General features: G+C 42.2%; 1 long non-coding RNA gene across 1 annotated transcript; it reads right to left on the reverse strand.

Annotated features, from left to right (window-relative positions):
- Positions 1 to 23,282: 23,282 nt before the first annotated feature.
- Positions 23,283 to 58,983, reverse strand: LOC132250648 (uncharacterized). Its single transcript, XR_009462246.1, has 4 exons — positions 58,919 to 58,983; positions 37,389 to 37,495; positions 25,850 to 25,914; positions 23,283 to 24,709 (listed from the first exon to the last, which is right to left on the reverse strand). It is a non-coding gene; the product is annotated as an uncharacterized LOC132250648 (long non-coding RNA).
- Between the last annotated feature and the right edge of the window lie 13,106 nt (positions 58,984 to 72,089).

Below are 72,089 nucleotides of genomic sequence, written 5' to 3' on the forward strand. Positions count from 1 at the left end.
GACACCAGTGCAGGCCCCGTGCTCCCGCTGGCTTCCTGCCCACTCACTCCCAGTGCACCCCAGCCCCACACTACAGGCAGGGGGCAGCGCAAAGCCCTGATCCCCTGCTTGCCAGCAGGGAAGAAGCTAGTGCTGAACACGGGGAAAAGCATCGCCTCACCCAACCCATGGCCGGCGCTCCCTGCTGCAGGTGCTCATAGCCCACATAGGGCTGTCTAGAGCAGGCACAGGCTGCAAGCAGCTACAGCAGGGGCACTGGCCATGGGGTGAGCGAGGGGCCGCTTTTCCCCATGCTCAGCACCAGCTTGTAACCCAGCCCTACTGCCAGCCTGGGCTCCAAGCTGGCTCTGGGCTCGCCCATTGGCAGCAGCAGCTGTGCCCCCCCCCCCCACTTGCTATGACGGGCAGTGTTGGCTGCTTCTACTGTCCACCCAGAGCTCATATACTAGGCAGCTCAGAGGCAGTGGTGGCAAACACTGCTGAGCATGACAAGCAGGGGGGCCACAGCTGCTGCTGTCACCACACGCATCCCCGATTGGCGAGCCCAGAGCCGGAATGGGGCCCAAGCTGATAGTGGGGCTGGGTTACAAGGTAGTGCTGAATGTGGGGGGGGGGGGGGGGAAAGTGGCCTGGGGAAAAGCGCAGGGAAAAGCTGAGTGCGGTGGGGAGGGAAGAAAAGCAGCCCCTCCCCTGTCCTGTGGCCAGCGCTCCCTGCTGCAGCTGCTAGCAGCCTGTGGGGCTTTCCGGAGCAGGCACAAGCAGCCACCTTCCCCCCACCCACGCTCAGCTTTTCCCTGGGCCACTTTTCCCCAGGCTCCTTCCCTGCCCCAGGTCCTCCCCTGACCTCCCCCACACCCTTCCCCCTTATCTGCAGTTCCAGCATGAGGCAGCCATGTGCTCCCAGGCCAGAAGCCCTGGCTGGGGCTTCTGGCTGGTGGGGTGGGGCTGGGTGGGCCCTGTTGTTGTGGGAGCCCGCTGGGCTTCCCCTTGGTCCTACTGCCCTTGGTTCCTGTCATTTTTTACAGGAACCAAGGGCAGATAAATATACATTTCTGAATTTTTTTAGGGGCCCTGAAGACTGGAAAGAATGGCTTCATGGGCTGGATCTGACCCCTGGGCCATATTTCGCCTACCCCTGTGCGAGACACGCAGGAGACTGGAGATTTGGGTGTTGCTGATATGGTTGTTTTGGAGGCCATAGGTGAGGTACCTGCCTGACTCTATGTCATAAGAGGCTGAGGCCAAGATACTATCCTGCTATTGTCTTGGACCCAGTGGGCTAAGTGGACCAGAGCTGAGAGTTTCACAGGTTGAGGGTAACAGCCCGGAAGACCTCAGGGACTCAGAGGGCTGAGATCAGGATAGGGCTACAGGACCTGTTGCAAAACTTGGAATAAGCTCTGAGAGACATGGCCATGTCTATGGGGGTGGCTGGAGCCTGTGATTAAAGCCTTGAAAGCAATTAAGGGCCTGGAAGGCCACGTTTGGGGCCAACAGGGCCCAAGGCAAGAAAGATAGAGTCAGTAGGCTGGTAGAAAGCATTCCAGAGGGGCTCAGAACCCCACCTGAGAGAGAAACTATTAAGGGGCACCATGGCCAGATACTGAGGACAAATCCTGATACATACAGTAGCACTAATACACAGCCTGCAGGTAATCCCATAGAAGGCTGTCCTCATCCTCAAGTATGTTGCAGTTGACAGTGCAGAGCAGTTAGCACCTCCTGAGAAGGTGCTTCTCCAGTGTTTTGGTCTTTGTTCTGCTATGGTATTGCACACCAGGTGGCAGGTGAACTGGAAGGAATGCAAAGCATTTCCCAGTAGACTGTAATTTGCTACGTTGAAAAAGGGCAGGAAGGACAATACCTCCCGGTGTTATTCAACCATGGAATAAAGAGAAGGAGATAGTAGATGTCCATTCCTCATGTCCTGGGGTGACAATGATGCTCCTGTAACTAAGAAGCTGTCTGAAGATGAAATTGACCAAACTTGCTATGAGAGCAAGCACCAAGGAGAAGCCAAGGGGGGCAAACATTCTACAAGCTCTCTCTTGTCCATTCAAAAGCCCCCAGATATTTGAGCCAAACTGGAATCTTTGCTCCCTAGCTGCAGAACTTTGCCACAGCATGGACTCAGGGTTTTCCTTTGTTTTTTGAGGAAATTCCAGCTGCAAAGGGCCTATATACTTGTAGAGTGCTGTCACACACAAAATTTGTAGCACTTTATACTGGAGCAGGATTCAAAGCACTTCAAAAGAACATTTGTTAATGTTCTCCTAGAAAACTAATTCTACAGAAAGAGGTAAACAAAAACATCCAGCCACTTGCTCACTTATAAAAACAAGAATACATTAAAAAAAAGCTTAATCAGAGAATCATAGAAACATTGGATTGGAAGGGACTTCAACAGGTCATCTGGTCATGGTAGGGTTGTCCTTCCCTAATAAAACCCTTGTCTTCATTAGGGAGCATCTTGTAAGTCTTAAAAACAGAAAACATACCTACAGAGTTATAGTTTTAAATAATCAGGACATGTCTAGAATTTTATAAGTTTATAGAACAACATGGTGACTTCCTACATATTACACAAAATGGGTATGATTCAAACTATACCAAAGTTTTCCATATAGATTTCACTGGCTTAGACCAGGCCATATGTTGCTATTATTATTACTACTTCTACTATCATCACCACCTTGTAAATTACACAAACTAATAAAAAAAAACATCTGGCATTGGAAGTTAAATACTTATACTCAGCTCATGGCTGTACTTGCAGCAAAGACAAAGCTTTCATTAAATCATGGAGAGAGAAAAAGTAAACATTAAGAGGAGGTATGTCTGTCCAACTGATATCTACAACAAATCAACTTCCACAGTCATCTGCTTTCTCATCAAACCTTAATCTCCTTGACAGTAGGGAGCTGCCCCACTCCAGTAATCATCGCCTTGTAATGTATATACTTCAGTAGAATAAGCCAATTTACGCATTGTGTATTGTAATGTTGTTAACTACAATTTCTCTGTTAACAAGAATAAGACTAGAATGATGTAGGTAGCGACAAAGAGAAGATTTTGTTATATAGAAACCTTACAGCAATTGATAAAAGAGAAAAAGAGATCCCATTTCCATTCTCTATATTCTTATATTTCATCTTCCAAATTAGTAATAAGGACTTCCCCATGTATCTCTGAACTATATAATCATGAAGCTTCTGCCCTCCTTTAAAGAACTAGCTATTCCAAGTTGACTAGGTATCTGGGAGCCCCAAATTCAGTGAATAAACCAGTTGCTTTAATATGAGACAGATAAACCCTACTAATAATCTTGTCTATTTTGTGCATATAAACTGTTCAGCCAATAATACATTTCCAGATGACCCGAAGGTCTGGTAGTCAGACCACACTAAGAGATAAGATACCTGGGTGACAGTCTGTATTTTGCTAATTACTTAAATAATTGTTCAGTGTGAACAGCCTCAACATTGTGAACAACCCACTCATGCACACAATATTCTATACACCATACCTCATAGTGGTTAGGACACACTGAGTAACCAGAGGTATGGGTTGAAGTCTCCCTAGGAAAAAATTCCCCTATATTTATAGGTAGATCTAGAATTTTGAAAAGGGGCGGGGGAGGGTGCAGATGGTGAGATGCATTAGGATCATCACACATAAAACAAACACACATTTTCCCCCAGCTAAAAATAAACTAAAAGCTTTACTATTACACTAGAGCTGTATTATTCAGATTGAAGAAAAAAAAAAAAAAGCTTAATTGGAATGAGATAAAAACAATCTGCAGGGCTATGAAACTCTCGGGAGCAGCTAACAGACAGTAGAATTACAGAACAAAGGAAAGCTTGATTGGTGGAACATCAAGATCATTAAAAGAAAAGAGGAATGTTGCTGATGGCTAGAAAATTATATTTGGAGATTTACTTTTAGCAGTTAGTTGGCTTGTAGATAGAGTAAATACTACATTACAATAGTGGCCTAGGGGAACAGAGAGGGTTAATTATTTTGGAAGCACTACCCTTTTGGAAGTACTAAACGATAGAGCAGTAACAGCCAGTACTGCACGGTGTGCATCACTCAGTTATTTTTAGGCACTATGTCGCTGTAGCTATGTGCTATAACAGGGGAGCGTATTGCTATGGCAATGTAGCTGTGTTGTCACAGGTTTTGCCTGTGGATGATACATTGCTGTAGCACATTGCTACAGTGATGAAGCATCATGTGTACATGCTTCACTGTGTCAAACAAACAGGCATATACATCCTGGGAAATTGAAAGCATACAAACAGTGTTCCATAACAAAGATAAGGGACCTCTAGAATTGGCATAAGATCACAGTGACCAGCTGCAAAGCCCCTGGAATATCCAGTGCTGGTGGACTGACCAAATTAGGAGGCCAGGGATGCCCAAATTAAGACACCAGTAAATGACCGAATTAAGATGTATGCATGTGATACATTTAAGAAATAAAGGGATATGCTGATAGGACAGAATGTAGCCAATATGACGACCACAGGAAGACCAGTCAATGGTAACCAGAAATGAAGAAACATCAGGGTAGAAAGAATACTAAAGGAGGGATTTTCAGAGAACGGGGGGGAGGGGGAGAGGATTTCGAAGCCAACATGGGCAGAGGGCACCTCACCAGCACATCTTACCCACCCTGTCGGCAAATATGACACACAACTTGTTTCAGGAAGGCAGAATGAAGAAAAAGATTTTTCCAGGGTTTGGGCCCATGGATCAGACACAGAGATTACTTTATAGCTTCACTTGTTTTCCCCTTACTGCTCAACCAAAACTTAATAAGCCAGAAGGGAGCACAGCCAGTGGCAGCCATTCCAGTGTTCCCATGCCTCCATTTCAGTACAGAAGTCAGCTTCCTTACTTAAGATATGCACCCCTATTTCAGATTATTAACTTTTGAGGAAGAGGTACATGTGGTATTCAAATAAAAATAGTAAATACAGTTGTCCAGGCTGAAATGACTTCTTCCCACTTTGGCATGTTAAATGAAAAAATCATTTTGGCTTGACTGACCAGAAATGTTTGGTTTAGATTTTTAAGGACAAAGTCTAGACTAAAAAAATCCAGGAATGTGCGCAGCCCTAATTATGACTTGTACTGAGTAAAGTAGCAGGATTGGGCTTCTGTCAATAGAGCTAGATGAATAATTTATAATTAATTATTTATTAAACAAATATTTGCTTCTCTGTTTGTCTACAGGCAGATTGTGGTTTTCTCAAATGTGCTCATTGCTTAAATTATTTGTTGTAGAATTTCTGCAAGTAATCCCATTACTGAAGCCTATTCTTGAACACTTATTGCAAGTATTTTATATTCAAGCTGTTTTGTCTGGACATATTAGCCACCTGGGAGGTTTCTGTTCCTTGAATGGATAAGAATAACTCTTAGAATCATGTTCCCAGAATGAATACTCACATCATAGCATGTGACATTCACTTACGGGAAATATTCTGCAACACTTGCCTGTATTCACTGCTTAAGAACTATTCCTTCTAATGAGTAATGGACTGTTTGTGGTATATAACAATATTTGGGGATTAGATGGATTACACAGTAAAGTCATTTTGGTTTGGGTTGTTTTTTGGAGAACAGGGTTTTGGGTACATGTTGTATTCAGCTTTTATTTATTTATTTGTGTATAGTTCTTAAATACCTCTATTTACTGTTTGACTTGTTTTAAGAATTAATTTCACATGACCTGGTTGTTCAAAGTAACTTGTGGAAAAAAACTCTTCCAAATTGATGTTTTGTTATTTTTTTCTGCTGCCTGAAACTTAAAAATACCTTTGGAATAAACTTCGTTTTAGATGCAAACTGTCAATAATTTATTTAGCTACCTCAGCACTAGGTTGTAAATACTTCATATCTAAAACACTGTTTGACTTAATTAAAAAAAAAAAAAAGTAAAGAAAGGAGAATACAAATATTAGATTTCAGTGAATAATTTACTCAGGGAATTGTACTTCTTTTTGCTTAAAATTGTGTGCAAATAGATTATAAAATGTTCAGGTGTATTCAGCATTGAAAATTATATTATCTGGATTTTTGAGTGACTAGATTTTCAGCCTGCATGTCACTTACAAACTTCAAATATGCAGTATTTGTCCTAAGGTTGATTCTTTACCCTTTTCCACATGTCTCAATCAATTGCCTTTGCATCTGGATTTCATGATGTGGATTGAAGCTGGGTAGTTAATATATGTATAAAATCGCTGTCAGTGTCTATTTGAGCTAAAAATGCATAACATGCTAATCAAAGCAAGAACATATGAATTTTGGTGGGAAGCAAACATGAAAGGGTTGGGTACAGTAATCAAACTTCACTTTCAAATTCAAATGAGCATTCAATAATATTGTTGCAGGAGGATATTCATGCCGTTCCTGCATAGATCTTCCATGGTCATTTGGACAATTTATAATCCAATGCTAATTTTAACATCAGTTGAAAGTTATTGCACATTCCACACATTTGCTGTAAAACTTTTTATGAAGAAATATTCATGGAAGTACTGATTTTCTAGTTTTCTTGCTTTTATCATCAGTGCTGTAAGTAATTTTGTAAGATATTCCTTCCAAACTACTTTAAACATACAGAAAACCAAATTTAGTACATTGGGTCCTTGATAGACATTAAAGTAAAGGCACAATCCCAACAACTGCCACATGGCTGACATGGCAGGAGGCACAATTGTGAGATCCTGCAACAGATGCCATTGCTTCATGTTGCTGGTACAAGGGGAAACTTATCTGCTGCAAGTAGCAGATTTGGCTCCCAGCTGTGTGAGCATGCTATGTGCTCCCACATCTGGCAGCCCCATCAGCTGATTCAAGTGCCTTGGAGCTCCCAGCCAGGGAAGCCCCAATTAGCTGAGGCACCTCCTAATCTCTGGAGCACACAGGAGACATGACAGGCTCTCATGTGTTCTGTAGGCTGGCCACTGCCACCATGTTCAATTAAAGGTATAATAAGAACCAGCCACAAAGTTATTACATATATGGCTTATTCCTCATTTTACCATGCTATAGATTTGAATGTGTGAACAGGTCACTAGTTAAGCCACGGTTAACTGGTTAATCGTGTCTTAAATGTAATGTCTGTCAGGGACCTTAGAAATACACTGGATGCTAAAAGAATTAATCTTTTTTTATTTCCCAAACCTTTATTTTATCCAAAGGAAAAGACTCAAGGATAACAAATGATTCATAGTGAGGCTGTGGAATAGACTGCCTAGGGAATTTGTGGACTGGAGGTGTTCAAGAAGAGGTTGGACAGCCACTGATCAGGAATGATTTAAGCGTAGCTATGCCTGTTTTATACCATGGGTATTTCCAAGGCTTCTGAGCTTTGCTAGTTGCTCCCGCCCTCTCCCTTGACACATTTTTTCTGCTACATGTGTCAGGGTGTTTTTGTTTCCCCAGAGGCATTGGGTATTGACTATGGCTAATGCTGGGGACTTCAAATGGGGTGTGCTATCTCTCCTGCTAGGAGCAAAGCTAGAGGTTCCTGCCTGGAGGGATCTTGCCCCCTCCACTCAGGATCAATCTGATCACCATATTTGGGGTCAGGAAGGAATTTTACCCCATGGTTAGATTACTGCAGACTGTGGGGGGCCTTTCCTCTACCTGGGACCTTCTGATCATATATTGACAAGAGTTTTAGAGAAGAAAGACATTGGCTGCTGTGGTTCCTCTGCTTTACTGGTGGCAGGTTAGGGTGTTAGGTCTATGTTGTGTCAGGTTTGAGGGTAGTCTTGTGTAGAGTTTAGGTTATGGTTGTATGAGATGATTTGTATAGGAATGATCCTGCCTCAGGCAGGGAGTTGATCTCTTGAGGTCCCTTTCAGCCTTACTTTTCTATGTTGCATAAAATAACAGATAATTTTACAGGGCTTTTTCTGGATTTTATGCCAACTGGAAGTTTATAAATCTCACTTCTCTGGTACACTGGCAACAGCTCTAAATTGCCAAAGGATTTATTCAATGTAAAATTGATATTGAATAGATTCTCTTGAATTTTCCTTCTCGTTCTTCTGTTATGAAAAAAACAAAACAACCCAGAATAGTTTTGAATTCCTCTTCCTCCTCATGACAGTAAATGCCAATATTTTTCATTGAAGATTTTAGCTTTGTTCTTACATTTGGCAGGTAGCAGTGTGATAGCTCCACCTGGCATATACTTCCACACTGGTAGCTGCTGACCAAACTCACGCAAAATGCAACAGGAATTCTGGCTTAGAGGTACTACTCAAGAAAAATGCAAAGGCCCCTCTGGCCAGGGGTGCTAGCAGCTAAAAGATTTTTCATCATCAGACTTGAAATTGGCTTATGTTGTAACAAACAGCCTACAATTTATAGGTTATGATAACCAGGGAGACTCTCACATGGTTACCAAAGAACACCATCATACACTGAAGAAAAAATATATATTCCTAAAAACAAACTTGAGGGTTACATTCCATCTCTTAAGAAAGATTTTTACATACAGTAACATCAAACCCTTATCTCTACCTTTCTTTAGGATCTAGCCTGAAAGGTGAACAATTGTTTCTTAGTTTGACCATAGTAAACAGAAATTCAGTGCCGCTTAAAAAGAGACTCTGGAAAGACAGCAGAACTAAACTATGACCTTTTTGTGGAGGTTTAAGGCTCAAGGCAGATGCATTTACCATCTTATTTAATAAGGTCAGTGAAATATAAGTACTTGTAAAACATAAAAGGAAAGGATGGCTCTGAGGCTCCATCGATACCTTACACTTAAGACATGATTAACCAGTTAACCATGCCTTAAAGGGTCTCTCAGACACTCAATTTGGTTCAATTAATTAATGGTGTGATAAAAAGCCACAAAGTTATTCCAAGAAATACGTGCAATAACACTGTAGCTGTTTCCTACCATGTCATTAATTGAGGCCCTGGGGCTAGGAGCCCTGTCAGCTAATGGGAGCTCCTGGTTTTGGGGGCCCATATGCAGCCCTGAGTCAGGGAGCTCCCAGATGATGCTGGCTCTCAGGCCCTGCAGTTGGGGGCCCCATCAGCTGACAGGGCTCCGAGCCATGGAGGCACCCCATGCACCCCCATGTCTGGAAGACCACAGCTGATGAAATCTCTCAGCCACAGGGATAGCTGATGCACCCCCGTAGCTGGAAGCTCTGTCAGCTAAGGAGGTTCCTAGGTATGGGAGTTTCTACTTCCTGGTATGGAGGTGGTGGGGGCGGTGAAATTGGATTCCCAAGCTTCCCCTGCACTGGCAATAAGACATCATAAGATCACAATTCCACAATCATGCTTCATGCCATGACAGGAAGCATGATTACATGGATCATGCAACAGATCCTATTGCACCTTTATTTGCATGTCTAGAGGGGCCCAGGACCTAGTGTCATCAGGTCTTCATGTTATGGGGTTCCAAATTACCTGGGACTGCATGGGGCTAAGGGCATGTGGGGAGCACATTGTGGCAATGCCCCAGCCATGGACCTGGCTCTTCCCACACTGTCATAGCCATAAAATCCTGGGGTGTCCCTAGCCTCACCTTCCTATCTTGCTTCTGGCCATGGCTCCATCCCAGCTGTTCAAAAAGTATGTTTGGGTTGATTTAGCTGCCCATTCTGGGTGGTAAAAATAATTGATCTGAGATACAAAGGGAACATCTGGTATGTTGAATGTGATTACTTTGGATAAGAAGTCAGACAGATACTTCAGAGTACAATGTTATCCTCTGCAAATATCGAAATGAAAAACAAATTAAGATTTCTAAGTCATTTGATAACAGGTTGATTTTTATTCACTAAAGAGAAAATCATTATTTTGATCACACACATTTGCCTCTAAAAAGAAGGTGGAAAGGGAATGCCAGTTTCTTAAATGTAACCTGGAATGCATCAGTTATATAATTAAGGCCAAGATTTTCAAAAGCAACTAGTGATTTTTGGATGCATCAGAAAATTAGGCCTCTGAGAGGTTTCAGGTTTGCTTTGCAAATACTAAAGCAACCAAACATATGACTCACTATGGAAAATCTTGAATGGGATATATGAGAGGATAAAAAAAATAGATTTTTAGGTAGAATGAATACATGAAAATTAAGGTTCTTTGGGTAGATGTGATATCTTTTATTAGACCAACTAAACAGTTGGAAAAATTGTTATTTGCAAGCTTTCAGACACAAATGCCTGTCTTCCAGCAAACGGAATAGCTGTGCCTGAACAAGGGCATTCGTGCCTGAAAGCTTGCAGAGAACAATTTTTCCAACTATTTAGTTGGTCTAATAAAAGATAATCGTATCTGCTCAAAGGACCTTGTCTGCTTATGTCCTTAGACCAACATGGCTACAACCAACAACCCTAATACATGAAAAGTCATGACTCTTCTGCTAACAAAGGAGTAATGGCTTTGGACCCAGCTTTAAATGAAAGACTGCTTGTATACTTCAGACAAAAAAATCAGTCTAATATGAATATTCATGGCCTTGAAGAGAAAAGAAAGCAACATGAGGAAAAGGTCCCCCCCTTTACATTTTAATATCATGAAACACAGCTATTAGCAGTTGACAATTCTTGTATTTTTTTTTAAATCAGATTTATATTATTGACCAGTAAACCAAGAACATATTTTCTGCATCAAAAAAATCTCAGTAGATTCAGATATTGAGAGGCTCAGTGGGCAGCAAGGCCTTTTTAGCTGTTTTTGATCAAATTATACTTTTTTATTTTGCTTTTTTGATCGCAGGAGATTTAAGTTGGACAGACATCCTAAAACTTGTGCATTCACTTTAATGCTCAAGGCTAAGTTTATTAAGGAAAACAGTGTACATTTCCTAACCTCATTCTTTTTATTGACATTTGTGTTGCTAATTGCAACACTTAGCCAGCTCAGGAATACTCTTATCACAGATATGATGGAAAAGGTGCAAAGAAACTTTATATAATATATATTTTTTGAAAGATGTAGGCTTTTGTGTAGGGAGGAGTTGCAGCTTCCTCTAATTTCACTAAAAACTGAGCTCTTACCTTCTACCCTTTTCCTTTGAAGGTTTGCAAACATATTCGGGGGTAGGGGTGCTGAAAGGACCAAGCAACATGATTACAGTTCTTCAGGGGAGTCTGGGTATTGAAGGGTGAACATAAGGATTTCCATACCACCACCACTTCTTAAATGTAATGTAAGTATTAAAATGTGGTTCTGTCTCCAAGAACTATCAAATTAATCCTCCTCTAAATTCTAAATCAGCTATGTACATAATTATACCGTAACATTTTTGCCAATGGCAGCAGACCCAGAATTGTACTGGAAATACTTCCGGTCCACTTCCGGGTCTGCTGCCTAGTGTGCGGGGGACCTCCCTCATGCGTTCCCAGGCTCAGCATTTGGCTGTGGAGGGACCCTGGGTGCCCTGCACCCAGACCCAGGAGGTACCAGTTGCTGAGCCAGGGGGAAGGTGAGGGAGTCCTCTGCATGCTCCGCGGTGGACCTGGAAGTGCTTCTGTTCCACTTCCAGGTCCACCATCAAGCACACTGGGGACCCCCCCACGCTCCCATGGGACGCTCAATCCACCCTACCATCTCAGTGTTCATAAGCTGCCTGGTACCTCGAGGTATGTAGAAAAAACATATATGTCCGATTTGTTGAGTCTGTCCAAACTGATTTGAAAGCTTTCGATTCACTTCGGAGAGATTAATGTGTCTCCTGATTCGATTCGAATTTGGAGATTCGGCCACTGAATTGAGCCAAATCTCCTCTTAATTGAATCAGCAACTGAAGTTTTGTACAGCCCTAAAAAGCAGCTTTGTACAGAGCAAGAGGTGTGGGGCTAAAACTAAGAGAAAAGGATAAAAAAATAAATTTCATACAACTGAAAAAAGCACAACATACATAGGGAAAAAGTTAATAGATCGAGTACAGATAGATCGCAACAAAGCTGAAGCCATCACCACCCACCTATACATGAGCAAAGACACAAAGATATACAAAGATACTTGAAATAGTGACATAGGGAAAATAATGTCTAGCTTATCCGAGATAGCTCCTGTAGAAAGCTGTGCAATGGCCATCGGATGCTAATATTAATAGAGTTTGAAATCTGAAGGAGGTAATTAAAAGAGCCTCAGCCCTTACTATGGGAGTAAATATAAAACTATGGGTATGGCTTTGCAGCAGAATTTGTGGGTGTCTGTACAGTTGCACTGTAATTACAGCTTGCCGAAGCAGGCTCTATTCATCGAGTCTGCTGGAACATGCTAACTATCATGGTCCAGCCAGCCTCCATATCTTGTGTATCAGCATCTCTGTGCTTCAAAATGGCAGCAGGGGTGTTTTAACTAGAGCTTGTTCAATGACCTTTAGGTAAAGCACTCCCGTCACCATTGGGAAGTGCAAGGATGCTGATACACAAGATGATGTGGACGCTTTAATTAGAGCAGTTCTCAGTGCCACTATAATTAAAATTCCCAGCCCCCTCCAGAGCACAGGTTAAAAATGCCCTGTGTTACTTCAACCAGGTTGTCTCCCAAAATGGAAGTAATTTAGCCATAGCCAGACAGGCAAGCTATTAGTTTGGGAACTGGCTAAATGATAAAAAAATCACTCAGCAGGATTAGTTAGCCTGCTTGAAGGCTTTATCTATGTTAAATGAAGTATTTCCTTTCATGGAATTCTTACAAAACCATTGTTTTTATGTGTATTCACAGTCATTAATGTAGTTATTTATCCTAACGTAACATTATTGTACTTCTGTCTAAGGTAAAAGTGTTCATCCTACCCTCTTCCCCAAATAACTCAACTCCCACCTCATTGCCTGCTTACTGGTGCATGTGTGCATGCAAGAGAAAGATTTATGTAGTTTAATTTGGCATAGGATAATAGGATTTTCAGTTTTGGGCTGTATGTTAAAACCATACATGGAACAATGTATACTTTTTAGCTACAGCCAATTTCTTCACATATCACTTGCATTCAAATAGCTGTTTCTCCAATGATTAGAAGTAAAGGAAATTGTGTCAAGAATGAAAATGTCCGTGCTATATGATTAAATTTGAAAGGGTTGCTAACCTTCATCAAGTGCGTCAGAAATGCTTTCCTTTTATCTTTTATGCAAAATGACTTGCAGATAATTGCATTCTCTTCAGCTAATATAAAGGTATTTTTGTTAGAACTACCTAGGGTGCCGAGGGTGTTACTCTGACAAATTAAGTTTGACAGAAATCCAACATCACTCAGAGAAATTCAAGTTTAAAAAGTCATCCAGAACCATTGGTAGAATGGTACATTTTACACGAGCATATTATAACATAGACACTGGTCTCAGCTACTATGTTCAAAGGAAATCTATGGCAGAATTGAACCCAAATCCCCAAAGTGCCATAATATCACCCAAAATCACTGGATCGTCCTTTGTTTTGATGCCTTTTTGTTCAATAAAGTATTTCCTTTTATAGAATTATTTCAAGACTACTATTAAATGGTTTTAATTCTCCTAAAGGTGGGACTGGCCTAAATCCATTCCCCATTAAAACCACTAGTAAAATCGCTAGTTGTCTTCTGAGAGATTAAATTAGGTTTACATTGATTAATTTTTAAACTTACACACAAATAGCAAATTATTCATCATGTGCAGCACAAAAAGTCCCATAGAATAAACACAGGGGTTTTTTTTATTAGGGAAGAAAAATGAATGGCTAAAATAATGTCATATTCACATGCACTTTTGAAAAAGAAAAACACTATATGCTGATAACTCTCATGAATTTGAGCCCCACCCAGATTTCTTGCCAAAAGCTATCTCCAGTTGAACCAGGTATAAATGGATGTGTTCTCATTCAGACTAGGAAGTCAAGGAGACTGAGGTAATGCAAGATATAGTTTCCCCAGTGTGCTGATTATGAAAAACAGTGTTAACCATGTAACCCTAGTAGGCTTCAAAGGACCTTTTGACCTTCAGAGGACCTTCTGAATTGCCTTGTTATAAAATACTACTTAAGGTAAGTAAAGCTACTGAAATCTATAGGAGATACACTGATTAAGTGATTGTTCTCTACAGCAGATTTTTAGTAATTTATAGTTCACACTTTTTAAATGCATCAGTTGTGCCAGTCTGAAATATCACTATTCACATTTTATATAATTGGTTACAGGACAGTAAACCTTATCCTTTATTTTAGCATTTCTCTTCCTTGACTTTTCATTTCAACTACAATGGATCCTTAAGACAGGAACTCCAGAGTTATTACCAGTGGTATAACTAGCAATTCTGGCACTTTGGGCAGAGATGCTGCTGTAAAGGCTAGAGTGGGGGAGTGCAAACACAATACAGTAGGTAGAGGGTGCCAGCCCCCTACAACTTTCTTTTCACTGCCATTCTGGTGGCCTTTCAAAATCAACACCTGGCACTGGTGCTTTTTTTGCCCCACCCTAGCTACATTACTGGTTATTAGTAAATAGAGTGCCCTTTCTAAAAGGGTTAATGTCAGTCAGAGAAGGCAGAATTGCATAAGGGAAAGTCAAACTTGAATAAATATACAAAAGGAGGAGAGCATTCATACATGTCAAGTTAGGGGAAAGGAAGTGGATGTTGAATTTTGTATTGTGTGTAGGTTGTTATTTGCAATGTTTGTGATGTAAAAAAAAATGAACAGGTTGTTTGTTTTCCTGTAATGCTTATCTTTTGGGAATGCTGATACATTCTGTGTATGTTAGATGAAGGCTTGTATGTATGAGGATGGTAGAAAACATTTATATTCTGCCAGCAATTCTGTGTTCTTATTATAACTTAAAAAGCATTCCAGTATCTCAAATTTTAGTATATACAAGTTTACCATGTATTTTGTAAACTTTCATAACAGACTTCAAATTAAATTATAGCTCTCAGTGTAATATTAACAAGTACTTAATTTTAGCCCAATCTTGTTCAAGACTAATTCACTTAAAATATTTCTGTCCTCTGTAATTTCAGTAGGGACATAGCCAAAGCCTATTGATGTCAATAGAAAGATTCTCAATGAATGCAATAGTGTCTGGCTCAGATCCATAGTTTGGTTTCGCTATTTCTGCACTGTAAGTGATATCTTTCTTAAAGGAGGCTAGAAAAAATTGCCCATGTTTTCTTTCCTTTATGGAGGAAATCTTTTCTCCATTCAATTTCCCTGTTTAAACATAATGGGCATATGCATCTGTAAGTAATCAAGGTTCTTATTGACAGTTTAGAAGAAACTGGTAAGTATAGATATATATAGATATTTTACATTTAATAACACTGTTACAGACTAATGATTAACATTTATTTATTCTCACCATTAAAGTGAGTATAAGAGCCAAGTAAAATATTTCAACATATTTTGGAGTTTAGATGCTCTGATGGAAAGACTTAATAATTTTTTTTTTTAAATCTGCCTGCAAAGGAATATGAATGATGCTGAAGTCTTCTTATTAAGAAACATTTGCTATATGCATCTTGGATAACTGCAGATTGACAATACTCACATACTTGTCAGAATGTCTCTCTCTCGTCTGATACTCCCTAAACAAACTTTTGATCAATTTGATCTAATCCTAACAACCAGGCCTGTGTGAATAGGGAAGTATTTGATTCAGATTCGGATTCAGCCAATTTGTAGGAAAATGATTCAATTCAGAGATTTGGATCACTGTCCCGAATCGATTCGGCCAAATCGGCTTTGGAAGATTCAGTGATTCAGCCATAGACTATAATGGGGAATCACTGAAATACCTATAACATGGTCATTTTTTGGTAGATTTGGATGAAAACACCAGGAATGGTAGCCCCTTCTAAAGGCATAAAGCCTGGCAAGTTTCAAGGAGATAGATGCATGGGTTTCTGGGAAAGTTCTCCTCAAACTGCTGAAAGCAAAACTCGTGTCACTTATGTATGTTAAGGCAGATTTGGATGAAAACAGCTGGGGTGGTAGCCTGTAATGGAGGCCTTCCTGGTACCAGTTAGATATCCACCCGCCCACCTGTTTCTGGGCAAGCTGCCCACCTCTCTTTTTGCTCAGGCAGAAACAGTTCACAAAAAGGACAGAAAGGCTACAGACAAAGGCTTTTATGCTGTTTCTACTTCTCTCCCCCAGAGCAATGCGATTGGAAGGGGACTTAGGGAAAGGTCACAGTCACTGGCCAGCTACAGATGTCAGTCTCCCTCCCCACCCGCTCCCTCTTCTCAGTTTCTGTTCCCCTGAAAGACTGTACTTAGGAGAGAACAATCCCATGGACCAGCACAGGCAGGGGGCAGATTGGCTGGGCAGTAGCTTTGCAGAAAAGGACCCGGGGGTTACAATGGACAATAAGCTGAACATGAGCCAGCAGTGTGCTTTTGTTGCCAAGAAAGCTAATGGCATACTGGGCTGCATTGGTAGGTGTGTTGCCAGTAGGTCAAGGGACGTGATTATACCCCTCTATTCAGGACTGGTGAGACCACATCCTGAATACTGTGTTCAGTTGCCCCCCCACTACAGAAAGGTTGTGGACAGATTGGAAAGAGTCCAGTGGAGGGCAATAAAAATAGTACTGGGGCTAAGGGACATGACTTCTGAGGAAAGATTGAGGGAACTTGGATTATTTAGTCTAGAGATGGGAAGACTGAGAGGGGACTTAATACCAGCCTTCAACTAACTGAAAATAGGTTTTAAAGAGAATGGTGGCAGATGACAGGGTTGCCAGATGAGGAAAATAAATTCCAGAATCAATGGCGCTAGAGAAAAATAAGTCAGAATTTGCCTATATATGGAGTTATTTGGGAGTAGCTATTTGAAGTGGATTAAGTTAAATCAGAATAAAAGTGATCGTGCAGAATTATTCTGGACTACATGTTCAATTTTAAAATTCACATCCAACCTTAATCCTCATTATTCATGTATAGGACTTGAGCTGTTAGCATGAACATCCAAGATGACCTCAGTTGCCAGGTCATCACAAGAAGAGATGCAGTGTCTCATGCAGTTTAGGAACCAGATCATTTAGGTCTTTACAGATCCAAGCCCACTGTCCACCTCATAGGTATATCAGAGGTAGCATCTACTCCCCATAGCTTGTTGTCATCTGAAAATTGCTGAGGTTGCACTCTATGCCATCTTCCAGGTTGTTGATGAAGGCATTGAACAAAACCAGCCCCAGGACTGACCCATGGGGCACTCCATTTGATACCAGCTGCCAACTCAACATCGAACCACTGCAGGCACAGCTGGTGAACTCAGACTGGTGGGGCGAGTGGAGCATAACATGGGAGTAGGGAGGGAGAGGGTTTTCAGACAGCTGGGAGTGGGTGGGGAGGGGGAGAGAGGTGTTGCAGCTGGCAACAAGAGTAACTGATGTGGTATTCAAGCAAAAGCCAAATGCATTGTTGCATCAATCCAGTCAAGAAGTCAATTATTGTGACTAAGGGGAGCTAACCACATTTTCTTTAGCTAGTTAGATGGTTTTCTGGAAAAGTAATTCCAAAATTTTTCATTGGAAATGTAATTTCCATTGTATACTTCCAAAAATCATGCAATGATATACTAAAAAAAACCAAAAAACAAAAAAAAAAACAACTTCTTGTGAAATATCAGGAATAAACACCAGCAACATTTTTAAGATGTGTTGCAACTTATCAGAGAACAAATAGATGACAAGTATCTTAATACTGATCTGCATAGAAAAGGAGACTAGTCTTGGCAACAGTATAGGCAATTAGGAATTATTAAAGAATGTGACTTTTCCCTTCCTAACACAGGTAAACCCTCACATAACAGGTTTTGGTCATGGCCTATTTGCTTCAATTTCCTTAGCAGGCCTTTCTATCCAGATATAATCATTCCTTTTGGTGAATCCTACTATATTCTGCTCATTTTACATTGCAATTGGTTGTTCTTGGTGGTTGTTTATTTGACTCTTATGGTGCTCCTTATGGTAAAATGATGAAAGTTTAATGAAGATTGCAGCAGGGTATCATAAGTATTATATTTATTTTATATTATGAAGCTCAGCATTTGTACTGCCTCTCTATCCCCTTAGCCTACTTTCTGTGTATCCTGTTTATGTTCACCTGCTACCCAATTAAAAACCTGTTAAACTGCATACTTGCAGTGCCTGTAAGTTTAGACCACTGTGCTGTAGACTGGTAACCTCCTTTATTACAGCAGGTGCCTATTTAAAAACAATGCCTGAACTAAAATTAACCACATAGGCTAAGTACAGACATTCAAAAAGGCCGAGTCAGAATTGAACCAATCTACACAGGTTTCTGTAAACTGCATAGATCAGATTGGGAGTGAACAGAACTCAAGTTCTCTCTTTGTTTTGGGGAAGCAAGCAGATGCCTATAATCGCTGAGGCCAGAAGGCAGGTAGCACTCCCACATGCCACCCAGAGTACCAGAGATTCCCAAGGGCAGCCGACTTCAGATGAACAAGGACCATCCCTGATTGGCCTCCAACCTCATCTACCACTCTGCCCTAGGCTTACAGGGTGTGTTTAGCCCAGACAGTGATGGCTGAGGAACAGCAGCAGCAGCAGATGCTGAGTGCAATTCCTGCAATCATACTGGGTCATTTGCCAGAGCTCCAAGGACTGGGAGACTGCAGCTGTACAGTCTGCCTGCAAGGTGTGCATGCAATCTGCCAGCCCCCAAACTGTGTGCTACTACAGTCTCCCACCCCTAGTGGTTGCATGCACCCCCAGGGTGGTAGACTGCATCCACAACCTACACAACTGGGTCCCAGCACCAGGAGGAACAGTGCTGGGACTGAGCATCTGCAGCTGTGGGATTCTGGGTGCTAGCAGCTGTGGGGTGCTGACAGTACAGCAGCTGTTGGGGCTAAGAGTCCCCTTGGCTGGGAGACGCAGCTGCCACAATCTCCCAGCCTTGGGGCTGCATTAAACCCCTGAAGCTGGGAGATCACAGCTATTGCAGTCTTCCAGCCCTGGGGGTTTCACACATCCATGAGTCTTGGAGACCATGGCAGCTGAGACCTCCCAGGACTCAGAATGCCCGCAAATGGCCTGACAAGGGAATCATGCTGGGTGCCTGCTGCTAGATGCCTGATGTTCCCCAGAGCTCCAAAGGGCCTCACCCTTCCTTCTAAGGAGCATGCCCCTCCCCTGCCTAATGACATTTTATATAGAAAATTCCTGAGCTACAGCCATTCCCTTCCTCTGCCACCCGTGCTGCGGCTGAGAGCTTGGAGCAGCCATGCATGGCCGAGGTTAGTAAGCCAACCTGCGAGTGGGGTTAGCGGGAAGGCCACAAAGGTGTCTGGTCTCCCAAGGGACTGCAACCTAACTTGAGTAAGAGAGGATTTGGTACTGCAGTTTGATAGGCTGGTCTAGCCTACTCTGAGTAAGTCTGACTACATCGATCCAGGTCTATCAAACTTCTGTTCTGTTACAGGTATAGACTAGTTTCTACAAATCAGAAAAAATATCATGTCTGCACCTGGCCATAGTGTCTAACCCACCAACAGAGAAGAGAGATCCCATCATACATTTTCCTGGGATTCGTGCTGGTGCAGATAGGTGGCAATGGCAGTTGATTTCAATTTGTCCCACAAAGGGCCTTGTTACACATTAATTTTATGCAGCTTAGCCCCTGAATTATCTACATATTAACACCTGAAACTAGTTTTAAGTACTCTTAGACATCTTAAACTTGCGTCACTCCAGTCTAGGTTTCTCTATGATGTGTTGCATGTAGCCAATTTAGGCTACAGCTTAGTGTGAACACCCTACCCACCCCCTCTCACTCCCTGGTCTGGATCAAGCCTACTGCTCCTCCAACCCTCCCCAGCATCCAAAATCCCTGCTCACTGCCCCACTGTTTCTCATTTACCTGTGGCTGCCCATACTGTCTGTGCCAGGGGAGCAGGCAGAGATGGGTTAACCTACCTGCCTCAGGGCTGCAGCTGATCTCTGGCCCAAGCTCTGCCAGAAGAGAGCAGCTTGGCAGCAGTGAAGGCAGGGGTCTGGCAGGCAGGCAGCCACAAGCAAGCAGAAGGGAGGCCCTTGGGGGTAGGGGAAGGGCAAGAGAGCCCCAAGGGGCAGGATGGGGAGACCTGCAGGTGGGGGGAAACCAGGGGAGACCCAGGGGGCAACAGTGAAACCCAGAATGAGAAGGAAGATTGCACTGTTACCTTTCAGCCCTCCAGGCCCCTGCTGGCCTGAAAACGTGAATGCTTCAAACTCAAGTTAGCACTAACACCAATCAACATCTGAGCACTGCAGCTCATAGAGTAACAAGGGCCAAAAATCCTCCTGTGGTATCAAAATAATCCCCAGATGGTGATAAATTGTCCCCATATTGTTTATAGAAAAAAACTGCCTGGAGACTAAACCTGTTACAATATCAAAGGACAGAAAAATATTCAAGAAAAACCAATATGTGCCATTTATTGAGTAGTTTCCATGTTTTAATTAGTTCTTTTTTTCTTTCTTTCTTTTCCCCACCGAAGTTTCCAAATATTTTGGCAATCTTGGTTTTACCTTTTTTCTTCCCTTACACAGTTTTGTTCCTAAATGTGACTGACATTTAATTTATTGCAGACTCAAGGTTGCCTTGCATTTTCTTTTTCTTCCCTCATACATGGGTATTTCAAGAAAATGCCAGCTATTCCTGGTGGATGCTATTAATTCATTTTCAGACTCTGCCTCTCTAGGAAGGAGATTAATTTCTCCAAGTTGTTACTTTTAATTATCCAATCTGATACCAGACGAGGTTTAAGATTAGGGTTTAGTTTGGAGGCAGAATCAGGGATAGAGTCCATGTACAGATTCAATGCTGCCAAATAACCCATATGTGCTTCTTGTGAAATTAGTATCTTCACTGAAGGTCTGCTGGACCTTATGAAATTTCCCTTCTCCTAAATGGTGAGTCACTGATACAATAACTTTTTCTATGATGTTTATATAATCTTAGACCAAAATTCCATTACACCTTTACTTTTTAATCTGACCTGGAAACCAAAACAGAGCACTTTATAACTATCCATACAGTTCCAATTTTTTCCTAAAATTTGAGGTGCTAGTCTTAGCCTTTGCCTAGTCACTGACCAGCTCCAAAGCAGGCAGTCAAATATGCCACTGAAACTTGGTATAATTGTTTTTAAAATTTAATGCAAGAATGTCCAGATCATTTCAGCTTCTTTCTCCAAGTTGTCAAATAATCAGAGATACAAAAAAGGAGGGGGGTAGGGGTGGGGAGTGAAGAGAAGAAGGCAGGACAGGACAGCCAAGCTCCACCAAAAAAAAAAAGCAAAAACAAAGACAAAAAAAAAAAAACCAACAACCTCACCCTTAATTCAGACTGCTTATTCTTTGCCATATAACCTAGACTTTACTGCCTGGCTACTTGTGTGAACAGCCGTCTAGCTGCATGTCAGGTATCTTTCCTTCTGATGAATTAAGTGTTGCATCACAGCCTGAAGGTTTCTTTCATTAGGTACACTGAGAGAATGCTTCTTAACTATAGTGGAGTTACTGGTAATGTATCAGTCTGTGCAGCCATTATGTTCAATAACTGCCTTCTCCAAAAAAGCTGATAACATTGACAAACTCTCTCTCAGCTTTTATCCCTGACATAGATGGACAGTCAATATAGTCATTAACATGACAAAAGTTAACTCTTGAAGCCTGCTGAATTTGTGGATTTCTATGAGGTGTCCCTGCACAGTTTGAGGAATCTGATAACTGTAACAGCATTGCTATTAAATTATTATAACTCCTACTGTACCAGGCAGCTGTCTCCCCTAAGGAGTGAAGGGGTGGGAAAAAAGAAAAGTCAGAGGACTTACTTTTAGACTGATCTTATGTTATTCAGAATTATGCTGATGCAGAAGATACTGCTATGTGAATTTTTTGGAGGACTAACTGTATAGCAACAACGAATATTAAATAGTGGTGCTTTTATATCAGTGACTACAACTATGCTTTGAAACTGGAATTTTAAAATCTACAACATCATCCAAAAGTCAAATCTATTATCAATTTACATTTTTTTTTAAAGAAAGAAGGTGGTTAAAATTAAAGTAGGAGTTTGCTATAAGATCTTTGGGCCAGCTTTGCTGTCAGCTCCTATCATGCATATACTTTACTGCTACCGCTACCTACTTTAAAAAAAAAAAAAAAGGAGTTTGATTGTGGTGGCAAAATCTGATTTTGTTCTAATACATTTTCAAATTAATTTTTACCTTCAGCAGCTGCTTCTGGTTTACAAGGGAAACAAAATCCAGTTAGAAATACTTGATCAAATACTACAGTGATGCATGCTGTATTACTGTTAACCAAAAAGATTAGAAGGATGAGTCAGTTCAATAAATGCACTAATTCCTTCCCCGTATTTGGGAAATATTTTAGAGTGGAAGAATTAGTAAGCCACCAGCAGAAGGAAGGAGCAGGGTATTTTTACATCAGATACCCTGTACATTTATACAATAGCAAATGAGGAAAAGTGGAGTAAAGCAGTATGAACCTGTTGCAAAGAGGTCTGAAATTAGTCTGGTGTTTAGCAAGATGCAGGACAGAGAAGCCAGCGCTGACAATAGAGGCAGGCTTCATAACAAAAACAAGCAGACAAAAATCTCTGAATAAAGGTTGATCTGGTCAGTAAAAAAATTCCAGTGGTGTTTACAACATACATTTTCCTATCCCTCCTAGGCAAATAGTATCCTATTTCCCCATTACTGTTTTTCAAGCAGAAAGTTCAGTCTAAGTGGATTTCTCTGGGATTAGCGCCAATGCTGCTCCTCTCTCAGCCAAGTGGAGCAGCTCCATTCCACACGACCCAGTCCCCGAGACTGAATGTGTCATTGCCCAAAGGCTTTCAGTTCGTAAGCCAAGCTGTATGGAATTTATTTTTAGTTGTTAACAATCAATGACCTCTAATACAAGGGGTTTTATTTATTTGTTTGTTTTTAAACAAGCCCTAGGATGCTATAGTCCAGTTGTAGAGTGTAAAGTTGGGAGAAGAAAGAAAAAAAAGCGTCCTGGCAAAAAACTGAAATCAAACTTTAAAGTGATGTACTTTTTTAACACTAATTATCTCAGGGATTTGCCAGCTATTACACTGCTTTGGAAAAGCAGACATTCAAAGGGAAGCCCTTTTCAAGAAGCTTCTTTGTTATTAGTAATACTGTGAAAGAACAGCAGGAAGTTAAATCTATGCCCATATAGATTAACAAAATTCACTGCACTTCCCAAAGCAATAAGAAGCTTTATTATAGATTGTAACTTAGCATATCAAGAGTGCCAATATACATACTCTTTGTTTACCTTAATAAAAAAACAACTTTTTACCTCACCACTTATATACTCAGATTCATTGGCAGCCATTGGTCTTGGGAAACCATGGAAACTGTGCCTTTGGTGGGTTACTGGGAACCACCACAGCTTCTTGAGTGGCTGAGGAGTCTGATGCATGTAGGCAGATTGCACATACAAACTTTGTTGAGCTTGCACCGACCTGCTGAGTACTGTCTTGTCTTGCCTGCCTCTGATGCCTCTTCTCTCTCTCAAAGCGAAGCAGGCCCTGCTTCATAGTGGCTTTCTACTTCCAAAGTGACTGATTCTGAGTGTTGGCCTTTGATACGTAGCTTGCAAACACTTGTCTTGCAGACATCAACAAAACAGCATTTGGGTCATCCAAGCTGGCATTTGCCAGCAGCCAGCTCACTGTAGAGTATATCCTTGGGGATTTAGCCATTGTCCATACAATTCACATGTCCTAATGAACAGAGGCGTCTCTGTCTCAGAAGCATGAACATCTGGGGATCTTGGTCCATTCCAAAACAGTGAAGTCAGAGATTTTATCATGCCATGTTATGCCCAGGATATGGCAGAGACATTGAAAATGGAAACTGTTCAGTTTTCTTTCATCTTTGGCACAAGTAATTCAAATTTTGTTGCCATACAATAAAGACCTAAGTATGCAAGTGCTGTAGGTGGACATTTTGTCAATAGAGTGAGCATTCTGTTTTTCCAAACTCTCTTTTGAAGTTGAGCCATGGTGTTGCTTGCCTTTCTAATGCAAGCATTAGTTTTGGCTTCCAAGCCAAGATTTTGCAAGATGGTGGAGTGGAAGGAAGTGATTTTTTTCAACCACTTCCAGGCTTTCATCATTATTCTAACTTCAGGAGGATGTTCAACTTGTTGACCCATGACTACTGTTTTTTTAGGCTAACGGTCAGACTGAAATTGTCACAATCATGAGAAAAGCGATCCATAAAAATTGGCAGTCCTGCTTCTGAATTACAAACAATTGCTGCATCATTGGCGAAGAGCATTTCACAGATGAGAAATTCTTGGGATATTCAGATATGCAAAAATATATAGAAACTAAATGCTAAAACCGTTTGCTTGTTTTAAATGTCAAAAGAATTAAGTCTAAAAAGACTGGCGAATGGGGGCAAAGGCTGTTTAACCATGTGTATATGGATACTGCACACTGTTTTAATTTTCAACATGCTATACACTAGGAAATACTAGAGTATGCATACAAAGTACTTGAGAACAGAAATAGCTATGTGGGTAACAATATACTTGTAAAAGTGCATGTGTATATTGTACCCTGTCTAAGAAGCTAATATACAAAGGGGATAATAATCTACTTCAAGCAGTCATTAATGGATTTACTCATTTAACTCAAATAATCCAGGCGTATGTCTCAGCTCTAAATCTGCTGAAGACCTGGGTGAGAAGAGAAGTGGAATTATGACATGCGAACAAAAATCATGTTCAACTCATGCAAATGTTTACAAGCAATTGCGTGCGCCTGGCTTTGAAAGTATGGCACAATATCTTACAAGTACAAAACCACGGCAAATCTATCAATAGCATTCACTTTGTGGAACAATCATTGCAAAATTGATAAACTAGTTTAAGTTAATGGCATGGTGCCTGACTCAATGACAACTTATGCCAATGAAACAGCTTTTAGTTTTTTGTTTTGTTTTGGTTTGTTTGTTTTTTTAATTGGCTTAAGATAAGGTTACATTTACCATAGCTGTGTCTGAACACCTATAGAATTTTAAGTATTCCTAAAAAATTCTTGTCCTAATTTCTGAAGTCCCATCATCCTCCCCTACTTCTCCCAACCTTCACGCTCTCATGCTTGTGCATCCTTGGTCCCTTGCCTTGGTTTCAAGAAACAAAACAGTTGTCTGTTCCTAGTAGCGAGCCATTTCCAGAGTAAGTAACATTCTAAGAGTTAAGGTGTGTTACCACATTTTCTCTGACAAACAAGAATGGTCGCTGACATGCACATTAGCAACTGAAGTGCAAATCTGTAAGAATCAATTAAGCGTCAATTATGTAAACATAATATAGTTCTTTTGCTTCAGGCATTTGCATGCAAATGAAAGCTGCAGTCTACTGCTGAATCTAATTTTCCTTTCCGACATGACATATTACTGTGCCTTAGGTCTAAGGACAGGTGTAACCACAGAAAAAGATGTTCAAGGTTGATTGTTGCTTTGTGCATGGTGCAGTAAGAACACAGCTTTATTTTTTTTTAGTTATTGCTTCTTTACAAAGGAGAAAAAAAGCAGATTCACAAGGAAATGTTATAAACACTACTTCATGAGCAGGGAGGAACATTTGAAACAAAGAACACTTATCTTTCATCTTTTAACGTGACATTTTGTGGGGGGAGGGAAGCCATAGACTACAGAAGCCTTAGACTAGAGGAATCTAATAAGGATGCCTGTGTTTTTTTATTATTAGAAATCCCATGAAAAACTGATTAATAAAGGCAATGTAAACCTTGATCTCTATTCATTTCATTCTACCTACAGCATTTTGATGTGGCAAATCAGGCATATAGCTCACCTGTATATATCTATGAGGACATTTTCTGTGTTGTAATGATGCCTCTTTAGGTTTCATTAGAGGAACTGTAGAAAACAATAAAATAAAAATGTTCTGTCTTAACATTACATAGACAGCTGTTCCGCCCCAGTATCAGTGCTGAGATGTGGAGCAGGTGGTATGAAAATTCAGTTATTATGTATCTGGCACAATAGCGCGCACTTTCTCTGGAATCTCTAAACACTGAAGGAATCAAATTTTAATTTTCCTTTCATCACTTGGAATGAGAAGAAGAGTCTACTGTCATATAGTATAAAATTCATTGTCAGATATGATCTAGATAAAAAAGTCAACACATGTTTCACAGCTACAGCTCTCATGCAGGAAATTCAGGACTAGAATATATAATATTTGCTCGAGTATATGTTGCGTCTATACTGGCTTGCAACAGGAAATGATGAGCTGAGATACAGATTTCTTTAGAAAATGTGGTAAAAATTTCCTTTTGCTTATTTTGAATTGCCAACATATTTTGAGAATGAGAGTTATATACTGATGTATAACACATAACATGTATAACTTATATAATACATGCTTGTTGGTTCTAAACTGATGTTCATTCATTGATTAGGCTGTAATCATGCATTCACATTTTTGCAGTCAAAGCTCATGCACCAGCAAAAAGTCCCACCAAATGTAATGTACTCTGCATGGGCACAGAGATTCTACCTGCAGAGACATGACTGCAGAATCAGAATGTCAGTGTAAAATTTACTAGGCATATTATAATATGTCATACATTTCCAATACAAAAATTGGTCATGCAGGACCAAATTTCTCCTCAGTCAACTCATTTAAGGCTCTTTTTATCTTATATGGATTCATAGGAATGACATTTGGAGTATACATGATCTCTCTTTTCCAAAGCACAGGTTTGTTAATTGAACAAAAAACTATTAAAGGACTTAGCAATTCAGCAGCTGTGATCTCTCTGGTTGATCTGTAAACATCCTCAAATAGTTTCACAGGACAGGAGGAAAAACCTGGGCACAAACTGATAAAAGATTGCTTCAGACTAGACATAAGGAAAAACTACAAGTCAAGTGCCAAGGGTTTGGAACAGGCTTCCCCCAGAGGACGTACAGTCACCCACCCTGGTGATCTTCAAGTGTTTTGATGCCCACCTTGCTGGAGTCATCTGACCCCACCAGTCTTTGCTGGGCAAGGGAGCTGGACCCAATGGTCCTTTCCAGCCCCTAACAACTATGAAAAAAATAATTTTGTTTGTTTACAGGTTCTCCTTTTTGAGAAGAAAGAAATCTTTGATAAGACTCAGTACAAGACAATATAGAAACTTCTTTTTTCTACACTTCTATGATTATTTACATTAAAAAGTCATCAGCCCCCAAAACCAATAATGTACACAATTGTTACATTTTGAGAGATTCGCTGTCTGTTATGTGCAGACGCAAACCAAGTAGGGTATTGTTACCTCTTAAGCATTGGGTATGTGTACCAAAGCAGTTACATGACATTTTTTTCAGGATTTGACATATACAGACTATGAAAAAAAATGAATAGGCTATACTTTTAGCGGTGCTTCCCACCATGGTCTGATGCAGGGTAGACATGCCTCTAGAAGAGACAGAAGTCTGTCCTGAAATTGGCTGCTTTTGATGTAATTGACAGCAAAAAGGTAATTATAAGGCCTTGAATGTTGGAAGATGGCTTCTGTATGGACAACAGAAAGCAGAAAACAGAAAAAAAAGAAAGGATGCAACCAAGTCATCATGTCCAAGCATACCAATGGGTCTGTAAAAAAACAAAACAAAACAAACAAACAAACAAAAAACCCAAGAAAGCAGCTGAAGGGGACATGGAAAAGTGGCTTAAAGAGCAGCAGTGTAACATTGAGAAGTTCCTGCCAGGCCATGTTAAGTATGAAATTCAGAATTGTAAGCAAGACTAAAGAGGTGTCAGTTTAGATTTTACACCATCAATAACAAGGCTAGTTTGGTGTTGTTGGGGGGGGGGGGGAGGACAAGCAAAGGAGGTGGGCTGACTATCATTTGGATAACGGATGGCTAAAAGACTTAGAAACTATAGTTCTGCCTAAGATAGATGATGACAAGGATGGTATCTTGCTGGGAGAAGCTCAGAGAGTGATCAAGAAGCTAACAGAAAAAACAAGTGTGCAGGAGTAGGTGGCACAGCTAGACATCTGATCACAGCAAAAGGTTACGACGTATTCAGGCAGTTGCATCCGCTATGTAACGATATGTGGAAATTAAAAAAAAACAAAACTCAAGGAGCATAGAGAAAATGGGTCCTGAAAATGACACCCAAGAAAGGGAATCTTCAGAACTGTGTGAACGACAGAATGAACTTATCGATCGTCCATTTGACCCAATTACTTCCTTATGTCTCACAAATAGGAGAGAGCCTTTCTGAGGAACAGGACATTTCTGCAAAGATAGAAAGACAGGGTAGCAAATTCTTGGCCTTAGGCTGAACAAATACAGAGAAGTCAGCAGAAACTTTTATACCTACTTTGTGAATTTCTAAGCGTAGTGGGTTTGGTGCTATTGCTGAGCTCAGACAGTCCTTAAACATAATACAGTCCATATCATCTTAAACGGTCCTTAAACACATACAGCCTGTTGCACAGGCACCCTTCAATATTGGTCAGTCCTCAAACTTTAACTGATACAGTCTATAAAGTGTTAACATACAGGTTTGAGTCCTCTTCAGCTCCTTAGAAGGTGCCTCCAGATTACTGCTACTCTTTTCACACTTCATTCTCTCTTTTCAGGCTGCCTAGGACTAAACTCCCTGCCTTGGTGCTTCTGCTCCCAGCCTCAGATCACCTTCATCTCTTCTCAGACCCTGAAAGTCCCTGTTCCAATACTGCAGCTGTTGGCCAGGCCACTCCCACTCCTTTTCTGTTCACCTGTCTCCCCTGGCTTCCCCTCCCTAGGAGCCTTTTGACTTCATGTGGCTACAAATTATCTCCCTCAGCTGGCCCAGTCCTCCTGAGCAGCCTGTAATTAGTGTTAGCACCATTAGTGGAACATCTGGCCCTGCAGCCTGCTAAGGGCTGCCACCAAAGCCTTAGACTCAGTACAGCATGACTGACTATAAACTGTTTTGAGGTTAGATGGTATGGACAAGATCCTATAATTGGGTTGCTTACAAGGGCATATTCACATTCCTGATTCATGGGTCAGAAACCTGAACCTTCAAGAATGCTGACATTTGAAGACTGCTGAGAATGAAGTGTTACAGAGAGCTCCTGCAGTCAATTAGTGAGGCCACACCAGGAAAAAAAAAAAAGATATTCAGAGAAAGGTGTGGTACAAGAGAAACAGGTTGCAGTGCAGGAGAAAGAAGTTTGTGTTCTTTGGAAACAGCCACCAAATAAATTATGACTGACAGCCAAAGACAAGGTAAAGAGCATCACACTAAGAGGCAGGCCATGAAGGAAGGGATTAGATGATTTAACAGAATAGATTAGCAGTAAGCTAAAGACTGCATAAACCAAACTGCAAGACAGAATACAGAGAGAGATAAGTTATAACTCACAACTGTCCACCCCATGATAATTACACTATGGGACAAAGGAAGGAAGGCACCTTTTTGAAGCATTAGGTCTACTGTACCAGAGACTGACAAAAACTGATTTCAAGGTGTCAAATTGATACCTGATGTAAGCAGCTGCAGCTCTGCTGATTTATACTAAGTTACAACAAGAAAGATTCTAGCAGAATTTATATACTTAAGGCTATATTTTCCTGATGGTTTTATGGCACATAACCAGGAAAAGAAAGAGTACTAAGGTAACAGTCTTCAAATACATAAAGAGAGTATTCTCTGTGGCTTCAGGGGACAGGAGAAAAAAAAGTAACAGCATTAAACTGCAACAAAAATCATTTAGACTGAGTATTAGGAAGGCCATTCTAACTATGAAGATGGCTAAATTCAGGTACAGATTGTCTAGACATGTTATGAAATCTCCATCCTTGAAAATTTTTAAGAGCAGGTTAAACAAGCACTTGAATGTGATGTTTTAGACCATGGGTGGGCAATTATTTTGGCTGTTATGTGGGGGGTGGGGGTGCTTAATGAGTTTGGTGAGCTATCAAGGGCCACAATGGTAGCCCCAGCCCCTGGTCTCCATCTTGAGACTGGAAATCCTACCCCCTAACCCTGGGCCTTTGCCAGTAGAAGTCCCCCCCTTACCCCCAGAGGTGGTCCTTTTGGGAAGGGGGAGGGTTACCATCTTGGAATGGAACCCCCCCCCCCCCCCCAAATTACATGCTAGAAGTCAAACATGTACTAACGCATTTGAATTTTATTTCAAAAATTATTTTTGCCCTGAGTTGTGTGTGTTTGTGTAGTCTATATAGAGGTGATTGCTTAAGAGCTCAAAAATAGTCTTATTCTTGTATATTGTGTGTGTGTGTGGGGGGGGAGAATGTGGGGGATGTGTTTGGCAGAATTAATTGGTATGTGCCCACAGGCCAGATGAGACTGCCTGGCAAGCCAGATCTGACCTGCAGGCTGTATTTGGCTCACCCTTGGTTTAGGCAGAGATGATCCCGCCCTGAGAGAGGTGTTAGGACTAGATAACATCCTGTGGTTCTTCCTAGCACCATTTTTCTATAATTCTACAATCAAAACAAATGATCATACCGCGAGCTGATGTATTGCAGGTTGTGTACAATACTAAAATAAAAATGTAGCATCTATTCCAGCTCTGTATGCAGTGCACTGTACATGCTGTAGTCCCAGTGAAAAACTAGTCAGGTAAGAAAACAACAGTGTGAAAGGATCACCTTCAAAACAGCTTATTACCAGTGGAAATATATATTGGAGAGCAGATCGGATAACAGCAGCAATATGCTGACAGTACCTCAACATACACAGTGGTACATACACACAGTGATAGATAGATGCTGCAGGCTATGTGAGAGTGCAGGGGACACCACGCACATCAGAAAAAAACAAGTAGCTGTACAGTGACCTGAAACAAAGCGTATTGGCAAATGTCAAGGTGAAGTCTCTCTGAAGCTGTGCATGATTGGGCTCAGCCATGAGCATGAGAAGTGGTACACATTCAAGAGCATGAACAGGGCATGCTGTCAAGTGGTGTGTCATGCTCAAATGAGTACAATAATCAAGTAAGGCACAGTGCTCTGTAACCAAGATGCAGTTTGTTATGTCTATGTCACATTGCTAGCAATGTCACTTGAATTTTAGGCACAGTTCAGTTTCCAGTTTCATTCCATTACATTTTGTGAGGAGAGGGAAGGGGGTAATGAGGGCAAAGTAGGTAACGAGCACTCAGCAAGTTTATAATCTGCAGGGATAAGATTCAGGTATGCAGAGGGATACATCAGGTGACACACAGAACAATACCACTGATCAAAGAACTCGAGGGTGCCGTTACAGGTTACCTTTTTATCATTTTAAAACTGTGGACTATTATGCCATTCTAAAGTTAAAGCTGTTTCAGGGCAGTCACAGTTTAAGACTTAATACCATCTCAAACAAGATCAGCTGACCTGCCACTAGGGGGCTGGTGAGCAGAGGAATGGACAAGTGGGATGGAAAGGGGAGGGTGTAGCATGTGGTTTATAGGTGGAGCAGAGGAAGTTGAAGGGAGAAGGGAGACTCGGGGCCTTGTTGCAGAGTAATTTTAGGTGGCTTCTGGAGCTCTTAACCCCTGGATTGGCTATTAGGGCTGTGCAAAATTTCACCAACTGTTTCATTTTGAAGCTGTTTCAACATGTTTTGAGCTTGAAACAGCGAAATCAAAATGAAACAAAAAAGCATTGAAACAGCTTTAAAATGAAATGAGGGCACTCAAAATATTTTGAAAGTTTCAAAACATTTGGAGTTTTGAAACAGCCTGATGGTGGGAGGCAGGGGAGAGTCAGGGCTGCACTCCGAGTGTCTCCGTAGCCCCATGTGGCTCAGCCCAGTGGGGAGAGCAGGCCTGGCTCTCCCCACCTCCCACCACCAGGCTGCACTCCATGGGGCTGGTAGAGCCAATCAGAGCACAGCACCAGTTCTGCCCACCTTCTGCCACCAGGTTGTGCTCAAATCAGCTCCACCACCGGATGACAAGAAGCTGCTGCTGTTGACTGGGACTGGTGCCGGGCATAGCCCTGCACCTAGAGCCATGAAGATTGGTGCCCCAGGCAGCAGCAGCAGCCTCCTGTCATCTGGCAGGCAGATTAGGGGCCCACCCACACCCCCAGGAGGGCTGTAGGGGCTGTGCCAAACTTTTCCAGGGGTGCAGGCCCCCAATCTGCCTGTCAGATTGCAGGAGGCTGCTCCTGCTGTTCCCAGCTCCTGCTTGTCAACACCTTGAGGTGCAGTTTCCCAGAAACCTCTGCACTTATCTCCTTGTAACTTGGCAGGCTTCATGGCTGCAGCAGGGGCTACCATCTCTGCACGTTTCATATGAAGCAGGCTATAAATTACAAAGTTATAGGTAGCTTTGTGCTTCCCCATTATAGCCTATGGGCAAAATGTCGAAACAGCGAAACAGTTGCACATAGCCCTACAGGCTATACGTTAACACATTTATGTGGCTTAAAGCACTTATTTTTCATCTTAAAGTTAGCCCTGCCCTGGAGTGGCATATCTCTAGTCTACCTAATTTTGCTCCTGTTCCATTAAGGTGTGGCTACTCTCCACAGCTATTCCACCCAAGTGGAAGTCCTCCAGCACCCCAAGATGCAGTGGCCCTTCTTGATTCAGCATGAGTGAGGAAGCTGGGATGCAGTGGAGCCAGACACAGTGCCTCTGCTACACTGCTCCTGCCAGACAGAACTAGATCCACAGCTCTGGAATTGCCCAATGACTGCAGTGCCTCGCAGACTGGCTTACTGCTCTGAATATCAAGTCCAGACTTGGGAACAGTGCCTGCATGGGGTTTCATAGTAGTTTCATAGTAGCTAGGGTCAGGAGGGACCTGAACAGATCATCTAGCCTGACCCCCTGCCACAGGCAGGAATGAATGCTGGGTTCACAAGACCCCAGACAGGTGATCATCCAACCTCCTCTTGAATTTGCCCAAGGTAGGGGCAAGGACCACTTCCCTGGGAAGTTGGTTCCAGATTTTGGCCACCCTAACTGTAAAATATTGCCTTCCGATCTCTAACCTAAACCTATTCTCCATCAGCTTATTACCATTGTTCCTTGTCACCCCAGGTGGTGCTGGGGAGAAAAGGGCTCTACCTATTTGCTGCTGATCTCTCCTGATGAGTTTGTAGACAGCCACCAGGTCCCCCCTCAGCCTCCTCTTGCTGAGGCTGAACAGGTTCAGGTCCCTCAGTCTCTCCTCATAGGGCCTGTCCTGCTGCCCTCTCACCAAGTGGGTGTCCCTCCTCTGAACCCTCTCCAAGCTGCCCACATCCCTTTTGAAGTGCGGCGCCCAGTACTGGATGCAGTACTCCAACTGCGGCCTGACCAAAGTCACATAGAGGGGGAGTATCACCTCTCTGGACTGGCTTGAGATGCACCTTTGGATGCATGACAAGGTACGGCTGGCCTTGCTGGCTGTGGTCTGGCATTGGCGGCTCATGTTCATCTTGAAGTCAATAATGACTCCAAGATCCCATTCCACCTCTGTGCTTTCAAGAGGGGAGCTGCCCAGCCTGTATGTATGCTGTGGATTCCTTCTCCCAAGGTGCAGCACCCTGCATTTGTCTACATTGAACCCCATCCTATTCTCATCTACCAACTTTTGTAGTCTGTCTAAATCTAGTTGCAGCCTCTCTCTCCCTTCAAGTGTGTCCACCTCGCCTCCCATCTTAGTGTCATCAGCAAACTTGGACAGCGTGCTTTCCATCCCCTCGTCCAAGTCGCTGATGAAGACGTTGAACAGTGTGGGCCCGAGGACAGAGCCCTGGGGTACCCCACTGCTCACATCTCACCAGTTTGAGCACAACCCATCCACCACTACTCTCTGGGCGTGCCCCATCAGCCAATTTTTTACCCATCCAACTGTGCCGACATCAATGCCATAGTCGCTTAATTTATTGATAAGGATGGGGTGAGAGACAGTGTCAAAGGCCTTCTTAAAGTCTAGAAAAACTACATCCATGGCAACAACATGGGTGGCAGACTGGTGGCAGGGTGGCAGACTGGTGCTCACCCCTCCTGGTGACCCACAGTTGAACCTCTGTCCAGGTCTGTGCTCTACTGCAGCGCACCCCCTACCCAGTGTCTGTGCCCCCAGGACCTGGAGACATGCTCTGGTGGGCCCAGGCAGCGGTAACAGGGGGGAGCTTGGTGGGTGCAATGCAGCATCCCAAGGACAGTTCCTGCTGACCCCTTGCTTTGCCAGGTCCTCCCACCTGGCTCACCAAGCAGCAGCTGTGGTTGGCAGGCACCTGAAGCCCCTGAACCCACCATAGCAGCTGGGCAGCTCCAGACATGGAGTGCAGGTCTCAGCACTGTCCATCTGGGCTAAAGCTACACACAGCAGGCTGAGAGGCAGTGCTACTCACAGCCACCTCCCAAGCCTGGCAGGGGTGGGAGTCCCATTCTGGTACCCTCCCCCCCAGCAAAGGCATGTTTTCAGACTGCTGGGCCCAAGTAGAGCAAGTGAGTTCCAGGACTGCAGTGCTGACTCTGCCTGGTGGGAGCAGTGAACTAGTCTTGCCCCTAGCTCCTAGTCCAGGTCTGGGAACATGCCTGGGGTTGTACAGGGATGGGACTTAGCACCTCACTACTGCCTCCCAAACCTGGGGTGTAATCTCCCAGCATGCTCTGTGCAGCCTGAGCCCAAACCAGCAGCACTGAGCCCCACATTCTGTGCCTGCAGCTGTCCAGCTGCTATGGGGGGTTCAGGTGCCTGCCAACTGAGGCCACTGCTGGATGAGCCAGTTGCAGGAGATTTCACAGCCAGACTCTGAACAGCCTGGCATAGCACCAGCTCAGTGGGACCCAGTCTTGGAGTACCACACTGCAGCTGCCAAGCTCTGCCTGCTCCTGCTGTCTGGCCCTCCTGAGGCATGTGGCCCGGTCCTCAGGGCTTGATGCTTAGCTGCAACCTGGAGAGAATGAGAAAGATCTCCATGCCATTATCTAATCCTTGGGCCCAAACAGGTAAGAAACAGTTTCGTCTAGCTCATGATCTTATCTGTCTCTCAGAAGGGCTGAGTTCTGGCCCTGGGTCTGCTGCTAGGTTGCCGTGTTGTGTTGGGAAACATCTCTGTCTGTTTCCCAATGTGAGAGATGAATTTGAGCTTCCGTTTCAAAGGCCTTTAAATTATGTGGATGCTGATTTCCAGATAAGAGCTGAGCATGGCTTTGGTAGGTGCCTGCTGCCTGTCTTGGCTATTCTTGCTCTCTCTCTAGGCAGTATCTGGCCATGCCTTCCCAGTAGCTGTTTGTCTCTACCCTTCTAGCTCCAGTGAAATGGATAAACTTAAATACCTTTTACAAGGTGCTACTTGAAGCACTCCTCAATACATTCAAGGCATCCCTGATAATCTTGAGGCACCCCCCGGTAAATGCCAGCTCAGTTTTCATGTGATAAAAAAAAATAATAGAGCAATTCCTCTGCAAGTCAATCAGAAAGACTCAGAAGGGTAGAATGCTTTTAATACTATAGATTCTTATTTGAAATCTCTTCTTCTTCTTATGAATCATGTTTAGAAACTTCCAGCAGCTCCACTCCTAGCATCAGTTTTAGTGAGACCAGAGAGCACGCTTCCCCGGCGCTCTCTGGTCTTGCAGGTTGTAGAAGCTCTATGCTGACAGTGGAGCTCTTGGGAGTTGAATTTTTATCAGAGCCACCAAATTTTCATGAGACCAGCTTCCCCCAGCTCTCTGGTCTTGTTGAAACTGATGCACCGGCTCCACTTTGAAGGCAGCTGAGCTACTGGCAGTGAGACCATGTAGCTGGGGGAACCAGGCTTCTCCTTGTTGCATGGTCTCCATGTAATTAAGCCCTAGAACAGAAAGAAGTGGGCAAAACAGAAGTGGACCAGACTCCATTTCCCAGCAGCCCCTGGCCAGGTGGCTGCAGCTGGTGTCCATGGAGACCCCAGGAGGCCGGGAACTGTGACAAGCAGGAGCCAGGATTTCCACGGAGAGCAGCCGCAGCAGCCCTGGCAAGGTGTGTAGCTGGGCACGGAGCTACTCTGGGGCTGGGATCTTGCAATGGTGACAGTGTGGTGCAGAGCCAGGGCAGAAAAGACTGTTTAGCCAGGGGAATCTTCCCCTGGCTCCATGGTTCCTCTGAAATTGAGCTGCTCAGAACAGTTGCTCTCAGCATGAAAGTGTGGGGGTGGGAAAGGGTGGAAAGGAGGTGGGGAAAAAAGACTAGAGTCTTAAAGGGTGTGAAGAGTTAGAGTGGCTGGAAGCTATATTTCCTGGGAAGCTGGAGTAATGAAAGTAAGATGTTCTACCTCCCTTAACCATTTAAACAATAACCCGGGGAACATCATGGGTAAAACTTTTCAAAGATAAGCCTCATTCTGAGTGGCTTATTTTTTAAAGTTTTAGAGGGTACTTATGATGGATTAACAGACTTTTATAGGTGAATGCTCCCATTTTAAGTGCCTTTATGATGGTTTAAAGGTAACCTGTAACATGGTAACATGATATACTACTAGGCATCAGTCACAATCACATTTTATATCATGGTGTCACCAAATATAAAGTACCCTGGAAGGTAAATGAAGGGTCATTTTATGTAGTCATCACCTGCCAAACTAGCTCTTCATAGCAAATATGGAATTAGTTTCATGTTTCCCATATTTCATTTCTGGTTGACTAAATGGGAATTAAATGAATACATAGCTATGCTCTTGTATAACTGTTCCATCTGATCAAATTACAAGTATTATTGCTATAGACAGAAGTAGTATGGTTACCTAGAGTTATTTCCCCCACACACTCTGTATATGGGACCAAGAGTAGAGTGATTTGATCGCAGCACCTCAGTTGCATTGCCTGCATCCTACACCATTCCCAGATTCAGTGTCTCTAAACTAGTTCATTGCTCCTTTTTGATAGTACACATTGCTACCTACTATTACAGTAAGTAAAGGAATTGTACACCTTATGTTGGGATCCACATTTTTCTGTTTTTCTGATCCCTTGTAATTGCTGCAACCTTTAGACATAGCAACTTTCATCCCCAATAGTTAACTTGTCTCAATTCTCAACCTTCCCACATCATTCCTGTGGCTCTGAGAACTGCAGTTATTTTCAAATGTGTGTTTAAAGATTAATCAATTAGTAGGCAAACATTATTAGGAGATTTAATTAGTCAATTAATTAATTTTTAGATAGAGAGAGAAGCTATGTTCATCTGTTTTTCAGCCTTCTACAACAGAGGCCAAAGCCTTCCATCCAATAATTTCTGCATTGTATCCCCTCCAGCTACCATCAAAATAAATTAAAACCTGATTTCTGCAATACATACTTACTTAAAATGTTAGTGTACACATAATAATTAATTATAAAAGCATTTATTATTCCCAATTTAATCTAGATGGATTGCAAGGTTGATGTGCTCATTACAAAGCCTTACCGTCCATTTTTGAAGTCTGTATCATAAGAGAGATGAAACCAATCTCCCATCTTCCAGGAAATGGGAAGAACTGCAAAACTCATGAAATCTGTAGCTCCATCTAGTTGCTGAATGAGCAAGAATGAGTCAGTCTAAAGACACACACTACAAATACAAAAAACTCTACCATATACTGAGGCCAGCATTGTGTCTCTACATTAAATTTTTAACCCCTCTCCAATTCCACACTGAATTTTTCAGGTCATAGTTAACATGGTTGAAAGATACTTCTGCCATCCTCCACAAGAATAGAATTTTGCAATCTTGTATAATACACACTGAAAATACAGAATATTCCACATAATTGAGAGAGAGTACCACTCTCCTGGAATTTTTCTCAGTAAACAGAGTAACAGTAGATACTAATGATTTCTGTTAAGTCAGGACAGAGTAAACAATTTCTTTGCTGAATACAGATGTATTCTGAAAAATATTAAAGCTTTCAGCCTGAAAATCATTTTACATGTCCAAAACTCTCTGCCTATGCAAAGCCCCAACTGTATGCACTCAGCCCTATTTGCTTCAGTGTAGTTCTGTACAGGCATGATGGCCCTGCTACAGACAACATATAGCACCAGTGTCTACTGTTTTAAAGCCCTAAAATTCCAAGTGGTAATTGGTAATATATCAAACCAAATAATACATCTGATCTTGGTTTTGCAGATAAGTCATAACTGCAGCACAGCCAGTCTAGGGTACAGTATTTGAACTGGAGTTTTCCTGTATCAAAAAGTGTCATTTTTGTCATAATTGAACTTTCCATGAAGATGTGATGATTTTCACATTTTGTTTAAAAAAAAATTGAGATGTGTTCTAAAGACAGCAGATTTAGATTGGACATTAGGAAGAACTTCTTCACAGTTAGAGTGTCCAAGGTCTGGAATGGGCTCCCAAGGGAGGTGGTGCTCTCCCCTACCCTGGGGGTCTTCAAGAGGAGGTTGGATATGCATCTAGCTGGGGTCATCTAGACCCAGCACTCTTTCCTGCCTATGCAGGGGGTCGGACTCGATGATCTATTGAGGTCCCTTCCGACCCTAACATCTATGAATCTATGAAAGAGAATGAAATTGAATATTTTTAACTTTAGAAGTATATGTTATGTTATGTTATCTTATAAAGATCACTTAGTAACTTCCTTAAAAGTAAAACTCCTGGGGGAGAAGGTCATTTTGATTGATCAAAAAATAATTGTATTTGATAATTTTGGTTTAAAGAAGAAATTTCTAAATTGTCAAAAACTATGGGCTGGACAGAACAAAACATTCAGAACAAAAATAATTTTTACAATATCAGACTTGCTCAGAAAAGGTAAATTCTTGAGCTTTGACCAACTCTGAAATGTATACCCTTATTTATTCTATCTGTTACTTGATATCCTTGTGTTTTTATCTTATCTCCTTCTACATGTCCTCTGGACTTTCAAGATGAAATTCAATGTTGCTACTAGACATATAATTGGTATTTGGAAAATTTTAAGTGTCTAAGACATGAAACTATATTCTACTTTGCCCTGCATAATAGTTTGAATCCTTCTAGTACGTCTGCTTTTCATATATATATTTACATTTCTGCCTTACACAGTTAAGTTTGTCCTACTGTGGATGTTCAAAAATGAATCAATACAGTCACAAAGGAATCCAACTCCATATCATTTCAATTTTGCTGTTGAGGTGTAGATATACCACACCAAATTCCTGGAAGTGTAGCTCACCAAAAACCATGACTAGTAACTCTTTGATGCTGTAAGCAGAGTAGTAGTGTTTGTGGCAAAACTTTGCCCAACAGCCATCTGAATAAACCAAGACAGACTCAAAGCCTACTTCCTCAGAGGATATTTGAGCCTTGATTTCCCATATCACAAGATGGTGTCTTGGCCATAGGCTACGCATAGCTGAAAGTGGTCTCCTGTTGAAGTTAAGCCTCTGAGCAGCTAAAAAGCAGGGCCGTGCGAAATGCCTGCATTTCAATTCAATTTTGGTTTGGCGTTTTGGAGGGACAGTGATTTGTTTTGGTGTTTTGAATCACTGTCCCATTCCATTTCAGCCCAAACTGTTTTGAAGCAGTTTCAGAATTTCGACAGTTTCAGCAAGAGACTATAATGGAGAATCACAAAACTGCTATAATTTTGTCATTTCACATCTGATTTGGATGAAACTTACAGGGATGCTAGATGTTTCTAGGAGATAGGTATAGGGGTTTATGGGAAACTGAACAGTTTGAGGTGCAAAGCAAAATGTGTGATGTGTGACTTTGCGTGTGTGTTAAGGCACAACGGGGTGAAAACTGCAGGCATGTTGGCTCCTGTTCTCACCCTCACAACTCCACTGCAACCAGATCCTGACACATCTGGCTGCAGGTTGCCCAATAGGCCAAAGGGTCACAGTCCAGTGACTCCACATCTTCAGTGAGATAGGTAGCCACCAAAGCCTCGGCACTACCTGCCAAAGGCTGCGGCCTGGTGTGTCTTAACCCCACTATGGAAGCTATACACTTGGCTCACATGAGCAATGGCTGGCGTGGAGGAGACTGGCTGATGCTGGTGCTGGCATGGGAAAGTGGATCCCCCTCTTCCACATCCCCTCATTTCTGCCCTTCTGCCTCCCTGACTCTGTTCACCAGCACCTCTGTCCAGTGATTGAGAGTTTTGGTGCTGTCAGTTCATATGCTCTCCTTTACCTGCAGGTCCCACATGCCCACCAGCACATGGACTGTACTGGACCACACGGGATTCAGCTGTTTCCTGATGCCCTCCTTCAGCTGCTTCACCAGTTCCTGCACCTCTGGTGAAAGCAGCTTGCCCCAGCTAGGAACATTCATCCCTTGGAACTTCTCTATTTAGTTCTCAAGCTCCTTTACTATGGGGATCACCTGGCTAAGGAGGGCATCACCAGTGCTGATGGTCTTGGTGGCCTTGAGGAAGGGCTTGAGCACCAGCAACATCTGAGAGATGGTATTTCACTCAGCTTTGTTAAGGGGACTACTGATCCCAATCTCCCCAAGCAAGGCCATCTCATGGATGGCCTTCTGTTGCTCCACCAGCTTCTTGAGCAGCAGGTATGTAGAGTTCCACCAAGTCTCCACATCCTGCATGATTTTGTGCTGTGGGATGCTCAGCTCTGCCTGTTTGTCCTGAAGCATCTTGCCAGAGGATGCTCTGGTGGAAGTAACCCACCACCTTTCTGCATTTTGAAATCAGGTGGTTGCTGGTGCTGGCACCGTCACCAGCAGACCTGTCCCCCTCCAAGGTGTCCCTAACTAAGAGGTGGAACTTGTGCACCACACAGTGGATACCAACGAAGTTGGCATCAAGGACTGCCTTGAGCATGTTGGCCTCGTTGTCAGTGACCATGAACCCATGGGTGAGCTTGCCCTGCACAATGAGCCACTCCTGCACCATGTGGTTCACAGCCCCTATGATCTCCATTGCCACGTGGGACTCATCCATCACCTCTGCTTGAAGGAAAGCCCACTGACAGCCTGACTGATGGCACCAGTGCCCTGTGAGGGAGGGGTAGTTGTAATCTCCACCTCGGCTGATCCATATGTCCAAAGTGAAGTACAAGGCCACCTGCAGACCTGCCTTGTGCAGCTCCTCCCTCACAGGGAGGCCACCACTATCCTGCTAAAGGTGGTGCATAAGGGCTTTTAGTAGGATGGGGCCACAAGCACCAGGGACCACAAGCACCAGGAGCCAGTCGAACCCTGGCCGCTCAAATAGGGAGAAGGGCTGGCCATCCAGTGCCAGCATCTCCCTGATGCTCTGGGTTATTTCACTCACCTTTGCAACACGCCCCTCTTTCTATCTGCTTTTGCCTTACTCTTCCAGGGTGGCTGCCTCTGCTTTGGGGGAATGGGAGCTTTGGAGTGACAGGGGGGACTTCTTTTTGGGCACGATCTCACTTGTGCCAGTCTGAGGACGAGCAAGGGTAAGTGGGTGGTGCCTACAGAGATGCATCAGTATCCCCATGGTGCTGTAGTGTTTCTCCTCCTTGCCCCAGCTGGTCTTACATCAGCAGCGCAGGCAGATAGCACACCTGCCATCTGAAATGTTTTGGAAACATCTGAATCATTTCAGAAAATTTCCAAAACATTTCAGATGGCCCGTTTCATTTAGGAGCTATTTTGGAGCCCTGCGTTTCAGTGTTTCAACCACCAAAACATCCGAATCCAAAAAGAAACGGCCACCAAAATTTTATGCAGCCCTACTAAAAAGCACAGATTCACAGGGCCAAAAGGAGAGAAAGCCCAATTGTCGGCCCCTCCCTGCTCTATCAGGGAGGAATCAGGCCCTTGCTTCCAATGCTGGTTTGCCTTACAGTCACTAGAGAGAACTGCATAAACATCACTAGAAGAGAAGAGACTTTTTTCACATAGTGCTCCACCTGTTTGAAATTCCCTCCAACTGGAGCTAGAAGAAATACCCATTTTTTCTCTTTAGAAAGAGAATAAAAGTTAGAAGTCATTACTCAGGATTTTTACCAGGAAAGAGTATGTGCCTGTTTTTGGAGAGAGGAAAACAAAGCCTTGTAGATGGTTAATAGTAAACAACAAAGTATTCCTTTACGAAAAAAACAAAACAAAACAACAAATATGTGCAACATTCAGCATTCCCCAGCCCTTTGTCACCAGCCAGCCAACCTATTCTCTCCACTTCCAAATCTTTTCTGAAATCTGTCACTTTTCACCACATTTGCCGCATTGCACTAAAGGACAGAGGAGAATTCTAATTATTGGTGATCTGAAAACAAATATATTCTTTGCAGACCGCAGTCCAGTCTCTGCTCTCACTTGCATTGATGAGACTCTTTGGGCCAGACCCTGTTCTCTGTTATTGACATGCAATTGAGAAAAAAGTTATTACTGATGGCACAGCTTAAGACTTAAATCAGTGTCATAGCAGTGGGATCACAGCTAGGACTCAAGACTCCATCCCTTCCAGAAGGGCCACAGAGTAAGCGCCTTCTTTTTTGTTTTCCTCCTGGGTCCCTGTCTCCTCCTCTCTTGTGGGTAGGGCGTCCATGTAAAAGTTGTTTTTGTCCAGGCCTGTCTCATATCTTTGTTGTTAGAGCACTCTTTCAGAGTGCAGAATGCTTTTACATTTATTTCCTTCTCTGCCAAGAATGGAAGGAGGATGGCTAGAAGCAAGCTCTTATTGCCTGGGCAAGTGCCTTAACCACCAACTGATTTATGGTAATCTAGTCAAGCTGATGCAGTTCAAATAGATGTCTCACTACTCAAGTTTCAAGTCCTTCTGAGAGGTTTATGCTTTTATGTGGAGTCAGGAGGAAATAGAATTCTGACCAGATGGATTCCATAGCAGTGGCTAAGCCTCTCCAATGAAATTAATAGTTATGCAGCTCCTGGGCAAAAAAAGTATTACTGTCTAGAGGCATCTGTCTATTGCTACCTATTGTAATGAATGGCAGAGGTGAGAAATTCTGCAGGAGGAAGTAGAATGAGCCTCTGGAGATGCACTGATTCCCTGTTGAAAGTACAGGAGAACTATGCATTTACACAGGCAAAGTAGAATACTTCTTTGTGCCTGGAAAAAACAGAGTCTAAGTCAGAGATACACTAGCAATTAAGTTGAACTTAACCCTTACAGTCAGTTACCATAATTTGTATGGGGACATATTTTTAAGGAATCTCAGTCTATTGTTTACTAGGCCAGACTTCTTTGTTGAGTGCCTTTGTTGGAGGTTGCTGTTACTTTAAGAGGAAAAAATGAAGCATGAAGGTCTCCAAGCAAATGCAGCCAATGGAATAAGTACTAGCAGAGGGTAAATAGGCAGTCAGGGAGCTACAGGGCTGCAAGTAACTACCTGGGAGCTAGATACAGAGCACTAGACCAATAGGGCTGAGCTTCAGGTAGGTAGTGGGGAGACAACTGCAGCTTCACTAGGAAAACAGCATCAGGCAGTTTATCAAACTGAGAGAGCATGTCTGCAGCTGGTCATGGGAACACCTGACTGGAGGAGGTGTAGCTCAGGGAATATAACACTGGGATCCTGAGCTCTGCAATGAGAGGAGCCCCTGCCAGCCCAGTCTTTCAGGGAGTGGATGCTACAAGCCAAAGTAAGTACCCAAGACACTGGGAGTGTACTAGTGGGTGCATCCACATGTGCAATTAACATGTAGCAATAAACTCTGGCAGAGTTTAGCGAGTCAGCCTGCCAGCTCGGGGCTGCTCTGCCTCAGCTCAGTGTGCTGCAGAGAGGCTGGTTGGGGCACAAGGGTGCTGCAGTGCACCAGCCAGCCTCTGCCACTGTCTACACATTCATTTTGGTACATTGAATGTCTCCATCATAGTTTAGTACTTGTCTTGGACAGCACTACCCTAAAGCAGAGTTAATTATCTTTACTGTGCCTTAACACGGATGCACATGTCGACAGTGATGCTTTACTGTGGAGCAAATTAATTAACTCATCAGCAAAGTACACATGTAAATGCACAGTGAATGGGGGATGAGGCTCTTGCAGCAATAAAGTGACTGGGGGTTGTGGGGGGCAGGGGTTGAGTGCTTTAGTTTAAAGTGGTTTGCTTGCATTTCTATTTTAGTATCTCAGCAGGTGCAACTACAGGAGTGGTGGAGCCACTCTACAGTAGTTTATATAGGGTAAGACCCAGAAACTGCCTTAAAAGTGTCTAGGACCCATTTTTCCATGTTGGGCTAAGGCTAGGGAGTCAAGGCTGGAGACAGGAGCCCTTCATGAGCCAAAAATTCAGGGGGCTGAATGCAGAATAGGCCTGGTGTCCCAGAATGTGAGACAGAGGGTATAGAAAAGAGGCAATGTTAAGGAAGTCCTGTAAAAAGAACTGGAATTATATCTGTGAGTCATGGGCATGGCTATGGGGAATTGGCTGGAGGCCATAACTGACACCTGTAAGGGGAGTTAGTGCCTGATGGCACAGATAGGGACAGTAAGGCCCGGTCCGTTAGTGAGAGTTTCCTGGAGGGGTGAAGCAAGATTGGGGCCCATTGCTACAAGCAGGACTATTGACCTGGCAAGTAGGTGAGGCTAGGCCAAGTGAGGATCCAGTGGCACACTCAGGGACCCTGGAGAATAGCCTCCCCAAGTAAAATATAATTTCCATAAAGATATGGTAGGCTGGACAGTGAAGAGGTTACCATGTGGAATGTGACAGATAGTGTGTCCTCTAGGAGGTATCAGGGCTGCCCTTCGGGGCCAGTTATGTTGCACTGTTGTTTTGTTCAATGCATTAAAAAATTATGTCATACCAGTAACTGACAGTGATGTGGGAAAAAAGTTGCTTTGGTACTGAAATTATACCAGTAAACTCAGGCAGGCCATATGAGACAGCTCACAGCTAGGAGCAAAAGAGTTAAAGGTTTAAAAGTTATTTCCCAACACATTGCAAATATGAAAACCAAAGTAATTAACCCCTAAAGTCAAGGCAGGACCTTTTACTATTCCATAATAACCTTGGGAGGAGAATCCTTAACTTTAGGATGAGAAAAAAAAAAAGTTTGCATACATATTTGTATCATTAAGGGGAACATAATTTTGTATTTGTTCAAATTTGAAGAGGCTGGAATCATACAAAATTAGGGTTGGAAGGAACCTCAGGAAGTCATCTAGTCCAACCCCCAGCTAAAAGTAGGACCCATCCCAAACTAGATCATCCCAGCCAAAGTTTTGTCTAGCTAGGTCTTAAAAACTTCCTAGGATGGAGATTCCACAACCTCTCTAGGTAATCGGTTCCAGTGTTTTACTACCCTCCTAGTGAGAAAATTCTTCCTAATATCTAATCTAAACTTTCCGTGCTGCAATGATCATTGCTCCTTGTTCTGTCATCTGCCACCACTGAGTATAGTTTAGATCCATCCTCTTTTGGACTCCCCTTCAGGTAGTTGAAGGCTGCTATTAAATCCCCCCTCAGTCTTTTCTTCTCTAAACTAAATAAAGCCAGTTCCCTCAGTCTTTCCTCATAAGTCACATTCCCCAGTCCCCTCACTATTTTTGTTGCCCTCCACTGGACTCTCTCCAATTTGTCCACATCCTTTCTGTAGTGGAGCCCAAAACTGAACACAGTACTCTAGATGCAGCGTCACCAGGGCTGAATAGAGGGGAATAATCACTTCCCTTGACCTACTGGCAACACACCATTGATTACTACCTTCTGTACCCAATTCTCCAGCCAAGTTTATATTCACCTTATGGTCTACTCATCCAGCCCATACTTCCTTAGCTTGCTTGTGAGAATGTTGTGAGAGACTGTATAAAAAGCCTTGCTAAAAATCAAGATACATCACATCCACCAGTCTCCTCACATCCACAGAGCCAATCATCTCATCATAGAATGCAATCAGGTTGGTCAGGCATGGCTTGCCCTTGGTGAATCCATGATAACTGTTCCTAATCACCTCCTTCTCCTCCAAGTGCTTAGAAATAGATTCCTTGAGGATCTGCTCCATGATTTTTCCAGGGTCTGAGGGGAGACTGACTGGTCTGTAGTTCCCTGGATCCTCCTTTTTCCCCTTTCTTAAACATAGGCACTGTTTGCCCTTTTCTAATCATCTGGGCCCTCTCTCTTGACTGCTATGTGTTTTCAAAGATGATGGCCAATGGCTCTGTGATCACAAACTGTGCTACCTGGTGCAGTAGTTTGGAAGCTGACCTTCCCTGTGAAGACAGAAAAAAGACATGGAGCACTTCAGCTTTTCTGCATCCTCTGTCACAAGGTTGCCTTCACCATTCAGTAAGACCCATACTTTTCCTGATCCTCCTTTTGCTACCAACATACTTGTAGAAACCCTTCTTGTTACCCTTCACAACCCTTGCTAGCTGCGACTCCAATTGTGCTTTGGCTTTCCTGACTTCATCCCTGCATGCCCAAGCAATGCTCATATTCTTCCTTAATTATTTGACCAAGCTTCCTCTTCTTATAAGCTTCCTTTTTGTGATTTAGTTTATTGAAGACTTCCCTGCTAATCCAAGATGGTTTTCTGCTATGCTCAGTAATCTTCCTGTGCATCAGGAAAGTGTGTTCCTGCACTCTCAGTAGGGCTCCACCTCAGACTGGCTTCCCTGAGGATCCTGCCCATGAGTTCCCTGAGAGACTCGAAGTCTGCTTTTCTGAAGTCTGGGGTCCTTACTCCGCTGCTCTCCATCCTTCCTTTCCTCAGGAACCTGAACTCTGTCATCTCGTGCCCTGTTGCCCAAGTTGCCATCTACTGCTACATTCCCCACCAATTCATCCCTGTACATGAGAAGTGGGTCATGAAGAACATGGTCCCTAGTTGGCCACTCCAGCATTTGCACCAGGAAGTTGTCCCCAGTACTCTCCAAAATTTCCTGGATTGACTGCATGCTGCTGTATTGGACTCACAGCAGATGTCAGGGTGATTGGAGTCCCTCATGAAAACCAGGGTCTGTGATCAGGAAATATGGAACCTAAGGGTAGAGTTTTGCTTTTAAAATTTCTCTGAGATCATTATAGCTTCACTTTTTAGCATGCGAGGCATTCCAATGACCTCCCAAGCCAGCCAATGATCAAAAGATTTACAGTTAAAAAATGGAATGAAATTGGGGTTATCCAGGATTGGATTGAGATATGGTGGATACAATTTGAATTCTAAAGATTCATCAACATTCTTCCAGATTCAAACTGGATTAAAAATTAATGGATTGAATTTCACTCTCAGTTGGATGAATTTTGATTCAGAAAAGGGTGTGTTGTCCTCTTGCATTAGAAGAAAAGGATTTGGCCTCACTGTTACACAAGGCTGTGTGCCAACCTACGATCATGAGATTTTTGCTTCATATTAACCATTACTATGATTTGAGAGATGTATTCCAATCTTGGCCTTGCATGTCACTAGGATATGAAATTGTATGAATGGATTATTTTTCTGCCCCCTAGAAATTGTGAAAAGTATCTATTAAAGAACTGAAAGATGGGAAAAGGGAACTGTCTGTGAGGCTCTAGCTGTGCATTAAGTACAGTGCTAAACTGTCCAAAATGAGGAGAGGCAGGAGGGAGGCAAGCAGAGTGTTTCCAAGATCTTCTGGGTCTATGGCAGAAGCATATTGACCACTACATTCCTTCAGGTGCATGAGTCAGAACTACAGATCTACTACCTCTCACCCCCTTGGGGCATTTAGACACTACTGAGATATATTAGTCCTGAAATGCGGAACAATCTTTAGTAAAGACGATTGTAGGCAATCAAACTTTAAAGCTTGTAAAGCAAGTCAAAGGTTCCCATTAGATAAATTAGATCTTAAAATGTATTAACAAATCTCTCATGTGTATAGGCAGGAATTCTGAATGATACTTGTTCAATATAAATGTAGAAAGTTTTACATTTTTTTCACAAGTGAACAGGACTACCAAATTTTTTTCAGAGGCTGGTATTAAAAATGGGGTACAATGTAGTTGTTTGTCTGTTGGTTTTACAAAGCAAAATGCAAGCATGTGAGGACATATTTGACTTGTCCCATGAAACAAAAAAACTGCAAAAACCTATCATTGGAGTTTTACAAATTCTAATTTCAGGGTAAAAAAATTGTGCTAAATCTTCTTTCATGCAATGAAAAGAATAGTATTTTCCATTCCATCTATTAATACCCCCAAAATGATTCAATCTATTAACTGGGGAGAAAAAAAAATATTGAAGATTGCATATGTATATTGTAGGCTCCAAAAAACATTTTTGTCACAAGAGGAAGAAGGCACCATGCCAGAACTATATATAATTCTTAATGAATAATGTTAAGACTTGAACATGTATTTTGGGGGGATTGGTAACCTCAAAGATGATAGACTTCCTATGGAAAGTCTTACTACTAGAGATGCATCCTTAGTCTATTTTGGTACATGAATGCTATTTTTGAAGATAGCAAGACCTCCTTAAATAACTTCATAGATGTTAATGCCAACCGAAACCATTTAGAACGAAATAATCTGATTTCCCACATAAAACTGAGTGATGGGGCTTGTTTTAGGTAAATGAGGGGTGGAGCTAGGCTACATAGCTTTATAAAAAGGCAGATCCCAAGTTAGCTATGCGAGCAGTAAACACTCACAGATAAATTGGAGGATTGGATCAGGAGAAATCTCATTAAGTTCAATAAGGACAAGTGCAGAGTCCTGAACAAGCCCATGCATGAGTATAGGCTGGGAGCTGAATGGCTAATCAGTAGCTCTGCAGCAAAGGACCTGAGGGTTACAGTGGACAGTAAGTGGAATATGAGCCAACAGTATGCCTTTATTGCAAACAAAACAGCATACTGGCTGGACTGCATTAGTAGAAGTGTTGCCAGAAGATCAAGGGAAATGATTAGTTCCTCTATTCAGAAATAGTGAGGGCACATTTGGCATACTATGTCCAGTTTTAGGCCCCCTGCTACAGAAAGGATGTAGACATATTGGAGAGAGACCAGTGGAGGGCAAAAAAAAAAAAAATGGTGAGGGGGCTGGGAAACAGGATTTTTGAGAAAAGACTGAGGGAACTGATCTTATTTAGTCTAAAGAAGAGAAGATTAAGAAGGGATTGAATAACAGCTTTTAACTACTTGAAGGATGGTTCCAAAGAGGATGCATCTAGACTGTTCTTAGTGATGGCAGATGACAGAAGAAGGAGCAATGGTTTCAAGTTGCAGGACGGGATCTTTAGGTTAGATATTAGGAAAAAAAACACACAGTAGGAAGGTACTAAAGCACTGGAACAAGTTACCCAGAGAGGTTGTGGAATCTCCATCCTTGGTGGTTTTTAAGACCCAGCTAGACAAAGCATTGGCTGGGCTAGTCCTGCTTTGAGCAAGGGGTTGTACTAGACGACCTCCTGAGGTGCCTTCCAATCTTAATTTCCTACGTGTGAGAGGGAATGAATGGGATGACCAGCATCTCTGGCTTACCCTGGTGGGAGCAATTCCTAGAGGTGGCAAGCAGAGGCTGCTGCAAAACTTCTAGAGCAGCCTGAGCCTCCAGATTGGCAGGTAGCATGCCAGAGAAAGTATTTCCAGTCCCAGAAAGGGGTTGAGTGGGGTGGCCTGCAATATGCTGTGGGGACAGACACCAAAGCAGTTCCTGGACAGGGAGCAGCTGACCACTGGAGCAGTGTTGGCAGATCAGTCTGAGTGGCATGGCATTTGGAGGAGGACTGGTTCTTCGATACAATTGCCACCAGACAGAGCAGAGACAGGCAACTCTGGTGAGAGACACTGTGGTGATCCAACCATAAGGTCAGAGGGAACCTAGGTGGCAGCAGATTGGGTGAGGGGCCTGGGTGCTGGGACAAATCCTTCCCCCCAGTAGCCTCTGTCCATCCTAGGGGTGAGAGACTGGCAAGGGGAGCATACCCCAGGACTAGAGCCTGCAGACAGAGGGGCCTGGAGGCAACCAGAGGGTTTGTGGTCAGTCAGCCAGGCCCAATGATGAGGGGCTATAGGACTTTGAGGCTGAGAGGCCTGTGGAGTGCCCTGGGTGACAGGGTTTGGGCAAATAAGCTCAACTGCCCTGACAGGACTCTGTTGGAAGGGGATTATCTCTGAAGAGGCAGCAGATGCTGCCACCTTTTTGTTCCGACTTTTGGGTTCAGCAAATTGAGTTATACATATTATTGATATTAAGGAGGTCAATAGGGCAGCTGGGGACCTCATAGTACTATATTGAGAAGGCAAGGGCCAGAGTGAAGGCCAGCAGGGTTGCAGGCTGCTACCAGGGGCTGCTATTGTGACCCATACTATTAGACAATCATCATTGAGTCTTGACATGATCCATTTTGTCAGGGAATGGAAGTAGTTAGGGTGGGGTAAAGAGAAGATTTGGAACTCTAAGAGGCCAGGGTGCTGGCCCAGGAAGGTCACCTATGGGGAACTGCCTCCAAGAAAATTATAACAAAGTCACGGTGGGCAAGAAAAACAACAACCAGGCAGCTGGAAAATCTAGCTCAGGTCCTTCTTTGCTGCTGTGGGTAGGCTGATGGCCCCTTGGGAAGAGCCTTAAGCCATACAATACCTACAGTTGGCACACTGTGATTTTTTGATTCAGAGGGGATTTGCTTCGGGAGTTCATTGTAGGAGAGAGTCATGGAATAGGAGACTCTGCACGGGCTTGCATGTGTGTGACTGTGTGGAGGGGCCCTGGTGCAGGTGGTTGGCATTCAGGTTCTTGTGATGTGTCTTTTTTTCCCCCCGCTTCCCCTGAGCTTGTTTTCTTCTTATATCATAGGTGTTCTCCAGGAAGCAAAGGAGACACAAATGGAGTCTGGGTCAGCTACTGTGACCTGTGTCACATCTATGAGATGTGCCACATCTGTGTTTCTCTCAGAGGGCCAGGAGCACTTCATTTGCACTAAGAGTAAGCTGGTGCCTGCTCTGGAGGAGAAGATTCAAAGATTGAAAGCAGAGCTATATATTTTGCGTTTCATCAGGGACCAGATGTTGGAGATGAAGTTGGTTCTGAGTCCATGGCACTGTCACTTAGTCTTACCGCTGTGTGGTATGCACAGATACAGAGCTTAAGTAGGTCATTTATTGAACTATGGATGACTTCCTGCTTGGGAACATGCCCAGTTAGGCTCAGAACATCCTGGAAGAGAGTGCCTACTGCACAAAAGTGTCCTATGTGCAAAGCCTAGTGAGGCCATATGCACTTTTTATATATATGGCCTTGTGGGTGTCTCGGGGTGCGTGTGTGCAGGTGCATGTGGCGGTGTCTGGGTTGGTCTGTCTATGTGCGCACGTGTGGGACTGTTTTCTGTGTGAGAGAAAGTGATAGAAAGGGGGTGAATGAACTAGGTGGAAGTAGCTCTGTTGTGTAGTGGTGCATTCATGTGGGTGATGATTGTGTGGTGTGCCTTGGGCTACACTGTTACCATAGAGGTCTGACAAGCTGAGCACACCCTTGACAGTGAGGCTATTGTTATCCCCAGTGACCTTTACTCCTGAGATTCCACCTGTCTTCACCACTGCTGGTCTCCTGTTTGGGATCTCCCAGGGAGAGTGGTAAGGGTTGGTTCCCCAGATTCTCTACCCTGGTATGCATAGAGCTTAAGTAGTAACGCTCTGGTGCAGTATCACCCACTCCTTCCTTTTTCCCCCTTTTCCTAAAGCAGAAGGTAAGCTGCCACCACATAATCACCCTTGGAGTGATCTACGCTTACTCTGATCTGGAACAGTGTAGATCTAGTGTTTAATAAAGTTTCCCCTCATATAATAAAGTTCATACCCATTCCCTAATCAATATTGCTTCTGAGGTTATAGTGTCTTATTGAGCCTCTATAAAGATTGGATTGTAAAATAGTTATTAAATTAGTTATAGGTTTTAGAAGTTACAAGAATAGTGTTATTGGGATATGTACTTTGCTCCTAGCTAGTTTTGTTACTTATTATACCTGTTGTCATAGTTATTTATGTTTACCTGTTATTAGTAAACCAATTAATTTGTGTTAGTTACACATCAGTGTGCAAGTTTCCTTATTTAGTCATAGTACAAGCAGTTTCCAGATTGATAGGGTGGTGATAGATATGCCTAGTCAATTCGTTAGCCAGTGCGGGGCCAAAAATCATCCCACTTGAAACCAGACTATCGAGTCAGTTGTGGCGGTGCCAATTAAATCTGGGTTCAACATAGAGGGAGTACCAATCACCATATTCTGGGTCAGGAAGAAATTTTATCCCAGGGTCATATTAATATAGAGTGTGGGGGTTATTGCCTTCCTCTGAAGAGACCCTCTCCCTGGGATCTCTTGATATGTTAAAAACATTTCACAGAAGCGTAGCATTGACTTCCATAGTTCCCCTGCTTTATCTACAGAAGGTTAGGGTGCTAGATTTGTGTTGTGTCAGGGTTGATAACACAGATCTAACTGTGACAGGGGGCAAGCTTGGGGCCAAGTCACAAGTCAGCCTGCCTGCCTGTCTCTATGGGGTAGTCTGCCAAGTCTCATCTCCAATGACTTGAAGGGCCCTGCCACGAGCCCTGAGAAGCCCCAACATCTGCTGCAGCAGCTGGTGAGTGCAGGGCTTATTTTTTTTTATTTTATTTTTTTTAGGATCAGGAGCTGGGGCTGGGAGAGCGGGCGGGGGATGGGACCTGGCTGAGGCCTCCCCATGGTCACCTCCACCCCCTACTTACCAGCACAGAGTCCATATCCAGCTCCCTGTGGTGGCGAGCATGGACTGCCAAAATCTCTGAATTGATCTGGAGAGTTTTGAATCAATTTGGACCTTTTTGTTGGTCTCCTGATTGAATTCAGATTCAGAGATTCGGCTGCCAAATCTCCTCCAAATTGAATCCGCACCCAAAGCTTCCCACAGCCCTAGAGACTGCCCATTACATGCCCCAATGCCAGGTGGCACTATCCACTGCTCTGAACCTTCCCTACATGGTGGCCCATGCCTCACAGATGGCATCTAGAATGGAACTATGCTCCTGGCCTAAAGCCACGCCAACTTAGTCCTTCATCAGGCCTCTTTCACACACATTCACATTCCTCTCACTAAGGCCTCTTGCACTCTACCCCCTCTCACAGGGTCTCTTTCTTGCATCAACAACTTGTTCCGCCCTGCTCCCTCTTGGAGCAGCTCCCGTAGGCCTTGGGGCTTTATCCAGATCTTACCTTGGAAGGTGACATGCAGTCTGTTGGGCCTCTCCCACGACCCTCACCTGGTTAGTGGCCAGCCAATTCACCACACAAAGGGCTAACTACAACTTAGCCCCTCACTGGGCTTCTCATGTCCAACAACTTGTTATTCAGGGTGTTGGCTCATGTGCTGCCCTTCAGGCTGTCCCATAGCCCTACTCAGCACACTCCCTTGGGCTGCCCTTCAGCCCTACTGAAACGTCATTGGGGCCCTCACTACCACCCCCTCTCTGGGGCTACTCATCTATCCCCTCCCTGGGACCTGTGGGGTCTCATTCCTCTGTAGGAGCTCAAGCAGCTGCAACCATGTAAGACCCCACCTGCGGTCTTACACTCCCTGAGCTCAGGTAGTTTTAGTCATGCCTGGCCCCCTTATACCCACAGTGTTGTGGGGGCTAGGGGTTATTGAGGCACCCCAACCCACTTTTCATCAGGGAGGTGAGCTGCCCTGGTATTTAAGTGGGGCTGCCACACCACCAGCAGTCCCACCAGGCCTCCCTATCCCAGCAGGGTGCAGTTTTAGGTCATGCCCAGGAACAAGAGCCCCCTGCTCTTGTGTAACAGATGTTTCATACAGCAATTCAGGCAAGCAATGTCACTGCCAGGCTCTGCCACACTAACATCCTATGTAGAGTTTAGATTATGGATTGTATATAGGATGGTTTGGATAGGGATGATCCTGCCTTGGGCAGGTGGTTGGACTAGATGACTTCTGGAGCTCCCTTCCCCCCCTACTGCTTTATGATTCAATGAAGACACATCATAGAAGTTTACCCAGTGGCTTTTTTTCTAGCTTCAAACATTTGTAGCAAAACTAGAACTTTTCTTTAAAAAGGTATCCAATCCTGATATAGAGTTCAAATGATGGATAATTTACACTGTCTCCTGATCTAATGGGTTTTGACCTATAGTGTTAAACTTTACCCCATATTTTCAAAGTGATTTTTTTCTTAGCTTCCACTTTGAGCTGTTAAAATTTGCTATTGCTTTATTTTATAATTTAAAGAGCCCCATTATAATGATTTTTTCATCTTATAAGTAAATTGCTTTTTTTTTTTTTTTTTTTTTTTTTAAGGTTGGATCTCCAGTCTATTGCTTTTCCTGCTCCTTTGTTTGAAAAAGCCTACTGTGTTTTTTGTTTTGTTGTATTATTATTTCTCATTCCCTGCAAGCTGTGTTCAAATGGCCCATAGTTCTCATCAGTCCATATTTCAAAATATTTTGGCTTTGGGCTGAACTGCAACCAGGACCATTGGAACCAGAGTTTCCTTAAATGAGCATGTACACCTACAGTTATGGTTTACATGATTTCAGAAAAATCATCCATAATTCCACTCATTTCACATCAAGGAAATTGAATCCAAATAACCATATGAACATTCTACTAACAGAATCCATTTTAAAAACAATTACGCTATATGTTGCTGAATGAAATGTAAGGAAGGGAACTTGCATAGGAATGCCAATGCACAATCCACTGTGTCATTCATGAAACATGCAGTCATCCTGCACTCCTGGAATAGCATGATTTATTCCCTATTCAAAATGCAGTGAATACATCTGGTGTGTACTCTACATATTTCTCTTACAGCTGAGTGAATAATTTGCAATAAATTGTTAACATAAACCTCTTACTACTCCAGAAATTATGGAAACTGGTCAATATAGTCTTACACTTCATCATCATTCAAAATTATTTGGTGACTGTCTTTTATAAATTATCCTATAGATCAATCACAAACATTAAAAAAAAATGACGATGCATTACTTAGTTTTGTTTGGACAGATGAATCTTATGGCATGTTTTCATTCCCCAATTCACCAAGGTATTTACATAAGTGAATTTTTATATCAGTGAAGTAACTCACATGTTTACAAGGCCATGTTAACTGTTGAAGAATTAGAGCATATATTACCTGAGTTTCAACATAATTTTATGCCATTATGATATTTAGGCTTGTAAATGATTTATCTCAGTTATGAAACTGAATCTCTAATAGAGAGATAAATTTGTAGCTGCAGATATTTTGTCTGTTATAAAATGGCCATGATGTAAGCTGCTGTAACATTTATGATGAATTAGGAGGGCATCCTTAGTTAGGGAGCTGGGTTTTCACTAATGTCTGTCTGACATTTGCAAAATTGATTTCTTTTGACATTTAGAGCACCTCTGTTGTAGTATGGGCTCACGTCTGACATTAAGCAAACTAAATTACACTGGTTTTGTTTAAAAGCTTTCCACAGAACATTGTTATTTTACAAATCAGGAGATAACTCTTCTACAGGTGCTAGGCAGATTCCTGGGAACAAAGCAGTTTACTTCTTTTTTTTTTTTCTACTTTAAGTAAAACAGGCACAACACATGGCACAGAAATCAAATCAAGTCATTAACCAAATGAGACCTACTACCAGCCAAACCCAGAGAATTTCCTGTCTGTGCTCATGGTGAGGAAAAATGAATGCTCATAGATTTGAAGGTCTTATGATAAAACTTTGAAGAATAAAGTTTGTGTTAATGCATTAAAGGGCTTACCTGGTATTTCTGTGAGTTTCCGAGAAAAGTGAAATGATGAAGAAATGGCTTGCACTCAAAAAGGACATTGGAAGAACTCAAATCTCTCTTTGAATAAGAAGTGTGTTTGTCTTTGACTTCAGAGATATTGGCACAAATGGATCTGAAATGAGCTTTTAGTAATACTACTGTCTTTTTCTCATTGTGGTTTACATTTGAAATCCAGGACTAACTAGACTGCATAAGTAAGTAAAAAAGATAAAATTAAAGATGGGAAGGGGAGGGTAATTTCCCTCAATACAGATTTTAGCTTACATTGTTCATTTAACTTTGACTGTTTTAGCATGTGAGTTTGTGTCAGAACAATCAGTGCTGAAATCTTCTCACTGCAACTATATTATCTAGTTAGGTGGTACTCAAGTTATCTTCCCCATGGGACATATCTTTGTTACTCCTGGTCTAGACATTTTGGCTTTGATGTTCTTTTAATTAAACACAGTGTTTTCAATAGGCCTGTTCCTGGGTTTGCTCAAACTGTACATAATATCCAAGGCAGAGGACAGAAGACAACTTTTGTCTATCAGGATCCATAAGCCATTCTTGGCCCTCTGTTACAGCAATCTTCAGGGAAAATCCTATACACATTCAAATCTTAGCTGGATATATCAGCAGCTAGGAATGATTATGCATCAAAAGGGGAAGGAGGACAGGGGAAGGAGGAACAGGGGAAGGAAGGGGAAGATGAAACAGCAACAGCATTCATCTCCAGAACCACACAAAAGCAGGGTCTCAGGGCAGACCTCTCCAACTGACTGGTGATCTCAGAGCTCACTGCACAGAAGACCATACCAACAAGCAGTAAGCTAAAAGTGAAGGGGGGCTAAATCTCCCTTACCTCATTCCTGAAATCATTACCAGGTTCTTCTGATGTTCCTCTAAGTCAAAGACTTGACTACCTTGAAGAATTTCGTGTGACTGACTTTTTCATCCTAGAGTTTACTCCCCTTTAATAATACATTATATAACACCTTTTGAATGGGAAACGTGGATACAATGATGTTACATTTGTGCCAGTGTCAAAGCTGCCTCTCTTTTCTGATTCAGAACCATAAGCTGAATAGTACGCTCATTAGAAGTAGCTATTCTCTCTTCTCCCAGGACCATTTGTGACCAGCTGCTCTCCCCACACCAATAAAAAAATAAAGAAAAGGTGCCTTCTACTCACAAGGGTACTTTTCCCACTAGTAAAAAGATAATTGCTTGATACACTGGTATAACATTAGTACTTTTAAGAGTAAAGTAAAATTGTGATGCCCATAGCTGTTCATTATTTAAGTACCATCAGCTGACAACCGAAAGTTGCTTGTTACCTTTTGCAATACTAACTTTTTCAAGTACAGGGGTTCCCAAACTGTGGTACATGTACCCAGGGTTCGAATTACACTGACTCTTGGGGGCCTCTGCCAAAAAATTAAACTGGTTCATTGATGAACAAGGCCACTTAAGAGAAGGAGCAATCCGATTGGAGACCCCCTCCCCAGGTTGTGATTTTCAAATCTTATGGGGGGAGGGGGATTCTTGTCTCTTATGGTGTGGGGGCTCAGCTCCTCCAAAGCTCCCTCTTAATTCCCACCCTGCACATATCCCCAGGGGTATGCAAGACATCTCTTGTGGGGGGAAATTGTGTAATGGCAGATTTAAGTTTCATTATAATAATAATTGACATATAAGGGGTTAAAATATAAAATGTATGCTGGTAGGGGTACATGGACAGCTGGTAAATCTGGAAGAGAGCACACAATAAGAAATAAGGAAGTTTGGGAATCTCTTCTCTAGTATGTTTTCCTCTATAGAGGACTCTTTTTCATTTAATTTCAAAGGATATTTGAAATTTCACTGTATGCATTAAATTTCATTAATTACCTTTTAAAGATCATTGTTTGCATAAACTAAATGAACATATAGCATAGTTCTATTAGAGCAGTTAAGATTTATTTTTAAATCAGTATTTCTGTTATTGTACTGCAGGGAAATACTGTCCTATAGACACCCTGATTATTTCCTGATTTGAAAATGGGGGAAACAAAGTTCATTGCCTCAGACACTACTGTGAGATACTTGGATAAATGGTCAAAGCTGCAGGAGACTAAATTCTTATTCAACTATGAATATTCCATTGAATGATCATCCACTCAATATTACACTCAGCGCTGTCCCTAAGGAGGGGTCGGGGGGGGGGGGGGTGAATCGGGGCAACTGCCCCAGGCCCTGAGCTTTGGGGGGTCCCCACAGAGTTCTGTAATATTTGTGTTAAACATTCCTTTACTCACTATTTCAATTCTTATAACAGAGATTTTTTAATATTAAACCTAAAATAGATACTTTTTATTTCTGAGTTTTAATCAGGGCAATGTGTTTGCCAGGTGTGATATTTATCATAATACAATATGAACTAGAATAGAAGTTCTGATTGGGATCTGATTTTTGTTCCAATCAAATAATAATGAAGACAAATTTGGATGCCTACTCAAAATGTCTACCTAATAATAACATTTATGACATACAATGACAGAACAGTTCATGGAATATTAGCATATATTATGCAAGGTCTTTCACTGTTATTTTTCTTATACTGAACACAACGCACCACTGTAACAGGAGGGCGGTCAGGATTGCTGTGCTCTCCCCTGCTGCCTCCTTCATCATGCCAACTTGCCGACAAGCACCCTCAAATCCTCGTCCGCCATGACTTTGATGTCATATGTATTTTATAGGGAGGCTGCCTTTTGTCCTCTTGGCCACGGTTCTCCTGTTATCACTAGTTCCTCTCCTGTATTGGGTGTTCTGTACACCCCAGCCTTATGGGCTATGTGTGACTCCAACTACCCTTGTACCATGCCCCAAGCCTCGCAGATGTAACTGACGTTGTTCAGTCTCTCTCCGCACCCTCTCCAGTGCTCGGGCTCTCTGCAGCCCTGTCTCTCTCCACGCGCTCTCCAGAGCTCAGGCTCTCCGCAGCCCTGTCTCTCTCTCTCTCTCTCTCTCTGCACCCTCTCTGGCACTCCGGTTCTCCGCAGCCCTATCTCCGTGCCCTCTCTGGCACTCAACAACCGCGGCCCCCACTCTGGGGCTTCTCAAATGCCCCCACTCTCTGGGGCTTGGGTCAGTGTACTGCACCCTCAATGGCACTAGGGTCCCCACACTGTTGTCAGTCCCCTATGAGGCCTCCTCCATCCCCTCTTAGCCTCACCCAGACCACCAGTAACAAACAGCAAACGAAACACAAGCCCCTGGGCTACAACACAAACTCCAGCCATCCAGCTATAACATTAATCCAGCCACCCCAAAGGTGCTCCATCCTTTACCAGTCTCACTGCTGATGCATTCAGGCCTCTTCCCTCTGCTTGCACAGGCAGGGCTCCTTCCTCCTTGTCTGCCAGCAGGGAACTGCCTCCTGGCCTCCTGCCTGTGATTTATAAGAGCCAGGCCCTGCTCCTTCTTGTCAGCTGGCTAGGCAGGTGTGGGTCATTATTTCCCTCTAGTTGCCTCAGCAACCGTCACCTGAGGAGTTATTCCAGCTCTCCAAGTAGGAGGCATCTTAGTGCCCTGCTACAGACACACAAAAGGAAACTACTTACTGCATGACTTGGGTTAAACTCCCCATCCAGAATAGGGGCCTACTGGTGTCATTCCAATTGCCACAGAAGGCGATCTATGTTGTTAAGTGTATACCGCACTTTTGGCACAAGAAAAATTAAAAGGTCTCTGATCTTAGATAATGAATTTACATTAATAATTACATTAATTTTTCTTGATTACTTTTCATTAGGTTTGGTATTAAAAAGCCTAGATCTTAACCAGTTTGGAAAACTAAGTGAAACTCAAACCGATTTGACGAATTTTGGAAAATTAATTATTATTTTTAATATCTTGCAAACTAATGAGCTTCATTTTTAAGGGATGGAATGATTCAACTCAACAGCTGAGATATATTTGAATTTGCATTTCAATACACTTTTGCAGATAGAAGTGTCAAACCAAGGACATCTTCTTAACAAGTTTAAATAGGAAGAGTGAACCAACATTTAATTATGACATTTCTGTTTAAGGGAAAAAATGCTTATATTAAAGCTGCCTTAAGTTGTTTTAAATCTTTCCTAGTTGACATTTCACTATTACTGTGATGTGATACTGTAACAGAAAGTTCAGGGATGGTGGAAACTGTCATCTGTAAAGCCATAGGATTCAGAGAAACCAGAACAGTTAAAATTATGTAATATCAGTGGATAAAGGTTACATCAATAATTATGGAATTTTACACAAAAAAAAAATGTTTTGTTTTGAATCTTCAGTTTCCATAGTTATTTTCTTAAAGAAGTAAGAAATCAGTAGTATGAGCAATGCTTCCAATGATCGTCCTTGAGAAGACAGTTATTACAGTTCTTAATGTGTGACTCTATTGATCTGGCAGAAGGAACAGCAGCACTTCTATTTTCTAATCATGCTAAGAAATCCATAAACATTAAAAATGTTCCAAATTATGCACTATTGGTTTCTTTGCCATTTTCATTTCCAGTGACTAATGAACATCAAGAGCTAGGGAATAATTTAAAAGTCCACAGGTAATTACTGGAAAGTAAACTGAATTATTAGGCTGTGACTTATAATATACAACGTACAATGCTCAGTACATGATTTCCATTATTATTCTGGACTTGTAGTTGCTTTATCACAGAATCAATAAGATCTTGCAGTCTCATAGACCTGGAAAAATTTGAGTATATACTGATGCCAAGTAAAGTATGTAATATTAATTAAAAAATTACAGTGATGATACCTTCCACAGTAAATCACATTTGCATGGTATTTCATGAATACATACTATCTAAGGACATGGTGATTTCACTGTCTTAAAGGATAGTGTCTGATTTTAAGGATGTCCATTGCTGCTGGTTTCCTTTGCACTTTATTCTTCAAATAAAGTCCAAAATGTTAATGCATGTGAGAAAAAGAATTTCATTTTTGAGGCTATTTCTAAATCTGTGCTTGAAAAATCATACGCCCCTAAATTTATTCACATGACTTCCTCTGATATCATTAGAACTATACCTGGATCTTCATTTATTTATGGAAACAAACTCCTCTAGGGAAGGTCCTAAATCAAGACAATGTTTCTAAACACACATATCCACCTTGGGACCTTTTGATTAGTGGATGATGTGGTTCCTGTCAACTTACAATGGGTACATGTCTAGGCAGGGTGCAAGAATAAACACAAAAGGATATGATTCAAGTAGTTTTCTCATCAAAGGAGACCTTGGGCACTGAACATTTTCTTTTTGGACAACTATACATTTTTTAGACTGCAAGTGTGGGATTAAATTCTGCTCTGCTACAAATCCATGGTAAGGCAACAGAAAGACTATAAGCCAATTAGATGGAATTGTACTAACACATCTAGATTCTGTGTGGAAACAATTCTGTCCTGGCAGACTAAACTGATCCCTAAGAACATACTACATCTGTGACGCTAATGAAGAAGTTAATTCAGAAGTAGTGGAAGATATCAGTTAAACTTTCAGATAAAATTAAGTCAGATGGAAGTCAGAAAGTATCTTATTCCTAGAACTAAGATAACAGGGAGGTTAAGTCTCCTGAAGTTTGGACTAATTAAGTTCCTTTCATTGTAATCATTGCTCTTAAAGGAACCATGGGTTTGGGGTCATAAATGAAGACACTCTTTTGCTGATTGATTAAACTCAACAAAAATTAAATACATTAAATAACATCTTCAATAAATAATTGAAGCCAACACTGAAAAACTCCCTACAGCACCACTATGAAACTGGAGACTACAACCTTTAGAAATACTGTCCAAAGTCATTTCTGTTTCCGTCATATAAATTTAGATAGTGCTCATACTTTATAAAAAAGGACCTTAAAGAGAAGTCTTACCATTGCCTCCTTTGTAACACCATGCTTTGTTTCTAGAAACTTGTTTACAATTAAACTGTGAATCAAAATGGATTTTATGCCATACGGAGTATAAAATGTGTATGGTGTGAGTGGACGTTCTAGCCACTTAACTGAAGGAAGGAAATAACCATCTCAGCAAAATCATATGGATGGAAATTCATTATAAAGACCGTGCTGTAGATGCTGAATATGAAATGGAAAATGCTGGCTCTGTATTGTTTCCAGAAGGTAATTTTTCTTAATTCTCCTTTTGAATGCATTAGCAGTCACCTCTCAAGTACTGTAGGAGTGCATAATTCTAAAGGGAATCAGGATTAGGAGAGAAATGGTGGGTCAGAAATCAGATTCATCATCCCTTGAATTTGATTTTTAGTCAGAATTCTATAAATGAGTGCTTAAAGCGCTGCAAAGACACAACATTTAGCACTGACTTGCATAAATTGTGACTGGTTAGGATTATTCCCTTGCTCTAAAAAAGACATATTGGAACCAGTTCCTTTTGAAGTCAATGGCAAAATTCCCACTGTGTTAATTGGGTATAGGAATAAAACCCAATAGCTTGTCCTTCCCTTTGCCTCTGGTATGGTCACTTTTACTTAAGCATATAATGTTCAATAATCACTATGAAATATTATCAATTATGATTTGGTAGCACTTAACCCAAATCTCTGCAGTCATACATGATCACATAAGCCACATACCAACATTCAAAAAGCCAGATGAGGACTTGATCTAAATTGCATGGTTTTCTGTAAGCAGCTTAATTTAGACAGGGAATGAACAGTATACACATTCAGCCTCTAGTCAGGGACAGGGCTGTATACTGGCAGCCTGCAGTGGCCAAAGTTCACAGGTGTGTGTGTGTGTGTGTGTGTGTGTTACATAGTAGGATTTTAAATAGGGAGCAGTCAATGATGACGTATGTGTATGTTTCCAGGGGTGTCTGCCCGCTTGCCTTGGTTTGGATGATCACAGCTCCCTCCACTCCCAGTCCTAGTACTCCAGGACCCTATAGCTTCAGGACAAAAAACCCTTGCAGCACCCCAGGTACATAACATGGCTAGCATACCCCAGCAGTAGCCAAGTCACATAGGTCACAGAGTTGTCTCTGTGCAGGCCTAGTCTCGATGTTTTACCCCACCACCACCCTGACCCACAAGACTCAAGTCACCCTGCCGGGGAGTGTTCTTGCACTAGAGACAGAACAAAATGGCTGGCATGTATTTGGATAAAGCAGGCTTCTCAATACATACATTCATGCAAATTATAGCAAAATGACAGTCAGAGACAGGGGGGTCCTTTTATAATGGCATAACCCCAGGACCAGAAAACCTCAGACAGGTTCCCCCTCACTCCCATCTACCCTCATCTGAAGGAACTGCCTTTAGCAGGGACAGGATAGACAAGTTCAGTTCCTCATGCCCACTCTGTCCTGGGAAACTCTGCTGGACTGCCACTCTGCTAGAGTGCCAATTACTGACTTATCTCAGAAAAGTTTGTCATGTGGATAGTTTCAATCAACCACAAAAAAAGCACCACCAACCATGAGCAACTTATTATACTTTAAACACTGTAAAGGAAAGGAACATAGGTAGAACTATAATTATGGCAGCAATCACAGGTTTCCATTCAGAAATCGTTAGGTATGGACAACAAATCAGGCCAACAGGAAATTGATCGTAAATGTAATTTGTTCTACTACCTTTCTTGAGTAGATTAGCTGAATGAGTATTAGCTTTGGCTTACTGCCACACAGGCTCTTTACTTGATACTATTCATACACAGCATTGCACTACTAGTAAATATTTTTTACTCATTAAAACTTCTTTTTTATCTAAAGTGGCATTAATATAGAAATTTATATAAACAAGCTTCCTAGAAAAAGTGGTCTAGAATGTCTGCTTTATTTGAACAACTGCAGCACATCCAGATGTGTGTGGAAATCTTGCACCGCCACCTCTTGTACCTGGGGAACATGTGTGCTATGCATGCTTTGGTGCGCAGCAAGCTGCCCCAGGTGGCATAGGGGAGGCTGAGGCCAGCACTGTGCTGGCTCCAGCAGCCTTACCTGGGGTCCTGGGGGCCTCCCAGAGTTGCATTCATGGTGATCCTGCCAGGCAGAGGTGACTGGCAGCCAGAACACAGCTCTGAGCAGCCCAGGTCTGCTCTATAGCAGTTCATGATGCCTGAGCATGCACTGCTTTGTTTTTCTTTTTCCCCATGGGTTTTTTTTTTACCCCTGGATATCCAGGGGTAAAAAAAAAAAAAAAGCTGAAAAAAAATGAAGCAGGGCACACTCGGGCAGAGTGCCCTTGCAGCATGGACTGTGCAAATTTACAGCACCAGATACCACACAACCATGTTTGTCTGGATGTGCCCCTGGAGTCAGTTTAAATTGTATGAAATATAAAATAGCTCACACTGAAACCCACTAAAGATGACTGAAAATCTTCCACTAACTTTTGATGAAGCCCATGCTAGAAGTCTTGCTTCTAGTTATGCCAAAACCTCTGGAATATGTACCTTTCCCATTGTCAGGCTGGATCTTAAAATTAGACACACACACACACAAGCTCTACTGAAGAAACAAAAAAAACCATTTCATAGATCTACAGCTGTGTCTTATTTTATCACATGATTAGCTAACACTGCAAATACAATTTCTGAACAATAACCCAAGAACAGTGCTTCCACTGTACAGATAGAGAAAATGAGAGGTGTGGACCTACTCTGTCCAGTGTTATACTTGCTTAATTCCATTGACATTTGTGGAATTTCATGGTTTCATTGGGAGCTGAATATGGCCCACAAAGAAGGTTTAGAAATTGGGCATTTCCCTCACTCTCTCTCTGTATACGTATATTTATTGCTTGTTGATAGAGCCAATGCTTCAATCACTTGCACATTGCCAGCATCTCCATTCCCCAATTCCCTATTCCTACCTTTGTATGTTTTTGTTTGGAATTTTATATCACTACCTACAGCCAGGTACCTGGCTTCCTGAGATTTTCAAAATCAATCAGTTATGAAACAACCACTACTCACTGTAAAGGCAGGAACACTGTTCCATAATGTAAACTATAGACTCTACTAATAAATAAACCAAAAATATTTCAAAGGTTTGGCCAAATAGGTCATTCTTATATTGTTTCCTGAAGCTCATTAGATTGAGACTCTGGTGGCAGCCTAGAAAAAAGTGAATAACAGGACTGTAAGGTTTAGCTGTGGAGAGGTTAATTCCAGTTCTTCCTGAGCTGTCCAAAGCAATGTAAAAAACACTCCTGTATTTTTTAAGAATCTTTGCAGTTTCAACAGAGAAGGTGATTGTCCTGCTGTTTTTGGCATCCATCAAGCATTCTCATTCTGTCACATTCTCTAGGATAAAAAAATGGACCTATTCAGAGATATATTAGGACCCGAACCTGGAAGATATTGCACACCTCAATTTTCATGGGGAGTTAAGAGCAGTTAATACTGCAGAAGACCATAGACCTGCACTGGTGAGAATATTCTAAAACTGTATTTTTAATCTTCTTAATAAACAGTGTCTTTTACTGAAATGCAAACTAGCCAATGGCTTCTATAGTGCCTATGATATGGTACTCCTCTGTTGTCAAGGAAACTGCAGTAAAGTACGTATAGCATTGTTCTCTTTATTTATATTCTGCTGCATTGCTCAAGTATACTTTTTACTGTATGATGAAATATATCTGTTATTCTAAAACTCCATTATTATTTCACATTTACATGGCCACCAACTGAAAAATGTATAATATGCAATACTCTTACTACATTGTCAATATTCTGCTGTATTGAGACCAAAATGTAAAGATGTAAGCAGTTAAAGTAGCCCCAGAAACAGAAAAAAGCCACAGATTTGGGTGGGGAAGGGTGGTGGGGAATACCTTAGATAGGATTCTTCTATTCCCTTTTCTATGGGAAAAATACAAAGCTATTTTAAGTTGTTTACTTCTTTCTTTTTAAAACCAACTACAGTGCTATAGATGGGTTGAATGTTATCACTTTTGTCCCTCCTGAACATATGCAGGTACACAGAATGTATTGTCGTAGGTTATAAAAAAAGAGATTACAGAAAATGAACATACATACCCTATGATATGAAAAGACCACATATTGCTATTGAAGTCAAGCTCTTATGTATTCTGTAGTTTGAACTGCTGTGCTTCTGATTACCGTAACAGAGAAGAGCAGCTGGAACTTTGAGCAGCAGGCATAGTAGTAGCATAGCAATAGATAGCACATCTTTTGTCAGCATACTGTTTCTTGCTAGTCATTCACCACTTATCCTGAAATTCATATGATTTATATGGGAAAAATCCAGATAATATCCATTTATATTAATGATTTTGTATCAGACATAAAATTGCTAGTCTTCAGAAGGATTTCTAATGTGCCATCTATTGCTCCTGTATTTGTACACTCTTACATAAATTATGAAACAACAGTTGTGCTAAAAAGGATTTAAAATCTTTCCTGGTCCCTGTTGTTAAGCTACAGTATATAGAGCTTTGTAGCATGGTTTATAATGAGTTCAGGACTCTAATGAATGAATTATAATGTACTCTAGATATTTAATTAATGAATTCTTTGGGGGTGGGGAGGAAGGTGTGTACTCTAAGATATATTTGATGATGTCTGCTTGAACATCATCATTAACTGCTCCCTATTTAAAATCCTACTATGTAAATTTCTGTTGTTCAAAGTCAGAGTTCTCCCAATGCCTAGCAAACCCACTGGACTAGACATTCTAGCCAAGGCAGTTTGCACAACCAGCAGCACACAAACAAAAAACAGGTCCACAACATGACTAATCTGGCATTCAGAGTATGTCTTTATTTCCAACAAGATGAGGGTAACTTGAATATTGTATACTTTGTAACATCTGAGCACCATGGGCCTCTACAGCTAAAAACTGACCAGAGAGAAGACAAAGCACAACTGGGTAGCCTAATTATTAGAAGTAGGAAGTGAGAATTCTCAGTTCTGATCCCTGAGCCAGGGTTGGTTCTATATCTCACCCCATTTATTCTGTGACTGTTTAAAATTTAGAAATAATACTTGAAACAGAGATCAAAACCCAAGAGTTCACCTCCTAGCTGAGTGCCATAACCAACAGGCTAAAAAGTCATACTCCCCTTGCTTTGCCTGCCTTTCTTCTGGGTCTATAAATTTTGCATTCTTTTCTGCACACAACTGCAACATAATGGGTGCAAAAACCCACCACATGAAATGGTCTATCACTAGGCAGTTACAGTACCAACTTGGAAGGAGGGAGATGCAGATTGAACTCCCTCAGGCTGAGAAGTGAATTGCACCCTAGTCCATACTCTTGGCTAGGGGCAGACATTAGGGCTGTGAGAAATTTCACCGGGTGTTTCATTTCAAAGCTGTTTCAATGTGCTTCTAGTTCAAACCAATTAAATTGAAATGAAACAAATGGCTTTGAAACAGATTTGAAATGAAATGGGAGCACACTAAACATTTTGAAAGATTCAAAATGTTTTGAGTTTCAAAGTCGGGCTTGTTTGGCTTCAGTGCTAGTCCCAGCTGGCAGTGGCAGCCTGCTGTCATCCTGCATGCAGAACTGGGGGCCTGAGCCCCCAGGAGCAATCTGGCACAGCCCCACAGCTCTCCCGAGGGGCACAGGCCCCTGGATCTGCACGCAGGATGACAGCAAGCTGCTGCTGCTGGATGAGGCCAGCGACAGCAGCAGTCTTTCTAGTGCTCAGCATGGCTTCATCCAGCATCAGTCCCAGGTGGCAGTGGCAGCCTCCTGTGATCCCACATGCAGATCTGGGGGCCCTCACCCCCAAGGGGAGTCTCATACAGCCCTGCAGCCCTCCCAGGGGTGCAGGCCCCCAGATGTGCATGCGGGATGACAGGAGACTGCCACTGCTGGCAAGTGATATGAGTTTTCCTTTCAACTGTTTGAGGTACAGTTTCCCAGAAACCGCTGCATCTATCTCCTTGAAACATGACAGACTTCATGCCCTCACAAGGGGCTACCATCTCTGCAATTTGCATCTGAATCAGGCAAGAAATTACAAGGTTTTAGGCATTTTCATGATTCCCCACTATAGCCTATAGGCAAAACATCGAAACAGCAAAAGGGTTTCAACTAAACAAAACAGAACAGTGCTTCAAAACTAAATGAAACAATGAAACAAAATACTGTCCCTCTGAAACAGGGACACGGAAGTTCAAATGAAATGGTGCTGTTTTGCACAGCCCTAACAGACATTACACATAAACTGGTTTAAGTGATCAGAAACTGGTTTAAACCTGTAACAGAACAGATGTTCAGTGCAGTTTGAAAATGGCTGAAACTGGTTTGAGATAAACCTAGTTCATGGGCGAATGGTGCCTCCTGGCTCGGGGGGGGGGGGGGGGGGCACCAGCAGTTGATCACCAACTAGGGGGTGGGGCCAGCAGCGGCCAGTTGCTGACCCCGGAAGCACCGGCAGCAAACCTGAAGTACTGCCAGCTAAACAGAAGTGCCACTGCCACTTCATGGTGGGGGGCACTGGCCGGTGCTCCCCACTCCCCGGCAGTAGACCACATGCTGGCTACAGTCCGTGCTGAATCAATAGGTAGAATCAACAGGCAGAATTAACAGGTAGCTGGTAATATCCCTCTGTTGTTTTCTTAATGGGGTTATTAACACTGAGTTAGGGGTGATAAACACTGTTATCAATTCCCCCCTGGGCTAATCAGAGCATCCAGCTGGAGCCTGGCCATACCCCTCCTCAACTCAGTGCTGTACAAAGGAAGGGAGGGCTGCTCTTGCTGTGCCTGGCTTCTAGCCTGATCCACTACAGGCATGTGCCTGCATTTCTGGGATGTCTGTACACTTACAAACTGATTTAGCCTAACCAGGTTAGACTAACCTGCAAAGATTGAATCGATTCAGGCTCGGGCTTTTTGAATATCTATCCCTAGCCCTTGTATGAGTACGGTAATGAAGAAACAGTTAAGGAAAGAAGGGAAGTCATCACCACCTCTTCCTTGAGAGGCCATGTTTTAGAGTAACATGGCCACAACTGCATTTGTGAGAAGTTTTCTCTGAGTTTTTCAGACACTCTTAGAGCATGCTTAATGAATTAGACCCTCAGGGAATTTAAGAGAAGGAACAGCTATCTTCAAATCCCAGCTATGCCTAGGAGGGAGACAGGCACTAAGCTACTCTGATTTGGACTATTCTGGAAACATTCAGAGACAACACTGTAGATACGTGAGGAACTTGACCATCGAAGAGCTGAGTGGATGTTTCTAGATTGCTATTTTGAATTTATGAGCCCCAATTCCACTCCTGTTTCGGCTTATTGTCTCTAGCCCACAAGTTTTAGCAGGTTTGCTAAAATGAATTCTTATTGACATGAAAGACTTAGAAGTACTGCTAATACTTCTCACAGGGGATTTTTACATGTGTTCTGGGATGCGGTGCCAGGTGTTTTAATTAGCAAAAGCTCAAAGCACCCTGCCACCATTTTTTCAGTACAGGGATGCTGATACATGTCACGTGGAAGGCTGCCAGAGTATGTTAATTTTCATGCCCCACCAGATTAATCAAGTCAGATCCAACGTGCTGGAAGAGCAGGCTCCCCACATGTCTATGGGTGCCCACAGGTATTAATTATATTACTTGTTGTCCTTGACTGTGCTTTCTAACCCTTTCTTTTGACTCTAGAAATACCACGTTCTGCCTCCCTTTGTCTGATGTTTTCAGTTTATTCTTATTTATGCCATCATGCATTAAGTTTGAACGCACTGAATTTAAATAGTGGTTGTTAAGCTTGTAGTGGTTTAAAGCACTTCACAGATAGTGTAGGAATTAACATAATTATCATTTTAAATACATTTCACTATATAAAACTTTTAATCCAGTGGGCCCAACACATCTCTGGATATATCAGTAGCCCTATAATCAAAGGATAATGATATAGTTCTCTTTTCTTATGCTTCCCTGCAAGCAGTCAGGCAGTGCCTGAGTAAGGGAAGGACAGTTTTAAAGCAGTACACTAGACCAAGAACCCTTCCCACTACTATACCAAGAATATTAGTCAGTTGCCATTCTCCCAATATTACCTGAAAATAATGGCACAGGGCTATAATAATTAACTTTACACCATCAGCCAGTTCACTCAGGATATTTACAACAGTAGCCATTCTCAACCCAACTTCTTAAAGAGCCACATATGCAAATACCTTTCCCCATGCCTGAAAACTCAGTCTTTCCTAGCATTTCTTTCCTGAGACAAACCAGTGCAATCCAGCAAAGTAGGGCTGGCAAGCCAGTCAATTGACCAGTCAAATATTGTTAATTGACTGGTCAATTGACTACATATTTCTTGAACAGTCAAAGATTATACCAATTTTACCAAAAAAATACATTTTTGTTGTTTTCTTGGCAGAAATACAATTTTGAATTGCTTTTTGACATTTCTTAATGGAAAAATTGTGCTTTTTCTGTGTATTATATGGACCTATTGGCAATTTTTTTTGACATTTTTGACCAATATTTGGCCAGTCAATTAACCAGACTTTATTTAACCAGTAAAATACCCAACACTACAGTAAAAACCAGCTAAATCTGATGCAATTCAAAACATAATTCAAATTGAGCCTTCCATCAGCATGGCCCAAAGGTGAAGTCAAGGGAAGCCTACCTGGAATTAACTTAGATGTGGAGTTTCTTGATATGTACAGTTGGAGATGATTATGTATGTATTTCCTGGGTGACCACTTTTTTTTTTCCCCACTATTCCCCAACTACTTTGGGCATTCTTCAGCCAAGTGTTGAAGTGACCGGATAACCCGGAGCATGTCAGAACATGCTTGCACTACATGGGCAAAATTGTATTCACTCCTTAAGACACATGGCCTTAAAGGCTTCCTCATCTAAACTGGACAATATACATGTACACATATATACATACATACATACACACACGTCTCCAGAAGCAGTTCTTTTTTTTCTGCCTCAGATAAAAAAAGAAGATGAAATGACTGAATTATCAACATTTATTTTATTCTTTCCAATGTCTATAACATTGATAAACAATAATGCCTTTAAGAGGGGCATGAACATACTGCAGTATATGGAAATTGAAACGGAACATGTCCCAACTGACACGACTGTGCTGATGTCCTCAAAGATGCAGGCTATTTCTTTTAACAGCTGCCTCCTACAAGTGAAATGATAACAATGACCATTTTAATAGCTCACTTTTTTATAAAGAAAGAAATGATAAAAGCTGATTTTTTTTTTTATGATTGTGATCTTTTTGTACAGACTAAGTCTTATTTAAAAAATATTGCATTTTCTAAATTGCTTTAAGTAATTAAAGCAGAGAAGTATTATCTGCAGCTTTAAATGCAAGTTTCTAAATCCCCAAATAGCACTGTGTCAACCATATTTAAAGGGCTGAATTCACAAAACAGAAGCTGTCCTTCCTTATCTTAAACCGCACAAGTCAAAACGCCCTGAAGGCTCTTTCATACATTATAGAAAACACCCATTGATGTAAAATAAACCTTTTGAATTTATGTTTCAAATTGTGATTATTAGTAGTATGGGAATTCTAACTGTAAAAAACCCAATCCAAGACAACATGCTTGTTTGCATCTATAGATAATTAACACACACAGGTCAAAACCATAGAATGTGTTTGCATTAAGGGGCTGTTGCTTATTTCATTTTCTTTAAATGATGATACAGAAATTTGAAAGAAAATAAAGGGGGAAACAATAGCCTTTTAATTATTCTTTTATTATCAGTGTGGTTGCAGGTACTAGAAAATTCAATTGATTATCTGACTAACCAACCACCATTGCTGCCAGGTGGTAGTGGGCATGAATACACGAGATATTTACTGTGGAGTTGCCTAATTAGCTCCACAGTAAAACATCAGTGCCTACATGTGCAGCTCGTTCTGCACTGAAGCACCCTTGTGCCCCAGCCAGCCTCTCTGCAACACAATGAGCCAGGATGGAGAAGCCCAGGCCTGGCAGGCTTACCTACAGGGCTCCTTGCCAGCTGGAGTTGCTCCACCTCAGCTCAACAGTTTAATTTAAATTAGGCTACCTCAAAATACATTTTCTGGCCTATTAGATTTCAATTTCTTCATGGACTACCACGAAAAAAAAAATACATCTTATAGTGGCACTCCAAGTTTTGGGAGCTAGTCTCACCAGTTGCTGTTGAGAAGCATCCTGTATGGATATCATTCTTAAAAGGAACACAAATGTTTCTGAAAATCTTCAGGACCTTTGCATTCTTTTGTACACTGGTATGTGGTGTGTTCTCATAGCAAGTTACCACCAGAAACTGGAGTTAGGTCCTTTTTAAAAGAGCCTCATCCCCCAAAGTAACATTCCTAGAGCAAAATCATCTTGTGACATTATAGTTATCTTTAATACCACATGATTCAGGGGTGACCATGTCACAGCATGTGTGCCACAAGTGGCATGGGCATCCTCTGCATGTGGTGCGTGGAAGATTGGGGAGGGAACAAAGAATACAGTGAGACAGAGGGAAGG

Source organism: Alligator mississippiensis, chromosome 5 (genome assembly GCF_030867095.1).
Source record: "Alligator mississippiensis isolate rAllMis1 chromosome 5, rAllMis1, whole genome shotgun sequence".
NCBI classification, from domain to species: Eukaryota; Metazoa; Chordata; order Crocodylia; family Alligatoridae; genus Alligator; species Alligator mississippiensis.